The sequence below is a fragment of the Cucumis melo genome, chromosome 2 (genome assembly GCF_025177605.1).
Source record: "Cucumis melo cultivar AY chromosome 2, USDA_Cmelo_AY_1.0, whole genome shotgun sequence".
In the NCBI taxonomy this organism is placed as follows: Eukaryota; Viridiplantae; Streptophyta; class Magnoliopsida; order Cucurbitales; family Cucurbitaceae; genus Cucumis; species Cucumis melo.
The window spans coordinates 8162791-8234879 of NC_066858.1; the positions used below are offsets into that span (position 1 = coordinate 8162791).

The window sequence follows — 72089 nt, forward strand, 5'->3', positions numbered from 1 at the left end:
GTTGTAATCTTTTCAAAGCCAAAAACAGTATTTGTGTGTGTATCCACTACATATAGATAGAAGTTACATTGATCAAGATACACAATACAAAGACATGATGATATATTTACTGCTAGACCTCCTGCAAAAATCGATGATTAAATTAAAGAAAATCAAGAGGATGTTATCAATCTATATACATCTCCAAAACTTCCTAAATGTACCTTCAAAAGTCATTTTTACATAATAACTTTACATACACATCTGAAATCAAAAGTAACTTTTATACAATAACTTTTTGTAGACAACCAAATTTTTTTATGAAAAATCATTGTAGACATTTCCAATGTGCAAGTGCACACAAAGGTGTATATATCTATTAGATGCCACACAACAAGGATAATTCAAGAAAATTTTGTTCCTGATAAGTATATTAGACAAAACACCATAATTTTATGCTCTCAGCATCAAGAAAGCACCATATTTTCAAGAAAATGAAACAAACTGTTCAAGATACAAAGCAAAGGACTAGGAACTCACATGAGGCTTCACGTATGTACCAACCATATATATAAAAGTATACAATGTGCTGAAAAACTTTTTACAATGTTCTATCTTCCCTGCACAAGTCACCAAACACAAGGATGGCAATTTTAACCAAAAGTGATGAATGAGTTAAACCATAAGAGAGCTGATTCTAACTTTTAATCTAGTATAAGAAATTGATGTTAGTGAGCAAGCCTTAATTTCATCCATTACCTTTTCTCAATATAAATACACCCAAATACAAACATTCACTCATACACACACACACACATACATACATAAATATATCATTCATTACCTTGTTAAATTATCAAGCGATAAAGGACAAAGACATCCTAAAAGAGCATTATTTTCAATATAAAAGATGCGAGAGTATAAATAGCTACCACCAAATTTAGAAGCTACAAAGAAGCCCCATATTTGAGTTCAAGAAGCTCAAACGGGTACTCGGTTACAAAAAAGAATGAGATCCAACTCAAGAATGGTGCACACAGAGAGGCACCATCATCAAAAGACATTTTGACAATTTCATATTGGAAAGATAGAGAGACTTTGCAAGCTTTATAAGTTACATGGAACACAACTCTCATTATCATTTGGTTTAGAGATAGAACCTCACGTTTATCCAACAGGTTATACGTGAAACGGTCTACTATAGATTCAGTTCATAGACCTACACCTAAAAATGTTATAAACATTAAGACCCAAACATCCATCAATCGACTCTTATAGTTGAGTACAAAACAAGAAACCATTTAATGTACTGATCATCATAGAGGATGATACCGATATTTTGTGCTTCATCATCAGATTTAAAGTTGTTTGGTCTTCAGCTTTCTCAGAAACTTAGATTATTATAACATTTGGAAACATCTTTTGTACAAAATAGTTCTACTTTTGTTTTCTCACACAAGACCATAGATCTAGCGCAGGACAACAGTTTGGCCCTCCTTAACGATATAATATATTCAACAAAGTGTTAATATAACAGAGCACATCAGACTCTTACCTTCATTGATCATATGATAAAGCGAAACAATATCTCCACCAGCACAAAAAGCCCTGCCACTACCCTTTGATAATCCAAAATTTAAAAAATCAAATAAAGAAGTGTGAGCTGCAAGTGAAAATGTACGATTACAGCCAAATGAAAAATCATCCTAGAAAAAAACTCAACAGATGCAGAACAAGAACAAGAAAAAGAAAATACCTTCAAGACAACAAAACCAACATCAGGGTTTTCTTCCCATGAATTGTACAATTCATGCAGTCTGACACCCTAAGCACCAAGTACATTTAAGAGTAAGAAATCATCATGCAATGTAACCATCTGAGTAATTTCTCCAAAATAAACTAACGAACTATTATAAATAACTATGAAAAATCATGATGAACAATAGCTGAAACACACAAGAAGCTGAAAGAAGATCATGCACCATATTAGTATTAAGAGCATTGAGAACTGATGGTCTGTTAAGAATGGCGGTTCTGGACCAAGCCCTGCCTTCAACAAGCACCTGCAAAAGAGACACATTAACAAATTATCTAAACTAAGGTCAAGGAAATAATGTAATTAGAAAACTGACTTCTTGTTCGTGATCATGGTCATGGAAATGGTCAAGAAGAGAGCATTGGTTTCTCGTTTGAGTGAGGAGACGAATATTTTGAAGGCTTCGCCTAGTGAATAACGCAACCTTCAAACTCTGAACCATCTTCTTCTTTTGATGCTTTACCTAGCGGAGTGAAAAATTATAAGTTTAGAAATGATTGTGCAAGAATAGGTTGGTTTGTGGACTCTTCTGCGACTTGGAATCGGTAATTTGTAGAAGAAAAAGGTGGGAGAAAAAGTTTGTGCAGAAGAATCTTGAGGTTGACATAGTCTCATTGATCGGGAGTTAGAGAAGAATCTTGGCTATTCATTACATGACGCCATTGCAGTTACCTTCTACAGCTTCGTTGAGAAGAAGAGGCTAAAACTATTGGGCTATTTTGCACAATTTGAGGGGGGAAAGCGTAATAATTACAAAAACAGAAAAGAGGGGAAACAACTAATATTTTATTAGTTTTTAATGATTTTAAAACTCAAAATGATTTATAATCTTGTTCGGCCACAATGGTCGAATTTGTTAGGATTTCAATCGTCCACATTTTCTAATTTTCAATTAACATATTCGTAGATAAAAGCCTACATTAGTAAGTTCTTTAACTTTCTTTTTCAATTAATACTAGAAGTAGTGGGCTTAGGTCATGTTGAAAACTCAAGAATAGTTTTGTAATTTACTTTACCCTAATTTTTATTATTTCAATGAGGGTCGTATTGTCTAAAAATATTTTCTCCTTCGTACTTTTATCACATCGAAAAATAATAAGAAACTATCTCTCCCGTGGTTTTTTTCCTTGCATTAGGATTTCTGTGTAAATCTTGTGTTCATTCGTTATTGTTACTTTCAATATGGTATCAAAGTAAGGTGGCGATAAAAGCCTAAAAAACACACTTGATGGAACCCAAATTGAGGATAAACCCATGCAGGATCAAACCGTTGACAAGCCTACTGCCATTGTCAACGTTGTTGTTCAAGTTATCGTGGATGCCATCATCGCTGCCACTGTAGACAGATGACTCGGGCAACTCTAGATCAATTCAACAAGCATGGTTTCTCAGTCACACGCGCCACTTGTCAAGCCACATCCAGTCGCGCAAGAAATGCACGTGCCACCTGATCAGCTACAATCGTTATACACACCATCGCTCACCCTACAATCGAGCATCCACGCAAATCCTCTTGCACCAAAATGTTCCCTTGTACGTGCCACCTTCAAATTTTGCCTGATCAATGCCTGCATCGCTGCTCAATCTTGATTGAAACAGTACTTCACAGCCAAGTTTGATATAGTCCACTAATTCAGCAATGAACCTTAATTATTGCCCTAGGGTTGAGAATCCTCAAGCCCACTTGACTTTTAAGGTGGGTGAGTTGTCGGGGTAATCAAGACCTCGTGTGTAGGGTTCGCCTTCTAGTGTCGCTCAACAGTAGCTGAATGTACTTCAACAGCAAATCGCGACGATTGAGGCAACACTAGGGGCCTCTTCCAACAACTTGGTTATGGCCTTCACACGACCATACCAATGTGTTCTGAAAATCTAGTAACCTTGTTCTCGACTTTGTCCTCTTCTTAGGTGTTTAATACAATGGCACAATCTACAAGATATTTTCTAGGGGAGAAGCTAAACGGTCAAAACTATTATTCGTGGTCCAAATCTATCAAAGTGATTCTTGAAGGGCATCACAAGTTTGGCTTTCTCATAGGTGAGATACCTTGTCCTCTACTAGGAGATCTTATCTGATCCACATTGATCAATATTAAGTAACTACAGATTAGCAAGCCCTTATGTATACCTCAGTCCTTCAGTCTTATTAGTGTTGATGGGAAGAACCCCTGAATCCTAAACTTTGGCGCCCCATATCATTTGACAGGTTTCTCTAATATTTTATGTACTACATTTTATGTGCTGGTAATGAGAAGATAAGAATTACAAATGGCTCTTCAGCTCTTATTGTCGGGAAGGGCAGATTTCTCCTTTTAAAGGTTTGACCTTACACAATGTGTTGCATGTACCCCGAATTTTCTATAAGTTACTATCTATAAGCATGATTACTCACAAATTAAATTGTAAAGTAACATTCTTACTTGATTCTATTTTTTTAGACTAAAACTCAGGGAGAATGATTGGCACTACCTAGTACAGTAGGGGACTCTACTTGCTTGATGATGATGCCTCCTCTAGCAGCATTACTAGGACTAGTCTTTTATCTTTATACTTTACTACTTTTGAAAAAGATTGTATGGTTGTGGCATTTCCGTTTAGGCCACCCAAATTTTCAATATATGAAACACTTATTTCCTTATATTTTTTCTAAAGTTAATGTTTCTAACTTATCTTGTGATGTATGTATTCGAGGCTAAACTATATCGAGTCTCCTTTCCCTCACAACCATATAAGCCAACCCAACCTTTCACTTTTATCCATAGTGATGTTTGAGGATCGTCTAAGGTTACTACCTCTCTTGGAAAATGGTGTGGTTTGTGACCTTCATCAATGACCATATCTGTCTTACTTGGATTTTTCTTATCTCCAACAGATTCGAGGTTACCTCTACATTTTGGGATTTCTATCACACCATAGAAACGTAATTTAGTGTAAATATTGCAATCCTACGGAGTGATAATCGTCGTGAGTTTCAAAACCACACCCTTAACAAGTTTTTGTCCTCTAAAGAAATTGTCCACCAAAGTTCTTATACTTACACCCTTAACAAAATGGGGTTGTCAAGAGAAAGAACAGTCACCTTTTAGGAGTTGCTCGTTCACTTACGTTGTCTACTTTCCTTCCTTTCTATCTGCAGGGTGATGTTATTCTCACTACAGCTCATCTTATCAACCGAATGTCTTTTTGTGTCCTACACCTCAAATCCTCTTAGGATATCTCAAGGAATCCTATCCCTCCATCTGTCAAATCTTTGATATCCCCCTTGGGGTGTTCGCAACCTATGTTCATAGTCATGGCTCTAACCAAACTAAATTGATCACTCCTCATACTCAAGCTTGTGTGTTTGTTGGGTACCCTCTACACCAATGGGGCTATAAATACTTCCACCCATCTTCACGTAAGTACTTTATCTTTATGGATGTCACCTTTCTTGAGGATCATCCTTTCTTTTTTGTTAGCCTACTTCAGGGGGGAATGTAAGTGAAGAGTCTAACTATATGTCCCTTAGAGTCTACATGTTCTACTCTGGTTACTTTACCTAAACAAAATTCTCACAGTACAATCCTACCTACAAACCAAGTTCCCTAGAAAACCTACTACAAGAGGAATAATCTAAAAAAGGAAGTTAGGTCTCCTATTGTTCACCCAACTTCGATCTAGGATTCTGAACCTTTACGAGATCAAGGTATAACTTATTCCATTAACTCACATATTAATAATAGAATGATGAGAATGATAGGTTCGAGACGAATTCTACTAACACACATATCGACAGTAAGGTGGGTGAGAATGATGGATCTGAGACAGTTCTCTCTGAAGATATGTTGAAAAGGACAGTGTTGATGAGAATGAGGTCATTGTAGAATCTACTAAAGACGAAACCAAGCAGAACCATCCAAAAAACATAAGTATGATCCATCTTTTGATCTTCCTGTTGCGCTAAGGAAAGGTACTAGGTCCTGTACAAAACACTTCAATTCTAACTATGTTTCGTACGAGAACCTTTCGCCCTAGTTTAGAGCCTCCACTACCAGCCTTGATCCTTTAAGTGTCCTAAGTGGAAAACTATTATCATGGAAGAAATGAAAGCCTCGAAAAAGAAAGACCTAGAATCTTTGCACACTCCTTAAGGGACACAAGATTGTGGGATGCAAATAGGTGTTTACACTCAAGTATATATAGCATATGGTACCGTTGACAAACACAAGGTTAAGTTAGTTGCAAAAGGGTTCAACAGACTTATGGGGTTGATTATTTTGAGATCATTTCTCCTGTTGCAAAGTTAAACACTGTTAGAGTCTTGCTATAGTTGTTATAAATAAAGATTGACCTTTATATCAACTTGATGTTAAGAATGTGTTTTTAATGGAGATTTAGAAAAGGAAGTGTACATGGGTCCTCCTCTAGGATTTGAAGTTCAATTTGATAATCAAGTTTGTAAGCTTCGAAAGTCTTTGTACAGGTTGAAACAGTCACCAACAACTTGGTTTAATAGATTTACCACTTTTGTTAAGTCTTAGGAGTTCAATTAGAGGCACTTCGATTACACTTTGTTCATAAAAGTCTCCAAAGTTGGGAAAATTGTAGTATTGATTATCTATGTTAATGACATTGTGCTATCTGAGGATGACGTCATTAAGATCATCCAACTAAAGAAGAAGATGGGGGATGAGTTTAAAATTAAAGACTTGGGGAGTCTGAAGTACTTCCTTAGGATAGAGGTTGCTAAATCCAGAGTGGGCCTCTCCGTGTCTTAGAGAAAGTATATCCTTGACTTATTAACTAAAACAGGTATCATAGGATGTCTTCCTACTGGTACACCAATTGAGTTCAATGTCAAACTCGATAATTTAGGTGACAATATTCCTATTAATAAAGAGAAATATCAGCGTTTGATGAGAAAGCCGATTTACTTATCTCACGCTAGGCTTGATATCTCCTATGTTGTGAGCATTGTCAGTCAGTTCATGCAGGCTCTTTATGAAGACCATATGGAGGTAGTTAATAAAATTATGAGGTATTTAAAAGCAACTCCTGATAAAGGGTTGAGGTTAAGAAAGGTTAATAGAAGGTATATTGAGACCTATACAAATTCTAACTAGGTAGGATCTATTGTTGATAGAAAATCCATCTCGGGATATTACCTCTTTATGTGGGGCAATCTTGTTACTTGGAGAAGTAAGAAGAAAGAGTTATGGCTAGAAGCAATGTTGAAGTCGAATATAGAGCTATGAGTTTGGGAATCCGTAAGAAAATCTAGCTCTATAAGGTATTGTCTGATCTTCATCAGAACTATGAAGTGTCTACAAAACTATTATGCGTTAACAAGGTAGCTATTGACATTGCCAATTACCTGGTCCAACATGACAGGGCTAAACATGTGGAGATTGATAGACACTTTATCAATGAGAGACTAGACAATGGTAGCATCCGCATCCCTCACTTACCAAGCCAACATATTACTGATATACTTAGAAAGGACTACTTAGATAAAGCTTTGATTTGACAATTTGGTTCTTTTCGACATTTATGTTCCAACTTGAGGGAGAGTATTAGAAATAGTGGGCTTGGGTCATGTTGAAAGCCCAAGGGTTATTGTGTGTCATTTACTTTCCCTAATTTTTATTCTTCTAATAAGGCTTGTGTTACCTATAAATATTTCATCCCTTGTACTTTTATTATCACTAGAAAATAATAAGAAACTCTCTCTCCTGGTTTTTCTCCCTCCACTAGAGTTTCCACGTAATTCTTGTGTTCATTCTTTATTGTTACTTTCAATAATTACTGTCCAAACATGAAATTTCAAATACATTCATTTCAAATCTTTTTTGTTCCAAACAAAATAAATAATTTAAAATCATTATTTCTCATATTTCAAATCATGAGATCTAAAATCATTTTTTCAACTTTCTGAAATCCAAACGAAGAGTAAATATCACTTTCTATCATTTTCAATGTTTGGAAGTTAGGCCATGTTTATCAAATTGGTATAAATCATAATGATATTTTATTGATAAATCAATCCTAATGAATCTCGATTGCAAACATAATTAGATTATTTTTATCACTTTCCCTTAGAATTATGAATATGTCATATTTACCATTATCGTACTGTTTAATCTTAACAGTAATGATAATGGTAAAAGAAATAGTAAATGTGAGAGATTCATGTAATAAAAGCATTTGTAATAGTAGCATTAATGGTAACAACAAAGGTAGTTGATTTAGCCTAATTGTCGAGCACAGTTAGATTAAACGCTCTCTGATCCTCAATCAAATTGCACATTTTAATCATAAATTTAGAGCCATAAAAATTCATTAACATTAAAAAACAACGACAAACGTAATCAAGCGAATTTCACTTTTTACATTATCAATGATTATTAGGATTCTTCTCAGATAAATGTAATCGTTAGTTTTAATTTTTAATGTGATCATTACTTTTACTTAACTTTTATAAATTATTAATTTTTTTTAAAAGAATAAAAGATTGACATATACCTTGAATCGATCTATTTTTAATTCGACTAAAAAGCAAATAATAATCTTTACCGTGCATTTCATTTTAAATGATGAAACTTTTTATGATCTATCAATTTACTTGTTTTTTGTTATGGAATTTGATAAGATTAACAACCACCTTTAATTAAAAAATTTATATCTATTTATTTTTAAGGGTCTTTTAAAAAATATAAAAAAATGGAAAAATATTTCAAGATTCTTAAACGTGAAAAAGCTTAGAATAATTCCAAAAATGGAAAAAGCTTAGACGTCAACCGTGTAAAATACCAAAAATACCCCGTCAACCACGCCGTCAATAACGCACGCGTAATATATTTGCGATCGTTAAAATTTGGTTATTGTTTGATACACGATCGTTTAGATATGGCTACAATTTATATGCGATCGTTCAGATATGACTGTAATTTATCTTTTCAATTTCATCGTTTAATTTTGTTTCATGATCGTTTAATTTGGTTACGTTTAAATTTGGTTACACGATCGTTTAGATTTGATCGTTAAATGATTTTTTTTTTCAAAATTTGGTACACAATCTTTTTAATTCTTTTGATACACGATCGTTTAGATTTTTTTACATGATCGTTTATATTTGGTTACTCCAATCCAAATGATTTTTTTTCAAGATTTTTAAACGATCGTTTACATTTGGCTACTCCAATCTAAATTATTTTTCTTTTCAAGATTCTTTATACACAATCTTTTAGATTTTGCTATTTGTACACGTCGTAAAAAAAGAAAATAAGAAAGAGGAAAAGTAGAAAGACAATGAAAAAACGAAAAAAAAAAGATGAAAAGTAGAAAGACAATGAAAAACGAAAAAAAAAAAGAAGAGGAAAAGAAAAAAAACGACGAAAAAATTAAACGACGTAAATAAAGAATTGAAAAATAAGAAAGATGATGGAAAGAAATTGCAGAAAAAAAAATAGGAAAGAAGAAATAAGAAATCGCAGAAGGAAGACGATAAAAGAAATAGCAGGAGGAAGCAAAAGAAAATGGAAGAAGAAACCTGAATATTTAAAAAATGTCTAACTTTATGGGCTTGTTATATAGGTCGTATATAGTTTGATGTTTTGTTACATCTACGTAAGTTTCTCTTATTATTATATCATAATTATTATATTGGAATAAATATGTGAAAACTTAGAGGATAAATGATTAAGTTAAACAATTATAAATACGAATCTATATAAACAACAAATATAATATATATATATAAAAAAATCATTCAAAATTTCAATTTTCACGTACATCTTTATTATTTGTAACCACACATTTGTTAATTGTAACTTTTTTTTTTTTCAAATTTTATACTCCTTTATGAATTTTGTTGGATAGTGAGATGGAAAATTTATTTTATATTTTACTAAAAGTTAAGACATGTAGGAAAATTTGAAACTACCTTTTGAACAAAATAGTATAAAAATGATTCTCTACCTAAGATACTTCAAGATATTAAACAATAATATATGATTATGATTTTATGAAAAAAAACATTCAATAAATATAATTATATACGACAAATTAATTTTTTAAAAAAAAAATTGTAAAACCTATAGAATTTCTTCAAATTTCTTGTTTTTTATGTAATCCTTTTATAAAACACCTGAACGAAGACAAAAGCATTTTTAACGGATTTAATTCTAATGTGTTTAGGTTTAAATTTAAAGTTTAGGAAATACTGATTTACTTGGTTTTACATTTCATGAATATTTAGGCAAACTTTTATTTATACAAATTGATTTTGTTAGCTTTAAATTAAATTTTCAACTTTCAAACATTTTTTTAATGCTTTATTAAAGCTTAAAATCAACTCATGCACTCTAATGAAATGAAAGAAGAATATTGTCAATTGTCAACTAATTATATGAAAGAAGAATATTGTCAATCGTTAAACTTTAAGCTTTATTAAAGCTTAAAGTTAACACATGCACTCTAATAATATGAAGAGGTGAAAGTTCCAGAATTTTTACTTTTAGGATATATAGTCGACGAATGTCAATTCAAGAATAATTTAATGGGTCAAATATTGACATCATACGTATAAATTTTATATAAGATATAAATAATTGTTTAATAAACTAAATTATATCGATTCTCTTACTTTAAAAGCAAATAAGTCAATGAACTGATAACGACAAGTAATAAAATGAAGGGAAAAAGGAACAATTTTAGTTTGTTTTACCAAAGGTTGCAACATCTAGACTTCTACGACTTTGACTATTTGATTCTCAATATTATCATCTAGTTGATAAGGGATAAAAGTTCTCTTTCTGATATAAGTAATTTAACAAAACCACTAAACTTAAATTTAATTGAAATTTAGAAAAATTAGTATATTAAAAAAATTACAGAAATTAAATTATTTGTAACCTAAAAACTAAGTATGTTTTCTTAAAAAAAAAAAGAAATACAGAGAAATTGAGACTTATTCTTGTTGTTGACTTTGTATTGAGACTTACTCTTATTGTTGACTTTGTATTTACGAAACGCTAAAAATGGGATTACCTCCACTTGAAAACTTTTTCTTTTACTCTGAGTAATAGAAATTTTAGTTTGTGGGAACCGAAAAAAAGATTTCTAGAAAAAGAGAGATTTTTTTTCGTGAGATTTTACGCACAGCACCTTTGGTTTCGTAGACAAGACGTTGTATGTATTTATTTACCCTCCTCCTTTTCTTCTAGAAGTTGGAGAGATCTTGGGATACTTGAGAAAAAGTCCCACATTCCCTCAAATAACTTCATTACATAAGGGAGTTATTAATTTAATTTAAATTAATACTAAAATAGTGATTTAATTAATATTTAATTAAATCATATTTAAATAAACATCTCTCACATAACTTATAGTTTTAATTTAATTTAATTAAATCAAATTTAATTTAATTATTAATTAATTATTAAATTAAATGTCTTATATTTAGTTTAATATGACAGTTAATTTAATCCAAATATGAATCATATTCATATATAAATTTATCTTATAACCTATAGTTTAATTTTAATTTATATCATATACGCATTAAATTTTAACCTATAATTTTACTATGGATCTAATTCATATTAAATTAATATTTTAACTCATTCAAGTATTTTACTCTCTCAGAAATTAATTTTGAATCATATCCAAAAATTATATTTATATTATAAAACTTATTAATTTAGAATATAAACTTTGAATTATAACGTATCACCATATATTTTATTAATTTATAAAGTAAATTTGAATGTTTCAAGTTACAATCAATATATATTAATCTCGTTACCCTTTAAGAGCTAGAAAGGGGACCTAATGAAACATACAAATTAGAAGCTACAACAATATGAGATTAATTGGCTAAACTCATTAATCACATTAATCAATATTCATTAACTATATGTATACTCCACTAAAAACTTAGAGTTTAACTCTTCTCACTATAGAGATATTCTTCTCACTATAGAGATATATTTTTGTGTCCATGGATATAGACTAATAACAGTAAGTTAGTCATTTACAAGTGTCCGTAATGTCAACTGGGTCAAATTACCGTTTAACTCCTAGGTTACTTTTAGTCCTTTCATACCAGTGCTTCTCTAATGAACAACCTGTTTATTGTCCAATCAATAAACAGAAACTCCTTTCGTGCCATATAAGGGTAGAGCTCTTTATTCAAGTTCGAGAGACACCATTTAAGGGAACACTTATCTATTTACCCTAAAGTCAAGAAGGAGTGACTTCCATCTTGTGTGCTTATTTTCTCAGCTACTCACTTGATCTTGTTCCTAAAATGATAAGCATATTGAGTCGAAAAACTGATCATTCTCACACATACAAATCAAAGGACAATCCCTCATGAAAAAGAGTTCATAATATACTCAAGATTAAGACGAAGTTACCTAGGTCATCCTATTAAAATAGAATCCTAATTAGTTAACAAAGTTACATCTAGTGGTTAGTATTTTGTGGTCTGGTCTTATACAAACTCATTGCATCAGGTACTCTCACTCGCATGTTATCTACACGAATGTATTGGATCATTACATTTGTACCAAATAAAAAGTGAGTCGTATCCATAGTGTTACCAGAATAAGGTATCCTACCTTATCCCTATACTATAGACCCTTTAAGTTGTATCTCGAGCATTGATCCTTGAACGTCTCTACATATAGTTCAAGACTCATCAAATAACTTAGAATGTTGGTTTATTGGATTTAGGTTATTAAGACAAAAATAATAATTAATAACACTTTATTGAAATTACAAAAACAACACTTTATTAATGACGGTCAATGGATTACATTTACTATCTACGAGTTTTAGGACATATATCTCAACCATTAGTATCTTGAAAATTAAAAAAAAAAACAACTAAAATTTAAGAAAACAATTATCGTACTTGCTGGGTTGGAGATCTAGAGTTGGATTCATGGATTTAGTATTGTGTTTCACTCATAGTCTATGTCTCTAGGTCAGAGCTATGCAATAAAAGGTACAAGCTCTTGTCCTTGCGTAGTTACTAAATCCATGTTAAGTACAAGTTTTCCTATCGCTTGTCCAAGTGTAAGCAAAACGGTAGTTTTCCTAAGTAAGCTAGGGTCGAATATAGGGCATTGATATCAAATCTTAGTTATAAAGCTTACTTCTTCATCTAGGCAGTATATAATATCTATACAGTATAAAGTAAATGCGTGTCTAAGTAGTAATCCTAATATCTACACTAGAGCTTTTGTAAAAGGTGATAAGAAAGGTAAGAAGATGGGAAATGAACTAAATTGTATTAAGGAAAAGTGAAGGAAGGTATCCGTGTTGTTAGGTGATTAAGCCATGCAGTAACTTTGATGCGATAAAGATCAATTAACTAGCTTCTAATTAAGGCTGCAAGCACTTCTCAGTGCCTTCAATGTCACACTTGTTTGCCTCTCGGGATACAAATGATAAAGTTTGGTTTAACGATAGCTATCTGGAAGTTCTTACTTATAAGACTTATATTACCTCTCTTTTAAGGGTGACAACCTCTTGACGCCAAGTCACCACACTTGTTCTCCTTTCAGGATACAAATGATGGAGGCTTAATTGCCAAAGTGGAGTTTGTCTTTGAACTCTTCCTTGCACACGTTAGCTATATCATTGCTACTTGCTCTCTCTAGTAGTTGGCGATAAATGCTGGCCAAGCGGTGATCATAGCTCAACTAACGTGATAAACCTTATAAGCTAGGCTTCTTATCAAGAACTTATCACAAGCCTAAACTACTCATAACAATTTGACAAATGAACAGTAAAGGAATGATGGATTGAAAAGAGATAAATATGCAATGTATTAAAGAATGTAAGCCTTAGGCCACTGTACAATATGAACATTATACATTACAATGAAATGAAAAATGGAAAGTACAAAGATTAAAAATATTACAAGTTAGAGAGAAGAAGATGGTGGATCTTTCTCTAGTTTCCTCTCTAAGCTCTCAATTACAAGATTGACTAGAGAAAAAGATGAATCTTTTACAAATGGCGAAAAGGTTAGTTGTTTCTGCCGGCTTCAGTGGAGCTCTTTAGGGTTTGGCCCATTCAAGCCAAACACTTTACTTGGTATAGAAGGAGGCTTTATATAGGCTACTTTTTGGGGAAGCTTCTATTCTCAAAGATATTGTATAATATATACAACATATATTACAAAGAATACAAAAATAGGAAGAAAAGAGAACATAAAATATTTACAAGTTAGAGGAAGTGGGGAAATGGACTTCGTCTCCTTCAAACTCTAAGCTCTCATTTACAGCTTGGTCGGAGAAGAAGAAGATGACTTTTATAGACGGCGAAAAGGCTACTCCTTTCTGTCACTCTCTAGGTTTTGGTCCATTCAGACCTCGGCTGGACACAATCATATGGCTTTTTCACATAGCCAACCACCTTGGCCTATCGATGCCTCTCTTTTTCTTCATGGTGATGAAGTCCTTTATGTAGGCAAATGTAGGCAAATTTTGGCGAGAAACTTTTATTCTTCTGATCATGTCATGGTCGAAAGCTACCGTCATCAAGTCACATCATCCCCAACTACCATTCTTGTCTTCTAGTGTATCTTCCTCGCATAATGATGAAGCTTCTTACCTAGCATTTGTTTTCGCCAAATGGGCTCTTGTGACATTGCTCTTGCACGATATCCTCTGTGATTCACTAATCTCTTTGTTTGCTTTTATTTTTGCATATAAGACACTAAAGCGGTAAAACAGACATAAATGCTTATGTAAAGTGTATTTCTAAATACTTATGCTTTTCCAACAAAATTAAGGCATTTTGATACACTTCTTCTACATTATGGCCTCGTTATTCTATAAAAGAGGTTACAATATCTTGAATTTCCACAAGTTGTCACCACACACATTGGCCTCTTGGTAATGTATGCAAAAGATGAGTTTGGCGATAAATTTGTATTGCTACAATCTTCTTACCACTCGCTTAGCTAAATGCTGGTTCTCACTTGTGAGGCGATTACAATCTACATCATTGTTTTTCTCTCGAATGTACAATGCTTAGATATCCATATTTAACTCAGCAAAACTCAAAGTACATACATTCTGATTCTCTAAATATTAAAAACATATTTCATTGCTCGTTAGCTAATCAAATAGATTGAACATGGAAAGTATAAGATATATGGTAGAATGAAAGAAGAAATGCATTGCTTTAATAAAAATAACTTTAAGCCTATTGGCTATAGTGTACATCTTACAAAACAATACAAGAAAAATGTAAATTGGAATACAAGAGAAGGTGTTTCACCGCGCAGTCTGATTTCTCATACTCTTTGGCTCTGATTTTTGCCTATTGATAAGGGGGAAGATTGAGGGAATAAACTCTCTCTCTCTTGTTCTAAGCTCTCACCTAAAACTAAAGGAAAGGTAGAAGATGAACGATGTAAGAACTTGTTATCTGGCCAAATGTGCACACTCTGTTCTGAAGTAAGAGACCATATTTGTAGGTGAAGCTTGATGTTGACAGGACATTCCACGCGTCATTAATGCCTTTAAAAAGCTACATCGACATCGCATAGATGTCCTTTTGTCCTTTTTTTTAACATTTGCGCCAACCAAATTTGTCTGCTAGTGCATCATGTCACTTAACTTGCACTATTTATCGTTGCATATGTTGAGAGTGTCTCCTTGCGTAATCATTATATTACCAAGCGTCACTTCTTTTGCCTAAAATCCTGCAATTAGAGCACAAAAACACAATAAAACAAGGATAAGGTTCTTTTGTATCATGCTATTCGCAAATTAATCAAATCGCCTACTTTTTCCTCTATTTTCTTCTATTCTTATACAATAAGACCTCATTATTTTAACTAAAAGGCTCTAATAACCTGTATTTCTACAAGCTATCACATGTCAATCATGTAGGTTATGCAAATACAATCCTTTATTTGTATCACATTGTCAAGTGATTTCTTGAACCCAACCAAATTGACGCATCACACGATCGGATAAGTGTGATTCTACTACAACAATTTAAAGGAACTCTGCTAGCCCGAATTTTGTTTCCATTGAGACATTTCAATTGCAAAATTTGGATAAGGTTATTGTACGGTTCCCATTTTATCTACAAAGTTGATTGATTAATTATACACATTAAAATATTTATTTACATTAATTGAAACCAGATTGAACCTCATCATACCTGTTTAGGCTTTACGGTGTCTAACATATACTTGTATTGAACTAACACACATGTAGGGTTGTTCATTACAACCTTAGTATCATTCCATCTATTAAAAATTATGAAATCATTATAGTACGTTCACCAAATAGGAAATTGTGAATATATAATAGGAAATAGGAAATTATGAATACAAATAGGTTATTGTATGGTTCCCACATATATCTATCTATGTATATATATATGATGAAATATTATACCTTATGGCCAGAGGTTTATCTCCTATTTCATTCATAATAGTGTCATTGTTACAGTGTCAGAAAAGGTAATCGACCTTATACCCATATTTATAATAGTATTAGTGGGTCTAACAAGTCTTTAATATTGATTGTTGCACCTATGCATAGATGTATAGATAAGTTGCTCTCCAACAAAACGTTCATGATATGTAAAGATTGGCTAACAATGAGAGATACATCAAGTGCACCATGGTGTTAGTCTTATCGGGTAACACCATGCCTCTAATAAAAGTTAGTATATAGGCCTTAGTGTAACATATAATTTGTTCTTGTCTACATTGTTCGAAAAAGTCTCAAAATCATTGTACTGACTCATCGACCATGTTAAGCTAAGGTGACCACCTTCCATAAAACGATCATTAAGTTATATCCCTAATAGTTGTTCACATAGTGTGTACCAATTTGTTGTACTTATATAAGAATAAAAGGTGAAAATAAAACTAACAAAAAGGAAGACTTAGCTTTTTCTTGCTTCAATTTTGCCCCGAGTCCTTCAATCTCGCTTCAATTTTTTTTTTAGATTCTACCAAGATCAGCTTAGGATAGCCCGAGTTTAACTTCAATATGCTTGAGATTGCCTTTAGATTTCCATTCCTTTTGTTTCGAAATCATGCAACTAAGGATTCGATATCACAAAAAGAAATTGTAAAGGAAAGGAAGAAGAAGAACACCATATTTATAGTGGTTCAACAATGGAGGTTTACGTCCACTTTATAGGAACAATCATTTGCGACTTTCTTTATTATCAGAGTTTCAAAGGTACATTTCTCTCATACTTCTCAGATTATAAAGGAGTTACAAGATCAGTTTAAAATAACTGTAAATCAATTTAACTGATTTAACAAAATGTTAACTTACTTTTTGTTTTGTAGAGGACCACGCAAATAAAGCTTCAGTCTTCATACTTGTGGATTAAGGTAATTTTAGCTCAATTAATAATAAAATCTCCGCCTTAATACCTTTGTTTTATTTTGCAAATCTACTTTTTAGTTGGATGGTCTACTAATCTCAGTAAACCTAGACAACACTCAAGCTTAGACCCTGGCACTACTTTTGTCAAGAAATCAAATACGTTCTCTTCTGTCTTTATCTTCTCTAGTTTAACTATGTCTTTCTCCACCTCATTTATGATAAAGTGTAAACAAATGTCTACATGCTTTGTTCTGTCATGAAATTGGAGATTTTTTGTTAGTGTTATGTATAGCACTTTTGTTATCACAATGTAACCAAAGTCTTTTAGTAATCCTTGTAAAAATTTAACTTCTTTTACAACTTCTAGTAATACAATGAACTTTACTTCTATGGTAGATAAAGCTACAATGGATTGTAGATTTGACTTTCAGCTTATAGTATTTCTCCTAAATTGAAATGCTTACCCTGTTAAAGACCTTCACTTATCCATATCACCAGCAAAGTCTTAGTTTGAACAGCCTATTAGATTTAGACTAGTTGAGTCGGGGTGTTTGTATAGAAGCTCTTTTTTCTGAGTGCCAATAAGGTATCTCACTTAGTAGCTTTTCAATGAACCTTCCCTGGATTCCCATATACCTGCTTACTAGGCTAAATCAGGTCTTCCACAAGCCATTAGATAATTAAACTACTTGTGACACTAGAGTAGTGAATTCTCTCAATTACTTTCTTCTGTCCATCAGTATTAGGAGAGTCTTGAGTTGAGAGTTTGAAGTGCTGAGTTGAGGGAGTGCTTGCTGCCTTGGCATTTGTCATGTTGAACTTCTTTAGGACTTTAGAAGTAGAATCTCACTGGCATAAAAATAACTCACCTTTGCTTCGATTTATATAGATCTACATTCCTAGGATTTTCCTTGTAGCTCCTAGGTCTTTCATCTTAAACTTGTTACTTATTTGGGCTTTGATCTCATTTAGTTTAGATAAGTTAATTCCTGCTAATAGCATATCATCTACATATAGTACAAGATATATTTCCCCTCTCTCTACACATTCTTTTATGTAAACACATGAGTCATAACTACTTCTTTTGAACTTTAGCTTAGAGATGAACTCATCAAAATGCTTACTAACATCTATGAGGCTGCTTAAGTCTATATAAAGACTTTTTTAGTAAGCAGACCAAATTTTCTAACCATTTCTTCGATAACCTTCAGGTTTAGCCATGTATATTGGTTCTTCTAGCTTTCCATGTATGGAAGTTGTGGTCACATCTAGTTATTCAAGCTCTAAGTTTCTACAAGCTACAATAGCTAGGAGCGCTCTAATAGAAGTATGTTTTACCACAGAAGAGAAAATATTGTTGTAGTCTAAACCTTATCTTTGAGTGTACCCTCTCGCAACCAGCCTTGCCTTTTTTAGCTTCTTCTTAAAGATCCATTTGCAAGAAACCACTTGTTGTTTATGAGGAAGAGTAGTCAAGCTCCATGTCTCATTCTTGTATAAATAATTTATCTCACTATTCATTGCCTTCACTCACTATTTACCCTCTTTGTTATTGACTGCTTCTTTATAGCTTTTAGGTTCATCATCATTTAAATCATCACAAAGGTTAGCAAAGCAACATAATCTTCTTCACTATACCTTTGGGATGGTCTTCTTTCTCTTCTGCTTCTATCTATTGTTAAGGCATAATCAGTAAGGTTTTTGGGCTGAGTCTCTCGGTATGTCTCCGTGAGATCAATTACTTGTGTCTCAGTGAGTCTCTCTGTTTATGTTTTTTTAAGCTACGGGCAATATCTCTACCTAAGAACTTAGTTGAATTTCACCACGAGATGGTTCTTTTACTTCTTCAGCTACCTTGAACATCTCATCTTCTTTAAACACTATGTGTCTACTTACTATGCTTTTGTTGGAGTTGAAGTCCCACAACTTGTACCCTTTTGGCCCCTTCTGGATAGCCAATAAACATGCATTTAAGGCCCTTGGTTCAAGCTTTCTTTGCCTCACATGTACATAAGCTGGTGCAACCAAAGGTCTTCAAGTTTGAAAGATCATGTGGCATACCAGGCCACATTTCTTCTGGTGTTTTCATTTCAATAGAGGTGCATGAGCTTATGTTTATGGTATAGGTTGTTGAGCTAAAGCTTCTGCCCAAAAGACTTCATCTAGCTTAACATCTGACAGCAAACACCTTACTCTCTTCAATAGGGTCATATTTATTCTTTTTGAAACTCCATTTTGTTGTGGTGTGTAGGTTACAATTTTATGTCTAGTTATGTCATGCTCATTACATAAATTAACAAACGCATTGCTTAAGAATTCAAGACCATTGTCAGTTCTAAGGACTTTAACTTTCTTTTCTGTAAGAGTTTCCACTTTTGTAACCCATTCTTTAAATTTTTCAAAGACTTGATCTTTAGATTTTGACAAGAAAGTCCATACCTTTCTAGAATAATCGTCAAATAAGGATAGAAAATACCTGGAATTACTCCAAGAAGGAGTTCCAGCTAGTCTCTATAGGTCAACATGTATGTAGTTAAGTCTATTCTATGAGGTATGAGTTTCTTTTGTGAATTTGAGCCTTCTTGCTTTGCCATACACACAATGTTCACAAAAGTTCAATCTCTTAGTGCCTTTAGATTGAATCAACCATTGTTTAAATAACTCAAGTAACCCCTTCTCGCTGATATGAGATAGTCTTCTATGTCTCTTTTCAAAGTCTTCTATTTTATCAAATTGAGATAGGAAAGCAACATAAGGAAAATACACACTCCTCAAATAATACAAGCCATTCATACTTGCACTAGTTAGGATTGTCTTTCCAGCTTTTTTAATTTGTAGATTTTCCTTGTTACCAACAAAGTAACAGTCTTGATCAGCTAGCATACCCATTGAGTTTAATTTTCTTCTAAGTTTAGGTACATGTCTCACCTCCCTTAGAAGTATCTCTCGATTGTCTTCAAGTTTTAGGCATACAGAACCAATCCCCACAACTTCACAGTTATGGTCATCCCTCATGTAGATTGAGCCTCCTTCCCATGGCTTATAGCTTAGAAATCATTCTTTCTTAGAAGTCATATGATAGGTACACTCTGAGTCCCTGACTCAATCTTCCTTTCCCTCAGTCTCTTTTTCCATGGGTTTTAAGTGAGTTGTTAATATTTCAAAATACACAAAATCATTTTCACTTACAACAACATTACCTCTCCCCTATTCTTTTGCCTTTTTGAGTCATTCATGTTTCTATCATTTCTCAGATAGTCTTGTTGTCTTCTTGAGTCTCTTCCATATGGCTTTCCTTTTTTCAGGGCAATTTATTTTTAAGTGTCCTTTATGGCAAATGAAAGACTTCAATAGTGGTCTGTCATGTTGATTCCTCTAGTTTCTATCAAATCTGTTTTGCTTTGAGAAGTTCTTGCTTTTAAAATAGAGAGACTCTCTTCCTCCAAAGTTTTTTTATTCAATCTTCAACTTTTTACTTTTCAAGGCATTGATGACTGTATCAGTGGATATGTTGTCTCTCTCTTATACCTTATGGCTGATTTTACTTCTTTGTAGGAGTTATGGATTGAATTTATCAAAATAGCAGCTTCACTTTCAGCCACGAGTTTCTTACTGGATTGACTAAAGGCATTCGTGAGTTTCTTGAATTCATCTAAATTTTCATCTAAGGAGTTGGATGAATTCATTTTAAAATAAAATAATTTCTCTCGAAGGTATATCTTGTTGGGCAAATCTTTTTTGTCATATAGAGAATGCAATTTCTTCAACTTCATGGGTTGTTGATTCATCAATTACTTGTCGAAGCACATTATTTAAAATGTTCAATAATAGTGTTGTATAGGCTACATCTTCCATGTTTTACTTTTTATCATCCGTAATTGTTGCAGGAAGTTCTTACCATACCTTCAAGAGCTTTTGCTACCTTATGTTATGTCAGTATTGCTTTGATTTTCTTTGCCCATAAGGTAAAGTCTCCTGTCCCTACGAACTTCTCAATTTCATATGTTGTCGAAGCCATTACTAACTATCTGAGAGAAAATTGATTCTTTAAAAAATTCTTGAAGGTTTCTTGATCAACCTAGCGCGCTTTAATTCCATTTGTAAGAATAAAAGGTGAAAGTAAAACTGAAAGAGAGGAAGACTTAGCCTTTTCTCGCTTTAACTTTGCCCTGAGTGCTTTTATCTTGCTTCAAATCTGTTCTAAGATTTTCCCAAGATTAACTTTAGTATGCCTGAGATCGCCTTTAGATTTCCATTCCTTTTGTTTTGAAATCATGCAACCAAGGATTCGATATCACAAGAAGAAATTATAAAAGAAAGGAAGAAAAAGAATACCAGGTTTATAGTGGTTTGGCAATGGAGGCCTATGTCCACTTTATAGAAACAGTCATTGGCAACTTTCTTTATTATCAAAGTTTTAAAGGTACATTTCTCTCATACTTCTCATTGTTATTTATACAAATTTTTTTATTATAGAAGAGTTACAAGATTAGTTTGAAATAACTATAAATCAGTTAAACTGATTTAACAAAATGCTAACTTACTTTCGGTTGCAGGTTAAAGGTATGAGTCTCTAGTGGCCAACGTTCTACCAATGTCATAATTAAATACTAATCTAATTGAATAAATCCAACACATGCGACTCCATAAAATCTCACGACACGTAAATATAGGATAATGTATTAGTTTGATTGCCCCATTTTATGTATTATTGCTTCTTGACGCTTGCAGTGCATCACATCTATATATGCATCTTGCCAAACTAATTTTCATCTATGATTGACTTGAAGGTGTAGTGCAGAAGGATCATACGACCTTGTAGTTGCATAGTTGTTCATCTAAATGATAGTTAAAATAAGTGCAATAGATATTTAAAGATAATTATAAAAGCATACCCGAGTTTGAAAACAATTGTACAATCACAATCAAATTTACTAATATTATAGAAGCACAATCGAATTCGGTAATAAAATAATAAAGCACAAACCCATTGAAAATAGTAACATTATCCAATATACTTGCCTTAAATACACCGAGATAGAAGACTGAATTTTTAAGGTTTGAATACATAACTTTAGCCTCATTCATCATCAATGCTTATGATGTTGAGTTAGGTGCTTGAAATGGACAACATGATTAGTTATGCCCTTCCTACCTACATACTGAACAACATAATTTCACAATCAGCTCTTACGAGTCCATTTCATTACGAATATATGAACTGTGTGGGCGTCCAATGGTACACAATAACTTCGCATTTGGTTGGATAGCTCAAAAGTTTGGGTCAAGCCAACAACTTTTTATCTGGGATTGATTCGAACTGAGATTCATAGCATGGAAAGTATGTTGATAGTTTGTAATATGATTGTACAAGCCTCAAATAATCTAATCGGAGCTTCTTACAGGCAACAGTTGCATGTGAACATGGAATTCCATATGCTTTCCATTTATTGTATATGCATATTCGTTTAGTCAAATGGACACAAAGAGTTGTGTCACCCTTTAACGTTATTTGATCTATTTTAGTGGTTACATCACAAAACCCCATCAAGTGATATAGACTATCACTACATATGCATTTGCACGTGCTTCCAATATTATTAGTTTATCGATAACATACCTAATCAATGTGGCATTCTGTATATTAGATAATGTGTATTGAATACTTAAATAAAAAGCAAGATAATTATCAAACATTCTTGATTTTTACCGTTCGTCGATCTTAAACTATGATTTTAATTTTTCGTATCGAGTCACGTTGGTTTATAATGTAAACTAAAAGTTAACATTTTTAACATAAACACTTTGGAAATTTATCAAATCATAAGAAAACAAAATCATATGTTTTATAAAAAATATAACTTTCAAAATTATAATGTCACACCCCGCCCCACTAGCCACTTCATGCGACCAGAAGGAGGCGTGTCGCCTAGACATCCAACGCATACCTCTCTCCAAGACAACAAGTCAAACACCTAGTAAGCGAAACTTCTCAACCTAGTCTACAACACAGAGCTCTAACTTTAAACTCTGGATATCTTTACAACTCAGAGTAGTGGACAACACTTAGACAACCAACTTAGCTTAATCGTCTAGCCTTCAACACTTAACTCTTTAGCTACTAAGCGATAAACACAATAGGGATACATACCCAACACAACGGTAAATAGAAAATACAACTATGCTTTTATTACTTGATCCAATACTTTACAATTACATTTCTTTTCTCGCAAAGCATAAAAATAAAACCTAAGTTATAAGTTAACTGCCTTCATTCATCCACTGGGATGCTACTCTTCACATCAAGGTGTTCAGTAGTATAAGAATCCCTTCCTTATCCTTCTCCTTGATCACCTAACAATCCAGCTCAAAGACAAGACTCATCCCACACACTAAACTAGGATGCAATCAACCAGTCGGATGGGTGAGTCGGGCCTAAGAACCTGGGAACAAGAGCTAGAGAAAGAAGGGTTGAAAGAAGAGCACTTTCCCTACAGAACTTCAACACTAAACTGGGATGCAACCCTCTCTAAACATAATAACTTTTAACCCATCTGAAGACGGATAGCTAGATCAGCTTTCCCGCGTCACTACCCAAGAAACTTTACTTACTTGGCCTCAATGCCTGAACACCTAAGGAAGGGAAAACTTAACCACGTAAGTCAAATACTTAGTGAGTGAAGATTTTAGAAAACCTTTTTGAGAATATAAGTCAAGCACAAATTCATTTTCATTTCTCAAACGAGTCTTCCAACACCTTATTTCATAAATCACAGAAATTTCACATTAGCTTCTCTTTCCTTTCCACCAAGAACATGAATCCTCCTCCTCGCCAAATCTTGATTCACTCTCGCCAATATCTTGTGGTTGAGCTACTGTGATGTTCACTCCATCTACAACATTTGGAAAATTTCCTGATTCTTTTCTTGTTACAATGATCGTCTATACGACGTCATTCACATTGTGTGTGCACCACATAAGCACTGCTCACTTGATAGGAATAAGGCTAATGGTTTGCACACATTTATCACAATCAGCACATAGAAAGGAGTGGCTTTCTCTTTTTAAACAACAACAATAATAATAACACAGAGGGATACATAATTAAAATAAAAATAAAAATAAAAACTTAAACATAGTACATGTTTTTGAAGTATTTTTAAAAAACCTTAACAAATAACAAATCATTCAAAATAAATCTAAACAAAGACTCAAATATCAACCAAATTAATTCTCCAATTACAAAACTAAACAAAACCAAACAAATCATTCAAAACAAATTGAGAATTATACTAATGAAGTGAGATGAATTTGATTCAAGACAATGATTTTGAGGATTTTATTCTGACAATGATGATTATGTCATGTGCATCCTTTTCAATTTATTCTACATCAATTTGCACAAGATACAATCTTCTAGATAACCATGTACAACCTCTACACTAAGAGGACATAGTTATGTGATCGAGTTGTTAAATGAAAACGATAGAAGATGTTTTGATTGTTTTAAGATGAAAAGAGTTACATTCATAAGGTTTTATGAAGATTTAAAATCCAAGACAAATTTGAAAGCATCTAGGTATATCACGATTCCAGAAGAAATTGCTATATTTTTATTAACCATATCACATAATGAAAGCAATCGTATAGCAGCAGAAAAATTTTAACATTCAAGTCATACTATTTCTCTAGCTTTTAACCTTGTTTTGAGGAATGTTTACATTGGAGTAGAAATCATTAGCCCACTCAACATGGACACTATACCAATATAGATCGTATCAAAATTGAAATATTACTCTTTCCTTAAGGTGATGCCTTTGAGTTGATGTTTTGATTTATTTTTTAAAAATATAATATTTTGAAATATATTTGTGTTTATGCTTGTCTTTTAGAATTATATACATTGGCACTATTGATGGCACTCATGTTGCTGCATATTCCCCAAAATGAACAAACATCGTTTCGTGGAAGAAAAACTAATACAATATAAAATATAATGTATGTCTGTTCATTTGATATGTTGTTTACATGTGTCATGAATGGTTGGGAAGGATCGACCAATGATTCTCACATACTTCTAGAATGTATCAAGCATCCTAAGAATATATTTCCTATGCCTAAGAGAGGTAAATAGTTATGTGTTTTTAGAATTCTAATTCAATATTTGACTTTATGATAATTTTTTATTTGTTTTATTCTATACAGATCAATACTATCTTGTTGATTTAGGGTATTCAAATATGTCTGGATCTTTAGCACCATTTTGCAGTCAAAGATATAATTTACGAAATTTTAGAGAAAGGAGACATCGCCCTCGAGGTAGAGAAGAAGTGTTTAACTATCGACATTCTTCATTGTGAAATGTCATTGAACGTTGTTCTAGTGTGCTGAAGGCTCGATTTTCTTTTCTTAAGCAAATGCCTCCATATGTCGATAGTATTGATGTACAAGATGATCTATTTAATGACTTTAGCAATGGATAGCATGTTGCACAAGATGATTTATTTAATGACTTTAGCAATGGATCAATGGTCGTTGAAGATACACAAAATTTGTCAAACAATTTACATAGTGATATAATTGAATTAGATGTGATTCGACATCATCTAAGACAAATGACCCGAGTAAAAGGTGATATTGCCAATCAAATTTGGGCCACATTTGAAGGATAGATACAATTTTATTTTATTGTTTTTAGTTGTGCACCGAGACTTGTTTATACTAAATGATATAAACTTTTGATAATTTTCTTTTTTATGTTTAATATAGAACATATATTTTTTATATATTACATTATTAAGAAAATAAGAAGTAAGAAACAAAAGAGAAGTATCAAATACGTTTCTGTTTTTTTTTCAAGAAACAATAACAAAAAAATAAAAATAGCTATTAAACACATTCATGTTTCTTGTTCCACATTCATGTTTCTTGTTCTAGAAAAAGAAGAAATAGGGAACAAGAAACAACAATCGAAAAACAAGAAACAGAGAATGAAAACATTATCAAATCGACCTTAGTGTCTAATAACTTTGGCTCAATCTTTCAAAAAGACTAAACCCTCCCTCACTCAAATTTGTCCCTACTTGCCACATGTCTTGGTAGAAGGCAAAAAAGTTCACCCTACTTTTATAAATATTATTAAAATGATTTGCTTTTTATTTTGTCGAAAAACATTCAAAATAAGGAACATTTTCAAATATATTAAAATAAACTAAGATATTTACAACATATAGCAAAATTTTTATTCTATCAATTATAGATACGTATATCAGCTTTTATCAATGATCCTAGCTATACTTTGTAACTATTTTTGTTAAATTTGTATTTTTAACCGTTGCTCTCGAAATAACCCTATTTTAACACATTTTCCGGAAAAGAAAATGATTTCCTAATCCTACCCGGGGAAAGTCAGGAAACGACGTCGCTACGTTACGCGCTTTTTAATATTTTGTTGTACTATTTATGTGAAGAGGAAATCGGATGCCCTGAACTTACAAATCTGAAGCAACGCCGTCTGTTTCTCCATCGAATATTTCAATTTCATCTTCTGAGCCCTAATTTCTTCTTTCTCTGCCGCCGATTCACTCCCTCTTCAAGGTCTCTCTCTCCTTCTTCCAGACATTCACATTCACACAATTTCTTCACTTCTTTTATCGATCTATTCCCGCTTCCCCATTTTGAGCTAATTTCCCCAATTTTTAACCTTTACTTTCGTATGTCATATGGTTTCATCAAGTTCACGTTTCATGTTATACTTCGCTTTATGTGATCCATTTCAGTTTGAAAGAAACGATCTTGAATCAATTCTGCTGCCTTGAGAAGTTCTCATTACATGTTGTAATACTTTTCAATCGTTAACTCTTCTTTTCTTGCACAGCTCCAGCGAGATTCTTAGACAGCGGGCCTTTGTCTTTAGTTGCTGTTCAAATGAGGGGCAGGAGTTATACTCCATCGCCGCCAAGGGGTTATGGAAGAAGGGGTCGTAGCCCTAGCCCTAGGGGGCGCTATGTGGGACGTGGAAGAGACCTTCCTACTAGCCTTCTAGTTCGTAATCTTAGCCATGACTGCAGGTTTGTTCTTAATCAGTTTGTTCTATAGTTATGCGTATGTTTCTTTTAGCTCTTAAAGTTCTTTTCGTTTGGTGTGACCAATTTTCTTGCCCTAGAAAGTCTGTAGGAGAAAGAGGGGTTACTAGGTAGATCTTTGTATAACAAAGGTGCATGGATAGGAGAATAACGAATCACATAGTCCAAGGCAGTTAGAAAGGGCTCTCTCTCAAACCATTGGGATTTCACAATGATAATGGAGTGTCCTATTCCAAGAGCTATGAAAGAAACAAAATGCAATGGGACGAAGAACTATTGATAGTCCCTTTCATCATATAGTCTTCTATTTCTTTATAGCCTACAAAGTATGTTAAGACCGCTCCTTTCACTTGGGGCAGGGCACTCACCCCTCTCTAGTTCTTTGTTGGGCTCTGCGTCGGGATTATTGCACCTGCTTTTACTGGCTACTGCACACTGCTATTCTTCCTAGTTTACTGATGTTAATATATTGAGTGCGGTTTAATAATCAATTTAGAGTTAGAATATGATGAATCCTGGTCTTCTACTAATTTGAATTTATTTTTTGTCACAGGCCTGAGGATCTTCGTAGACCATTTGGACAGTTTGGTGCTATTAAGGACATATACCTACCGAAGGATTATTATACTGGGTGAGCATGTCTGAGCTGTATGTAGGACTTGCGGATTCTTTGGTACTGATGTTCATTTTAATTAGCAAAAAAACAATTTTATAATTTGTGGTCATATGACTTTTTATTAATTCTGTAAAATGTATACCACATTTTATTTTTAGTATCTGTTAAATGTTTAATATAATAAATTTTTTTTGCTGCTTTCTCAAATTGGTTTAGAATTAATGGTATTAGAGAAAGAACATTTTCATTAATCTTCTTGCTTTTTTTTAACAAAATGTTTTTGGCACGATCCTTGGTAGAAGTCATTGCTGAAGTTTCTGAAGTAGATCCATAGTGTTTCATCTTTCAAATTATGCATCTGATTATAGGGGCATTTCTTTCTGTTTCTTCTATTCTTTTTTTTTTTTTCCTTATCACGTATTAGGTCTGTTTTTTGAATGTTGAAGATTTAACAGTGAAAGTAATGTTTTGAAGAAGACATCAAGTAATTAGAGTTCTATTGAAGATGATGTTAATGGTAGTGAAGATTGGAAGGAAGTTGGGTTTGAATACATAGAAGATGTTCTCAAGTCTTGAAGAATTTCAAGTCATCTTAAATCTGACACATGCAAGGTCAGCAGCCAAGTGCTTGCTTTATTATAACAGACCTTCCATATTGCAAGGGATATGGTGGACAGTTTTCTTAGAGAAGGTTTATGGCAGGCCAAATACCTGACCTGATTCTGTGGCTTTACTAAAACTTCTATTTTACAACATTTTCCCTCTTTTGTGCAACAATTTTGCAGAGAACCACGAGGTTTTGGTTTTGTTCAATATGTGGATCCTGCTGATGCTGCAGATGCTAAACACCATATGGATGGCTGTGTTCTTCTTGGTCGGGAGTTGACTGTGGTATTTGCTGAGGAAAACAGGAAGAAACCATCTGATATGAGGGCAAGAGAGAGAGGAAGGTATGAAGCTTCCTTGTATCATATATGAGATACTTTATAGACATGAATGTTTGTAATTACTTTTGGATATTTTGTAATATTTAGAAAGTGCTTTTATTAGGCTGAAATGTACTATCCAATAGTTGGTGTACTGTTAACCAGTGTTTTCAAAGCACAATGCACACTCTAAGGTGACAAACTTTTTAATCGTCTCAAGGCGAGAGACGGATAAAAAGACGTTGCCTGATTGAAGTGAGGCGCAGTTAATAAAATAATAAATAGTAATAATATAAATAGAAAAATACATAAGAATATAAAGAAATTAACTCAAATAATCTTGAGGAATAAAATATTTGAAAAAAGATATAGAAATTAAAATGATTTTGTTTCTACTTTGACTCTTTTTCTTCAATTCTCCATTTCTTTGACTTTTCCTTAATTCTACCTTCACAAACTTTGATTGTTTATTTTAGGCCTATTGGATAAGAATGTTTTTTTTTTCCGTAACAAAAAAGTTTGAGCAATAGAACAAGGAGTGCGCAAAAGCCAAGTGCCTTACTGAAGTTGCTCACCTTGGGTACTTGCAAGGCATTAAGGCCTTGCCTTGCCATACCACTCCTCTCGCCTCAGTATTGTATGTGTTAAACAAAATTAATATTTCAGTCATACAAACAGTGGGCGATTTCATGATCGAAGAAGATCTCCTCTGCGGTATTCTCGTTCACCTCGATATTCACGTTCCCCGGCTCAACGGCGTGGGAGGTATTCTCGTTCACCAGCTCCACGCCATGCAAGGTCTAGGTCTCGTAGTTATGATTATGCATCTCCACCACCAAAACAAAGGGCTTATTCAAGGTATTTTTTAAAATCTATTGCAATTTTGATATCTAGTTCTTATTATGTATAATGCTTTCCTGAACCCATTTTTGAGCCTCAATTTTTTCTGTATCTCAATGCAGATCAGTGTCCCCTCGTGACAGACCAGACAGTCGAGAGAGGTCTTTCCCACAACAGGAGAGCCGTGGAAGATCGTACTCCCGATCTCCACGTCTAGACGGTTCAAGGAGTAGGAGTGATAGTCCAACACGAGGTCGAAGTCCAAGCCCTGTAAGAGGACGAAGCCTAAGTAGGAGCAGGAGTAGGAGCAAAAGTGTTAGCCGGAGCCGAAGCCGTAGTCCCCAACATAGTCCAAGACATGAAGAAGAGTATAGAAGTGAGCCGAATGGTGATCGGAGCCCAGGTCAATAGGCAAGCAGTTCAAACTTGGGAAACTACAATTTACTATTGCCACTGTTTAATTTGATGTTTCCGCTATAGACATCATTTCTTAGTATTGTTGGCTAGCGTTTATTGTTCTTGGGAATTTGTGCTTTATCAAAAATTGATTGTTGAGTACTTTTATTTTTATGCTGTCTTTCGTGTGTTGCGATTGACACTTTACTATTTTCTTTTTGAGCTCGTTTTTTATATAGTTTGCTTTTGTATGCCACATATGTTACAATATAGCGCATGAGATTTAAACTTTTGACCTCCACACAAATCAATTGTAGTTTCTCAAGTTTCAAGTGATGTCTAAGTGGGTGGTACCATTTCTAATGTCTAACTGTTATAGCTAACTATATGTCATTATTGTTTTAGGGAAAATGCGTAGCTGTCTTATTTGGAAAAATGCACAGTTTTCTTTTTAGAAATTACAGCTTGTTGGAAGCTTGGAGTAAGTTTTTGTACGGGAAGTTGCTCAAATTACTCAAAACTTAAAAACCTCTAATCAAATGACTTTTGTTTTTCTTTCTTTTTTTACAAATGATCATTTCTCTGATGGAATGATCTAAGATCATATTATGTTTTAACATTTTGCTCACTTTATTTAGGGGTGTATGAAATCAAACCAAACCGAAATCACTTTTATAATTTCTAGTCGAACTGAATGGAAGCATGTTGGTTTTGTTTGATTCTCATTTTCCCCAATCCAATCCATTTAAATTAGAATTAGTACTTATTCCTTCATTCAATTAATTTTGTTAGATTTCTCGCATGTTAGTTTCTTCTTTTTCTTCCCTCTTTCTTCCTCTGAATCTCTCTCTTAACATCACAATTCGTCAGTTTTATGATCTTGCTTGTTTGTTGTCTGTCATCTGCTGTCGTTTGTTAGAAGATCCAGTTAGAGATGTCCAAAAAGACCCATTGGACATGGCTACACGGAGATTTGCCTAGAGAGAAACATAAAATTCCCAAATTCAAAGGAAGTTTTAATCTATAATATAAAATAAAAACTCTACTTTCTTTCTTTATTTTAATCTATATTTTAAAAGACCCTCTATATATGTATGTATGTATGTATGTATGTATGTATGTATGTACATACACGTGCACATATAATCATTTTCTAAACGATGATACATGATCATTTAGATAATGATACATAGTCATGCAAGTAGTATTAACACGATTATGTAATTTTTTATTAACGATAGGAAAAGAGGTTCAAATATAAATTAACGATCATATTGACCATGCTAAATGATCATGTTGCTATGGTAAATGATCGTTTAGACCATATCCACCTGATTGTGTAGTTATTTTTTAAATGATAGGAAAAGAGTTTCAAATCTGAACGATCGTATTAACCAGGCTAAATGATCTTGTTACTATGGTAATCTATCATTTAGATCATATCCACACGATCATACAATTCTTTTTAAACGATAGAAAAAGATTTTTAAATTTAAATGATTGTGTTATGATCATATCCATATAATCGAGTAGTTCTTTTTAAACGACGAAAAAATGGCTTCAAATCTAAAACGATTGTGTTGACCATGTTAAACGTTTGTGTTGACAATAATAAATGATCGTTTAGATTATGTCACAATGATATATTTAAACGATATTAATATTCTTGAATATGAGGAAGATTAAGTAGCTTAAAAAAATATTGCCAGAAAAATGGTTAAGATGAAATAAGAGATTCAAACAAGAGAATCAATTATTTTAAAATAAGAAATCAATCTTAAATAGGAGTCGAGGAAATCTAGAAAGAAGATGAAAAAATGGCAAAGAAAAAAAAAAGAGAAGTGACAAATTAGCTGCAAATTTAAGGGTAAATTTAAAAATTATGAAAATATTTACTGGATTCATGAACTTTTAGCATTTTGTATGGTAAATATTTTTTGGATTTGTTATATTTATGAAAAATATATATATATATATATATATATATATATATATATATATATATATATATATATATATATATAAATATATTTGTCGACCAGTTTTTTTCTCGGAAGAAAAGAAAAAAGAAAAAGAAAAATTGGATAAAGAAGGGCCGGAATAGTTGGTTACAGCTAAGCAAGTGGGCCACGTGAAGCATTTTCATATGTGTGAAGTGGGGTCCAGCTTGTCGTCCACGAATATTTCTTGGATTCTATTTTTGGAATCCCTTCCTCTCCTTCTCGAACCCTAAATTATTTTTAAAAACAACTATACTATACTATACTATACTATACTATACTATACTATACTATACTATGATAACTACACTTCCAATCCAATTTGTTACATATAAAATTATTGCTTATAAAGTCAACCTACACCCACCTCATTTATAATATTAATCACTCCTAAACTAAATCTAATTTAAATTTTATCCTTTTCTCCACTTTTTCCATCTTCCCTTTTATTATATCTACTTCAATCAATTAACACTTTTTCATTTTCAAAACACTATTTTTTTTTTCATTTCTTATTATCATACTTATTCCCCCGTGATAAATGTTTCTACATTCTATATATCAATTCATATCATTAAATTATACTCAACTATACCTTCTTTTAGTCTGCCAATTCCAACATGATCTACTAGACTTGACATTAACATGTTAAACACTTTTGGTACGAAAATTGTGGGATTGAAAACTAAATCTTTGATCTTAAGAGGAATGAGAGTGTATTTCAATGATCATTGAATTAAACTCCATTCGACAATAGTACATCAATTACTGTTCTAACTTCCAAGAATTAATAATTTAATTTTCTTTAAAGATAAAAGGTTTCGATTTTTAAAATGAACTCATTCTTCTTTCATCCTTTATTCCATCCCAAAAGGTAAAATATATTAAGTCTAAAGGCATAGGCCTCGTTTTGTTCGTACATAATTCATTTTATGCTTAAAAGAAATACAAGAAAAACAATTGAAGAAAATCTTTGTATACTTCTTTTAAAAAGCAATATAAAAATATTAATCCTAGTAAAATTTCAATTAACAATAAATTATCATTTTCTTTATTTTAAAAAATCATGAACAGTAATATACTCTTCTATTTTGTATTTTCAGATTCACGACAAAAACACCATTTTAAAATTTTGAATTCAAATTCTAAAATGAAACTAAAAGTGTCGTAGAAAAGAACAATTTATTTTTGTTTTCTAAAACAAATTCTAGATAATGAAGCAAACAAACTTCATTCCAATCACTTTTCTCCGCCAAACAAACTATACTTATTTTTTATAGTGTTGCAATTAAAAAGTAAACTACTTTTTTATTCATAGATTTTAAGTCCAATTATTATTTAGTTCTTAAGTTTTAGTATGTTTTACTTTTAGTTAAGGACTTTACCATTTATTTTAGTCCATTTTAAAATACTAAATTGAAATATGTTTTAATTTGATCTTAAATTTGAAGATTTGTATTTTTAACCTAATTTTTTTTGAACATTTTCAAATAAAACATAATAAAGTGAAAATTTACAAAGTATAGTAAAGTTTCAGATTCTATCGATGCTTCTATCAATGTATTTAGTAGATATCAATAGACTTCTATTAATGTCTATCGTTGATAGATTATGATATTTTACTATATTTTGAAAATATTTTCAACAGTTTTGTTATTTTAATTTTAATAATTTTTTTTTCACTTTTAGTTTTTAGTAATTATGCCAATTAACTAATATAAAATAATTATCATCAATCAAAAGACTTCCTATTTTTCATCGTTATTAAAACTAATTTAAAAATGCGTTCATTTTAATTCATAATTATTTTAAATTACTTAATAGACATTTTCATCCAAAATTTGATGAGAATATTTATTGGGGGAAAATCTTAAAATTTAGATATCAAATATAAAAAAAACCCAGATTTTGTTAGAAACGTTCCACCCAAATTCTGAATGGAAAATTCATTGAGGTGACACAAAATAAGTAAGATAGTTGGGACAATTTTCCATGCTTAAAATTTTCCAAAATTTTGTGACCAAAGTTCAAAACCTTGTCCAGAAATCCACCTCTGCTTCCAACCGAAAAAAAAGTTCAAACAATAAAGCACCATGTAGAAAAAAAAAAAAAAAATGCATAGAACATAAAAGAATGGACAAAGGGAAATTTCTTTCAAATTGAAAGATCAAAACTCGAACCAGAAAAGTCCCATTGGGCATTTAATAGCTATTCTTCACTGAAATCAGCCTCAATTTGATAGCATTATCATTATTATTCCCTCACGGCGCTACGATCCCATTTTCCCAATCGAATCTCCTCACAAAATGACTTTTGGGTTAAAATTAAAGAAAAACGAACAATTTTCCAGTCCCCACTCCACCATTCTTGACTCTTCTCTTGCTCAAATTTATTATCTTTATTCCCTGTTCAAACCCCATCAAACCAAAATGAACGGCGATGATCAGCACCCCTTCTGCACGACAATCCATGCTCTCTTTGCTGTCTCAAAAAGAGAGAAGAAAAAGGCAAACAAATAAAGTTTCAAATTCAGGGGTACGACATTTCTTTGTATTTCCTATCTGTTTCTACACCTTCTTTTCTATGTCACAACCTTTAGTTCTGTTTAGTATACGTTAGGAAATTGTGGGTTTGTTTTGTTTTGGTATTAATTTTTAATTTCTTACTATTGCGGGAGTTTGGTTTTTTTCTTCTTCTGTCTTTTTCTTGAGTTTTCTGAGGCTTTTTTTACTGCCCCTTTCTGTCTCTTCTTCCCTCTCTCAACTTCCATTAATCTTTGTGCGTTTAGGGTTTTGGTTCTGTTTTGAAGCTGACTGAAGATTCTTGGAATTGCAGTGGGTTACTGTCAGATTGTTCAGATCAGGTACTTGCCCACTTCTTGTTTTTTACTTTCCCAGCTGGATTCCTTGTTGTTTCATAGTTTATGGCTGAATTTTTGGTGTTCAAGATTTCTCTAGTTTGGGTTTCCAGTAGTTTCATAGTAATGTAGAAGTAGAATAAGAAATGTGGTTACTGTTTTTGATATTCTGTTGAAGCTAAGCTACAGTTTTTGAAGTTCTCCAATCTAGCTAAGCTACAGTTTGTTTGAAGTTCTTCAATCTTTCTCTTAGATGGGGACTGAAAGATAGTCTCATTTGTAAGCTAAGCTACAGTGTGTGTGTTTTTTGGTCAATGTTTGATCTGCATGTTTATGATGACTCTATTGCATCTGACTTCTGTTTGAGGATCTGCTGAGAGAGCTTTATTTGTGATTTTTTGGGTTTGGGTTTTCTTTTTCTTCCCTTGAACTCTCAACATTTCAATACCAGAGATGGGAGCATTTCCATTTCATTTCTCTTGAAGTTCAACACAAAAATAGGTTGATGTTTGCTAATTAAGAAGTAGTTTGTGATCTTGCAATCTTATCCCTAAATTCGTCTTTAATTGAATTATGTTTTCTATCACTCTACTATCATTGCATTTTTCTCTTCACGCATTCAATTACTTTTACGTGTTTCTGTTCAATTGTTCTGTTGTGGGTTCTTACATATCTTTTCCTTTTCCCATGAATCGATTGCAGATTGTCTGTGATTGCTTCTTTGAGTTTTGGGAGTTTGATTCTTGCAACGTAGAGGAAATAGCTCGAATCTAAAATCTTACCAATCTGAGAAGTTGAAGTTTTGGTTGATTGGAAAATGCGAGAAAGGTGTTGCGGAATTGTGGTCTTGCTTCTATTTGGGATGTGTATCAATGCATTAGGTATCGTAGTTATCTAACTTTTTTTTTCTTTAACATCCTTCGTAGTTTTTGTTCTAAATTTGGATTGCTTGGAATATTCTGAAATTGGTCACGAGCTATGTTTCCATGATCTCAATTGGTGGTTGTCAGTATAAGCCGCAGAAGCATTGGTTTATAAATGTTAATCACACGATCTCTTCAATCCTTTTATGAAACCAACCTCCATTAGTTACTTTACTTTGATCGTTTTCCTGATGAAGAATGAATTGTTTAAATATAGCCAACTATCCATTCGTTACTGAGCTGTGTCCTTGACATTAATAGGTGCGTTTGTGGGGGTTAACCTTGGGACCAGTGTCTCCAATCTTCCATCACCTTCCGATATAGTTGCAATTCTTAAATCCCATCAAATAACTCATCTCCGCCTTTACAACGCTGATCCTCAACTGCTAAAGGCCCTAGCAAACAGTAGCATTGAAGTAATTGTTGGTGTGACCAATGAGGAAGTTCTCAGGATCGGTGAATCTCCGGCAGCTGCTGCAGCTTGGGTTAATAAAAATGTTGCGGCTCACTTGCCAGGAACAAATATTACTGCTATTGCTGTTGGCAGTGAGGTTCTAACTACAATTCCTCACGTTGGTCCAGTCTTAGTTCCAGCCATGTATTCACTACACAAAGCCTTGGTTGCTGCTAATCTGAACTATCTGATCAAAGTTTCCACTCCCCAATCAATGGACATAATACCTCGGCCTTTCCCCCCGTCCACCGCTTCCTTTGATGCTTCATGGAACTCTACTATCTATCAGCTTCTCCAGTTTTTAAAGAACACAAAGTCCTACTACATGTTGAATGCCTATCCTTATTATGGATACACTAGTGGGAATGGAAGTTTTCCACTAGATTATGCACTTTTCCGATCACTTCCTGCAATTAAGCAGATTGTTGACCCAAACACTCTTTTCCATTATAATAGTATGTTTGATGCTATGGTTGATGCGACCTACTACTCAATCGAGGCTTTCAATTTTTCTGAGATTCCCGTTGTAGTTACCGAGACTGGCTGGCCATCGTTTGGTGGAGCAAATGAACCTGATGCTACAATTCAAAATGCTGGCACCTATGTTAGCAATCTGATCAGGAGAGTTTCAAATGATTCAGGTCCACCTAGTCAGCCAACTATTCCAATCAACACATACCTTTATGAATTGTTTAATGAAGACAAGAGGCCAGGCCCGATTTCGGAAAAAAACTGGGGTATACTTTTCCCCAATGGATCTGCTGTTTATCCTTTGAGTTTAATGTCTGGCCGTGCAACAGCAAATTCTTCTGAAGTTTATTGTGTGGCTAAAGATGGGGCGGATGAAGATAAGTTGCAAGACGGCTTGAATTGGGCTTGTGGACAAGGAGGGGCAAACTGTGTGGCAATTCAGCAAGGGAGGCCATGCTTTCTCCCGAATAACATTACTGACCATGCTTCTTATGCATATAATGATTACTATCAGAAAATGCGTGGTGCTGGTGGAACATGCGACTTTGATGGCACTGCTACACTCACGACGGTAGATCCTAGTAAGTGGTTTTAACAATTTTTTTCTTTGTTAACAAATATTTAGTTAGCAGATGCCGCTGTCCTACTTCATAAAATTTTGATGAGTTTTGAAATCAAACATCTTTTAGAACTTTACCTATTAATTGTTTAATATTCTGCAAACGGATGCTCATGCACATACCTATTACTAACCCACTTTTGCTTTAACATTAAAGAACTAACTTTTGTTCATTTTTCCTCAATGAAAGTAGTTGTTTCTATGAAACCAAAAAAAAAAAAAAAAAAAGAAAGAACAAGATCTTAGAATCATTATCATTTGTGTGGTAAAGATATAAGACAGTTTTCCTTGACAAAACAAAAACTTACTGAACTAAAGTATTTGTTGTTCTTACTTGGTCTTTACTAATTACTTCACAAATATTTGCAACATAATTCTAATATAAATCTGGGAACCTTACTTTTAAAGGCATTTGATCATTGGGCTTGCTTCCAAGGTGCTTATTATAAAGATCCATAATTCCATTAAGTACATACCAAATGGATTTTAGTTTCTCCGCTACATTACCATAGCTCTCTGAGTCAGCTGATCATTTTATCCACGCTAAACTCTCTTCTATTTCTCCTTATTACTTTTCTAGTTTTCTATTTATACTATTCTTTTGGTATTAAGAAAATGATATCTTTGCTCCATCTGATTTATTCAACCTCTATTCACGAATATGTCACTTGAATATATCGTACATAAGTTCCGTACCCTTCCGTTTTCCTATTTGAAAAGAAGTGTTTGACACGTGTACGCACCTGCCATCCTCAACTAGTTGAGTTCGATTCTCCCTTGCGTTATATAAGTAGCAATTCTTTTCTAATCTTCTTAATATGGTTTGTAATGCTGTTTGAATGATTCCATTTGTTACGGACTATTTGGGTTTGTATGGGATTCAACTTTAACAAAAACTTTTATCCTTTAATCTCTCATTTTCTTCCCTCTACGTTTTGCAGGTCATGGGTCTTGCATATTCACGGGAAGGTAAGTGGAATGATTCTGTTTGTGCATAACTAAATTACAAAAAAGAAAACACCTACAAACTTTGCCCTTTCACATATGTTCCAAAACGTTGGGAGTAAAAATTTGTCAAAATGTTGGATGAAAATTTGGACTTAGAATTGTGTGCAGCGACCTACAAAGGAGGAAATTAAGACCCCATGCTGTTCCAAGTCATTGCCACCCCTTATACATGTCTCAATTTTCATCCAAAATTTTAATGGATTTCTACTCCAATGAGATTTTTCATAAGATTTATGAAAGTCATAGGTAACATTGCCGAAAGAATGAAACTAAGGGCAAAGTTGAGGATTTTTCTTCTTTTTTAATGAACTTATTTATACATCAATAATTGAGTTGTAAACCAATTCAAAATATTGCACAACAGTTCAAATTCAAGTGGTGGAGGTGGATTTTCTCCTCCAGCATTGGGGCCTTCAGGTCAGCTTCCTGGTGCAAGTTCAAAGTTGCAGATGTCTTCATTTCAGCTCTTCATTTTGGTAATCTTTTCTTGGGCTTTGATGTTTATTTTTACATGAAAAGTAGATTGTTCTTCAACTTCAGTAGCCAATACCATTCTTCAGATTCGTAATTTATTGAGCACAAATGAAGAGAGCATGATCTCTTCAACACACCTGGTTTAAAATGTTCATCACATGTAGGTGTTTTGTTTATTATTGTTCATTGTAGTTTGTAACTTACTCTTCTGAGGTGGTAGTAACTGGGTTTAGCTTATGATTAATTTATATTATTTTTGGAATTAATACTTCCCATTTTTGGTTATGGAGGGAAAGTTTATTGAAAAACCAGTCCATGATCTTTATCATCTAGAATTTTGGGAGTGGTATGTCCTATTTGTTAAGACTTTAGTTTATTTAGATTAACTTTATGTTTATTCAAATTATTAAAAAGTTTTTAATGTTTGGCTTCTCATGGCTCAACATGGACTCTCTGAGGTCATGGGTCACATGCTCAAGCTCTATGGTATTGAGTTTATCCTTTTTTTTCTACAGTATGTGGAGTGGTAAAATGGAACTTGTGACATTAAGGTAAATAGTAAAAACTTTGTGCTAATCGAGTTATTCTCATGCGATATCCGCTCTACAGAATAAGCAAAAAACTTGAACTTAAAAGAATTTCCAATCTAAGCGGCTCAAAAGTTTGATTTTATTAGCTACTAATGAATAACCTATTCACCACTGATTAAGATTTCAATGATTCAAAACTAATTAAGTAATCTTCATTTAGTAACTTGAGATTGATCCCCTAACAATAGGTTGTACTGATCTTATCACCAACTATCATTGAGTTATACGATCCATCATCGTCCTAAGATGTCCATGGGACCTCCAAGGGACCTTCATGTGCAGTGTAAAAAAATGGCACTTAACCAAATTTTTGTCATTATACTTCGTGATCATGAACACATAAGAGAAAGGGTGCTTTAAAAGAAAGTTCAATAACATGAAAAAATCAACAAGAAATAAAGAAAAACAATGGCTGTCTGGAGACCTTTTAGCCATTTGAAGTAGTAAAAATAGACCAGTTGAATATTTAGTTGAAAATAAAGATCCTAACCACCAAGAGTTCTAGTGACGGTATACAAATATTTATTATCTCAAGATTGTCTCCTCAAAACCCTAGAGGTACCACAATTATTCTCTAAACTCTGTCAAAAAATGATTTTCAAACATTACGGTTATAATCGTTATACGTTTGAAAGGATACACTCCAAGCACGTTCTTATGGTTTTGATTTTCAATCATCTTAGTTTGAAGTACTTTCAAGTTTGATATCCTAACTCATTTGTCGAGTGGTATAGTGTTTTAAGAGATTACTTTTGTAATAGAAGCCTTGAGCCACCTTGAACAGCAAACCAACCACTTGGTGAGACGACAAAATAGACATTAGAAGCCTAGTTAAATGAAAGAACATAAAACTTTTGCCATCAAATTAGATTGTTGGATCTTCAAATGACCAAATAATAATATTAAAAAAAAATGTATGAAAATGATTGAAACACAACAAATTACATGAGGTTGCTTATAAAATAGAAGTTTCATAAACCGCCCAAAGGTTTTGAATGCTGTAAAAGAGAATTCAATGTTATTTACCGCTTCCTAAATTTCTTCCATGGTGGGGAGTGTTAAATAAGAAAATTTAGTCCATCACAAATGACATTATTACACGTTAAATCTATGGTCAATTACAAAATTTAAAACACAAATTCTAAAAATTAAACGTGTCTTTGTTATCACCGTTTGATGAAGCTAGCAGCAGGATTCTAACATAATAACACCAAAAGAAAGTTGGAGTGTGTAGCCAAAAATCCACAACAAAACTGAAAAATAACAAAACTAAAGAACTTTTGATGTTTAGCCAAAATGAAGTCAACTTCCATTGAGTTTTCATTATTAAGTATTAATTGTTAATTATTAATTATTAATAATTAATAGATTAACTTTTTAAATATTAAAATTTAAAAATAATTTTAAAAAATTAAATCATTTAGCAACTTTTTAAAAATTTATTTTAAATAATTTTTATCAAATAAAAAAGTATATCCGTTAAGAAAACGTCTTTTTTTGGTCAAAACAAACTCTAAGGGTGCGTTTGGATGAAAAATTGATTTATGAAAGGGTTAGTGTTATGATAAAACTAGTGTTATGATAAACCTTGTTTGGGGAAAGGGTTTAGAAATGTAGTTTTATGATAAGAGGTGTTTGGGGGAAGGGTTATGTGGGAAGGGTTATGACAGTGTTATGAATAAGATGTGTTTGGGGGAAGGGTTATGTGGGAAGAGTTTGTGGATTTTATGATAAGATGTGTTTGGGGGAAGGGTTAGCTGGATAGTTTTATGTGAAATTTATGATAAAATTTATTTGGGGAAAATGTTATATGGATTGAGTTAATAATTGTTTTTTATGTAATATAATATTTTTTAAATGAGATTAAAGTATGATAAAAAAAAATCTTATTGCATACCTTTTTATGAAAGCGTCGAACCCATCTTATTGCAAATAATTTATTGTATGTGTAATGTTATTAAATTAGTGAAGACAGTTGTCCAATTTGGAATTAATTTATGAACATATTGTGAAAAATTTATTAAAATTCATTTTTTACAAAGACAAATTAATTAGTTCCTATTTGTAATTGACAATAGCGACGTCCCCCTATTTTGAACATATATAATTACCTGGTATAACATATGGGTGAAATTGTTACTATTTTCTTTAATTTTAAATAAACATTATGAACGAAAAAAAATATTTGTCTACAATAGCAAAAACATAAACAGTCAATATCATACAAAAAAAAAGCAAATAAGAAGCAACCCAAGTCAGTAAAAACATAAACTATCTCGTCATGTCTCGTAGGAGGACTCTACAAAATCCCTCCCTCTCATCCTCAGGCATGAGTACGGAACCCCGAAGGTCGTCCATACGAGACAGAAGATGCCTTTGCAATAACGTCCTATCCAAACTCGTTAGTTCCAGCATCTCACGCAATATGCGGAAGAATTTCGTGCGCACATGGTTGTCATTGGCAAGGGCGCGTGCAGGCCACTTCGCAATCATCATGAGTTGCTCGTTTGTTTGGTTGAGCGCCAAATGTATGCCTTTAACATCCACCTCTCGCTGACTTCCCCTCTTCCTCTTGGATCCACTCGATCCGGTCCTACCCTCTGAAGCGCGAGAAGGTCGTGATGCGCGTACATCATCCTGCGACATGTCAATCCCCTGGCTGTACATGGACGGAAACTCCTCGTTTCGATCCGCCATGTCATATCCCTCATACCCGCTAGGCTTGTTAGACTTCACGTCGACGAATGTCTTAGCGAACCAACCCGTCGCCCTATCGCGACTGAACACATATGTAAGTTCGTCGTAATACAAAAACGGTTTGTCTTTTTGTTGCAGGATGCGACTGGGGAAAAAAAGGAGCACTTATGAGTACTGATAGAAAAATTGTGAAATAAATGGATATTGCAAACGTCGTGTGACGTTTATATTATTTTCCTTACCTTAACTCAATTATCAAATAATTATTTCTCCGCAATTATGCATTTCTTTTCATCGTTCCACTCAAAGCCACTGCACGCTGGCCCTCGCATTTCGACGATGGCCTGGAATGTCCGCTTCAGTGTCTTTATTCTACAGTTAACTACAGTCATTGCGTGGACACGACATCTAGGTAGTTTCTCCACCATCATGCGTACCAACTGGGCCAGGTAACTTGGCCGAAATGTACCATTATCGGATTTCCATCCCCCCATTGACACCAACTACATTAAACACTCCACAAGAGTGTCCTCCTCCTCCTTCGTCCAGACATGTCTCGGGGCACGAGTTGAGGTTGACATACTAAGAATGACAAATTACAAGAAATATATGAAGTACGTTAGTAATACCAGAATTTCAAATTTGACAATCACAATCAAATGGCACACGTACATTTCATTTGCAACAGAACATTTTACAAGTCAATAAAATGTGCATACAACCGATGACTTCTAATGTGAAATTTTCTTATCTAAGCGTTACGCAACTGCCAGTCTGTGAACATCGATTCAGCTAGTTTGTCGCGCCACTGAGACCACTCGTTTGTCATCTCAATGTAGTGAATTTCTTCTATAGTGGTGGTCGTCGCGTACGCGAAGTCCCCTTCGTCCACGTCATCAACGTCATCACAATATGTCATTTCTCTGTTTATCAAATTGTGAAGCAAGCAATATGCTAGTATGGTGCGATACTGGACTTGCAGGGTTTACTACAACTTCTCATGAAGAATGGCTCAACGACCCTTAAGAACACCGAAGGCGCGCTCAATGACATTCCTTGCCGAAGAGTGCTTCATGTTGAAGTACTCCTTTGCATTTCTTGGTGCATTTCCAGCACCACGCCACTCTTGCAAGTGGTACCGTTGGCCTCTGTACGGGCCGAGAAATCCCTCTGCGTTTGGATAACTCGCATCACATAGATAATAATATCATGTTATTAAAACCATTCGTTTATGCGCTTTGAATATGTAAGTAGAAATGAACGTTAATTTAATTATAAATAAACAATACCCTTTGACACTTGTAGTTCATTTTCTCGTGCAAGGGCATCACGTAGAATTTACGAGTCTACGACGGATCCTTCCCAACCGGCGAGGACATAAACGAAATCCCCTTTCATGTTGCAGACGCCCAGTACGTTTGTGGCAATTTCTCCCTTATGGGTTCTAAATGTAGGCCTATCTGCTGTGGGGATGTTCACCTTTATGTAGGTCCCGTCTAACGCACCAAGGAAATTCTGTAGGTTGAAATAAACACGCCGAAATAAGTGCCACGTACCTAAAGCTTGAATACATTAAACTTGTACCATGCCCACCTCGAAACACTTCCAACGTTGATCATTGTAGTTGTTTGTTAACGAAACATGTCTCTTTATCAACTCCTCGTATAGTCGAACGACAACCAACAGTACGAGGTTAAAATGTTGAGATACTGTCTCATCGGATAGTACAAATTCCCTTTGAATGACGCGACTCTTCACATCATGGGCAAGAACGTGTAAGAACATTGCTACCATTTTCTCAACATTAACAATCTCGGTCGACAAAAGACCAGAAACAGTCTGAAGTAAATGACATAGAATTGCGAATGTTCCTTTGTCCATGTGTGTGCTTTGGCGACACACAAGATCTGACTCGTGTATCATACGAAAGTACGCAAGCTGCCTTATTCTATGGTATGTATCGGACGGTGTATGCGTGATACGCCTACTGTCGTTCATTAGTAGCTTCAATGTTAGTAACATCTGACGTTGGGCCAGCATGAACGCAGTTAAGATGGCAAAAAGTGTTTGTTGATCCATTACAAAGTATGTAAACTTTCCTATAAAATATATACTAAGTGAATTAGTACAATATCCATATACATTGTTAGAAATCCCTAATTAAAGCTTATTATGAACTCACTAAAATCCTATACTTACTAATTTGTTAAATATCCCTATTTACTATGCGATACATGTCATGTTAAATATAACGTAAACATCAATACAATAGATGAATATAAAGACATACAAAACAGTTCGTAAGTGAGAAAGGATAACAGAACTTTATCGCAGAAGCACATGAATAGAACAGAAGAATGAATTACTTGGAAAAATAAGGCAGATTGAAAAGAGAATTAGAACAAAAAAGGCACTTACGAAGGAGAAGATATAAACAGAGAGAAGAATGCAGTGATAGAGAAGTGAAAGTGATAAATGAAATGAGGAAACGTAGTGTATGTATAGGGGAAGATGGGGAAAGTTAGATGACCTTTAATGAAGGGAAACAAAAAAAATATTATATGAAGTAATACACAGCAAGTATCCATCAATAAAATCAATGACAAAAAAATAGGGAATCTTCGGTACAACTGATTAAAAGCATAGCAAAAGTCCTACCAGTCAAACTCTGCGATTCAAGGTACTGGAAGCTACATAAAATCTACTACTAGTATGTACTAGTAGCTATATAAAAAACATATAATCTGAACGGATGGAAGAGACAATACAATTAAACATTTAATAAAAATTTATGTTCTGCAAACATAAAAATGAAAATGATCAAAAAGTACTTTATATCATTTAATACAAAGAAGTTCTACTGCACAAATAAAAAGAATAACATAAACAAAAAATTGTATTTATCCTTCAAATGTTATAAAACAATTTTTTTTTCAAAATATGACACACAATCGTTTAGATTTGGCTCAAAATATGGTATATGGTCGTTTAGATTTGGCTCGAAATTTGGTACACGATCGTTTAGATTTGGCTCAAAATTTGGTACACGATCGTTTAGATTTAGCTCAAAATTTGGTACATGATCGTTTAGATTTGCCCCAAAATTTGGTACACAATCCTTTATATTTGGCTCAAAATATGGTACACGATCGTTTATATTTGGCTGAAAATATGGTACACGATCGTTTAGATTTGGCTCAAAATTTGGTACACGATCGTTTATATTTGGCTAAACGATTTTTTTCAAAATTTGGTATACGATCGTTTAGATTTGACTCTGAATATGATACACAATCGTTTAGATTTATTTTTTTAATTATTTTGGTACACGATTGTTTAGATTTGTTTACATGATAATTTTTTTATACGATCCTTTACTTTTTTTACACTATCGTTTACATTTGGCTACTCCAATCTAAATAATACATGATGAACCAAATAACAGTTTGAAAAAAACAGAATAAAAGAAACAGACAAAGATGGAAGAAAAGAAAATTTCTGTAACTTTTCCGAACCATAATACAAACATACAAAGTCCAAGTTCAAGTCTAATATTAAAAAGTAGATGACATAATGTCTTTAAAAGGTATTTAAAATGTCTAAACATTCTCCATCAACTCTTCATGGAGATCATCTTTTTTGCTTGATGTTTGGTTCTCATCAACTTCACTAGATGTACAACCAAAAGATCTTTTCTCAAGGATGTCATTCTTTCTCTTTGCATTATCCGTATATACATCTAAGAATGATGAGAATAAACAGACAAATTCGTCTCTTTTTCGAACTCGTTGCAGAAGAAAGAGGGATTTAGAGCCATAAAAAAACAGACAGAAACACAACAAACACCTCTGATCATTCTCAGCAAAAAAAAAAAAAAAAAAGATCTGAAAGAAAAATCAATCAGTAAAATCGGCAAGAGAAAGAGGGATTGTGAGTCATACCTTTAATCCAAGAATGAAGAAGAAACAGAGCACGAAGAGAGCTGGAGAATAAATGGAGAATAAAGAGAGAAAAAGAATCGCAGGAGAAGAAAACCCGAGAACGAAGAGGAGAAACGAAAGGAGAGAATAGGAACGGAACGAGGAGAAACTCTTTTAATTTATTATTTCCAAAAATTTCTTATTAAACCAGAAAAGTTTCCTAATTATTTTGGGAACAAGAAACAAGAACGTTACCAAACACGTCTGTTTCTTAAAAAATTAGAAACAGAAACGAAGAACAGGAAGTACAACATAGGCAAATTAAATCCCAACAGAAAGTACAACATAGACAAATTAAATCAGAACATAATTGAAAAATCGAGCTATATACATATATGGAAAACAGAAAGTGTAACAAAATCAGTTTGTATAAATTGTTAAACTCATCATCTGCTAAAAAATTGGATTTAAAAGAGTCTAATACCTCTCTATCAAGCTCCATCGGCAACCATTGGCAGACAACAGTAAAAGTTTCTATCTTATCAAATCCGGAGTAACGAAATGGCAAGTGAAACACCCAGCCGCAACAATGGAACCTCAAGCAGCAAGGAGGGAGATTTGAGGGGATTGGATGAGAGAGAACACAGAACGAAAGGGAAAAAGGGTTTCGCACGAACACGAGTTGAGGGGAAAAGCCTGAACACGGGTTGAAGACGATAAGGCAGGGGAGGGTTTCAGCCGTTTGAGGGGAGAATGAAACCGTGTTAAGGAAATCCTTCCTTAATACTGGACCCAAACAGAAGTTAGGATTGGACTAACCTAAGCTCACAGTGCCAACCCTAACCCCAAACGCCCCCTAAATATTTAGAGATTGGTGCATCTGAATTACCTTGATTTGACAAATAGGTCAATTGGATTGTATTCTTCTTCTTGATTTTAGAATTACTTTTCCATTAGTCATTAAATTATTCTTCTAAATTTATTCTTGTTATTCTAAAATCCATTGGTGCCATTGTAGCTCAAAGTGACACAAAAGGCTAACTCTAAAATTAACCCATGAGACTAATGGTAAGAATATTTTGTTGTTTAAATAAAAAATTAAAGAGAACAAATATCTTTAAAAATATTTAGGTAAAACATGTCTTTTTTTTTTTTTTATTTATGGAATTTGGATTTTTAGGAAACGGATTCAGAGGAATTGCTACACGATTTCCAAAAATTTGACGTCAATAAGATGATTTAGAAGATTCAATTCCTTTGCTAAATACAATTTGTTATTGGTGTCGTGGTGCCTTCCCCTTCCCTTGGTTCAAGCCCTAACTACTAATGGTTTTCGAGGTAATTGGATATTCAACACTGTTTTCAGGATTTAACATGACAACCGTTTTTTTTAATCTGAGTTATGCACTTATGAATTTGTAATTAATTTTGAGTTATTAATAACGTATCCAACTCCTATCGTAATAAATTTTAACAATTTTTTTTCATTTTTTTTAATTTCAAAAAACCATATTATTATTTTTATTGACTAAATCTAGCTCTTGTTTTTTTCTTTTTAAATAATCTTAATAGAGTGAATCTCAACCCTTCATAATTTGAAAATTAAAATTAATTTTTATATTAAATTTTAATTTATGTTTGAAATTTAATTTTTAACTCATAACCAATCATTCTTCATCTCCTTTATTGAACAATCTATTGTCATGAACCCTAAAAGCTTAAAAATCTTGTTCAATGGTAGATGGAATGAAAAAAACCGTTATTATAACTTCCATTTGATTGAAGTGTATGTTCCTTTGAAGACATCTGCCAACTAGCTTGTTTATCTAATTCAATCTAAACTTTTTCCTTCTACCAAATATTTAATTTCTCGACTTACATTGTATCGTGATACTGATGGTTGCAATAATCCTAATGTTATTACTATTGTTGAAGATAAAGATGTATTGTGGTTGTTTTTTTTCCTTTTCTGATTCCTTCTCTGATGATGTTTTTGTTATTTTCGATCATGTCTCATCTTGTTCATCAATTTTTCCTATTCCCAGTTCCTCAGCAAGAAGTTTTAATTGCACATTGTAAATATCGAATCATAATGTTTCTGTGTGTTTACCTTTGTGTAATTTTAAGTAATAACGATTGTTTAAAAGTAGATTATTTTATCAATATTTTTTTTTCATATCTTTTTTGTTTTAGTAAGAACTAATTTGTTTCTCAATATTTATTATTAAATTCAAATTAATTTATTCTAAAAATATAACATTGTGTACGTGTATATATATATATATATATATATATATATATATATATATATATATATATATATATATATATATATATAATTAGTTCAGTACCATTAATACATATAATGGTTGAAATGAATTAATTGTGTTTAGAAAGACTTTTAAACAAAAACATGTTCATTTCACTAAATAACATTTATTAAATTATAATTTCTATCAATATTAGTTTGAGTCTATAGTTGGATTTTCATTTGATTGAAGAAATAAGGTACTGACAAACATAATTTCGGGAGTCCAATGAAAAAAAAAATGGTCTTAGAAGTATTTACTTTTATGTCGTTTTCTTCAACATAATAGATTAAGATATTGTATTTTATTAGATAAAATCTCCTCAAATTACGTCTACATTTTACTATTTAAATAATAAAAATAATTTTTAGGAAAAAACGGCCAAAATCTCTCCTTAAGAGACAAAGAAGATGAAACTTTTGTATTTGCTCTTTTGAGTGAAGACTTTTATTCTTCAATCCCAAGTGTTTGAGATTGTAGGTTATAAATTTGAAAATCAAAGATGAAAGATAGAAAATGGAAATCAGTGTTTGCGTGCTTCAAATGAGACTGTAATTTGTTTCTATTCTTCTTCGTGAAGATGTAGGATGAAGTTGAAGATGAGATTAGTACTTTAAATATAAATCCAGTATGAAGTTGGAAAAAGGATGGTGGAGATAATGGTTTGCCATTTCAAAGTGTAATTTTCGGGTTTGCCCAATTGAAGAGAATTGAGTATTACCTGAAACTGGAATGAAACCGAAAGATTGAATATGTTGGGAGTGAAACTGGACTTGCAAAAAGGAGGATGAAAGATGGAGAGTTGAAAAAGAAAAAAAAGAAATTGAGGATGCGTAAGAGGTCTATGGAGAGTTGAAAAAGAAAAAAAGAAATTGAGGATGCGTAAGAGGTCTATCTCAAAAATGAAGATGAAGGAGATTGGAAACGTGACATGCCTAGAAAATGAAGATGAAAGATCTGTTGAGTTTGACTAGATAGGCGTATATGAATAATTGTGTGTTTCCGAAATTCTTAAAGTGTAATTGTGATTTATTTTAGATTTAGAATGTAGTTGACATTCTAGGTATATACAGGAGTACTTTTTGTTTTTACAAATTTCTTTTCTTTTATACTTTTCTCATTTTTTCAAATAGCAAGCTGTAGATTGCTATTATTCTGGTTGACCTTTTATTTTTTCTTTCCAATTTAATATGAGTTTAATCTATTATTATATTATATTTATTGTGAAAAAAATTATTAAAACCCTTTTCAGATTTTCTAGCCATATTTTTTTTAAATCTAAATTTAAATAATACCACTAATTTATAAAACTTTATCCAAAAATGATAAGTAAACATTTCTTGTTTGTAAAAGTATTTTAAAAAAGTATAAAATTTTGAAATTTTGCGATTTTGTAAGGATAATTTACATAAATGTAACAAAACAAAAAAAAAAAAAAATTTACAGTAAGTGTAATAAAAAAAGTTCATGAAGCTGTTAAAATATTTCCACAATTTTCAGATTTGACCTTGAATATTGCAGACGATTTTTATCACTTCTCTTTCTTCTTTTTTGTGATTTGTTCCTTTTATCTTTTAGATTTTTCATTTCCTCTTCCAGATTTTCTTTTTCATATTTTTAAACGATTTATTCTTGTGTTTAAATCTCCTATTTCTTTGAAATTACTTTATCTTTCTCATATTTGAAAATATCTAAATCGTTTAAATATTATTTTGACATGATTTAAATGATTGTTTACCATTGTCAACACGATAGTTTACCATGATCAATATGATCGTTTAAATTTGAAGCTCTTTTGCATCGTTTAAAAAGAACTACACGATTGTGTTTTTTTGATCTAAACGATTGCTTACCATAGTCAACACGATCTTTTAGTATGTTTAACATGATCGTTAGATTTGAAGTTTTTAACGATCATTTACATTGGACTGCATGATCGCTTACTATAATCAATACGATCGTTTAGCATGATCAGCATGATCAATATAATCAATATTTGAAGTCTATTTCCCTATCGTTAAAAAAGAACTACACAATCATGTATCATGTCTGTAGTACACAATCGTCAGAAGAAAATTACTTGTTCGGTTGTGTTGACTGGGGCATTTTTGGTATTTTTCATTGTAGGCCTATGAGATTTTTTCGTTTTCAAAATTATTCTATACGATGTAAATATTTTACCGCATTGTTATATTTTCGAAAAAATCGCAACTTGTAATAACTAAATTATAAATTTATAAAGATCGTGAACTAAAATATTTTAGTCCAGGATCTTTACGAATTTTTAAAGTTATTAAAGTTAGAAATTTTTAAATAATATCACTAATTTATAAGCTACAAGAGTAATTTTGAACCAATCACAAGTTGTCACGTCATTTTTTAAATTAACAACGAGTTTTCAAATCTAAATACTTGGGACTAATTAAAAGTTATATGTGCTTTAAATTAAAATCGAAGACTTAGATTTGACAAATTCTAATAACACCACATGTTTTCATTTGGATCAATTGATTATTGAAGGAGAAGAACGAAATAAGAAAGAATGGATTGAGAGAGATATCGAACAGAGGGAATAATTTTTTAACAAAATCATCAAAAGAAAAATAATTAAGGTGTAATTTTGATTATAATAATAGAATTAATCACATACCATATTTACATAGAATATCTAATAAATGTAAATCTTAATCACATGCGATGGTCTACTTTTCTTATTTCATTTTTTAATATATTATTAAGAATAAATATGTGTAGTTTGGTCTTTTAGGCTTTACATTTGTGTAAAATCAAAGCCCATTAGAACATTTATGAAAAATTTGGAAACATTAGATCCGATTTGAATTAAGGGACCCCTATTTAGGATATAGTAGTTAAAACCCCTTGTTTATTTTAGCTCAAGTGCTAAATAAGATTTAAATCCATATGGTTAGGCTTAGAGGCCAAGTCCATAGGTCAACCAAACCCAAGTCCACAAAGCCGCATATGAGAATTCTATAAATAGTTGAGTTTTCTTCATTTGTGGGGTTCATAAACTTTTACACTAGGGAGCGAGAGAATTCTTACAACAAAAATATTTAGTAGCTCTTGAAGACGAAATCGTTTTTTGAAGCTCAGTTCTTTGGTGATACAAATATTCTTTCAAGATTCCAACTTCATGAACATATCAAGCGCTCTGCTTTTAAACATCAAATGTAAACATTCAACTGAGAGAGAATCAAGTACTAGAGATCAAGTTCACTTTATACAAATGATTATTATGAAAAATTGCGGTGGATGACAATTTAAAAATAAGATATTTAAAGTATGTGGCACACTTTTTCTTTCTTATTGATATGACAGTTTTTACTGTATGGAATATATTGAGTGTATTGAGTATATATGAATAGTATATCAAATATATTTAAGTACTATATCATGTGTATAGTGTCTAAGTGTGTTGTTTGTATAAAGTGTATTCATACTTTTTTTACATTTCATAGACTATGCTTGTATTTTGACATTTTTGCAAAAGTAATAAATTTGAGGCATGAAGTTAATATCTAAAACTTATTTTTGCCAAATTTTGCATCAATCCCTACAATAATAATAATAATAATAATAATAATTACTATTATTATTTGTGAATTGTGGTATGAACATGGTGGTTATCAAATTTTATGTTTTAGATTAAAGGCAGTGGAATATTTTTGTTGATATATATTATTTTATTATTTGATTTAAGTCTTGTTTTCCTAAATATTCTTGGCATTTGAAATTGAATATGACCAATATGTTTAGCTTTTGTATTTGGTCAGAGTGAGGATGAGAATGAAAAGAAAAGGAATATTAAAGAGAGAAAATGCCAAAGGAATATGAACACATTGAAAAAGTGTGTGGAATCAGAATAAAATTTCATTAATAAGAACTTTAAAGATACGTTAACCATTCCATATTTAAGTTTGATTACTCAAGACCACATATTACCTAAATGTTTCTCTATATTTTTGCAAGCATTTTTATAGTTAATTGAAACCTAAAAACTTTTACGGCCCTATAACAAAAATAAAATCTCACGAAGTTATTATTGTATTTTCATAAATTTCAAATTTGTCCTTATTGGTTTGAATTTCGCGTCGAATTTCTTCATATTATTACCATTCATATATTCTTCATATTCCCACTTCTATTTAATTTGTTCCCGATTTCTTCACCTCCTATTCCAGAATTTCTTCCTTCTTCATCATCTCCTATTTCCTTTTTCTTTTCTTCTTTTTTCACTACACGATCGTGTACCAATATCTAAATGATTAATCGTCTATCTTAGATAGACAGAGATATTCCACTATCACTATCTCAAATAGATAAGTGATAGACTCAAACGATTGTTTACCAAGATCTAAACGATCATGAACCAATATCTAAACGATCTTTTAGACTATATTATACAATTGTTTAAGTTAGAAGTTTTTTTCATGTATGTGTGGTTGATTAATCGCGGGTTATTTTTGTTATTTCATGTTGTGGGTTTGTGGTTTTTTTCCTTTTTCAAAATCTTTCTATATGGTGTAAATATTTTTGGATTTTGTTCTATTTTTGAAAAAAAAACCTCATATCTATTTTTATAAAAAAATATAAATTTACATTTCAAAACTTTCAAGTTTGTGTGAATTTAAACTCTAAACTTTTGTATGTGTATTAATTTTGTTGATGCCAAAATTTTGACAATGGAAAGCACATATGATCTTTACGTAATAGCAATCATAAATTTGTAATATGAGGAAGAGAGGACTTGCGAAAAAAACAAAAAAGAGTTTAGATGTAGAAGTCAAATATTAGAATTGTAGGAAAAAGAAGGATTTGAATCAAGTCTTATATTTATCTTCGATCATTCTCTTATCCGCCAAACTCTATCTGAGCTAACTCCTCTTCTTAGAGCACCCTACCCACGGATCTCATTGTGACTTACTTTTGAGGCTTTCAAAGCTCTCTTACATCTTTGTTTGACACCTGAGGATCATACTAGCATGGTAGGCTAAGTTAGAGGTATGATTCCTGATACCATTTGTTAGGACAACAAACTCCTGGATATTTCTACAACGGTATGATATTCTTCACTTTGAGTATACAACCTTATGACTTTGCTTTTGATATCATTTTAAAAGGTCTCATACCAATAGAAATAGTTGTCCTTACTTACATACCTAAGATCATCCCCTTATTTAACCGACGTGGAACTTTGATCGGATTCATAGAAAGGAATGATAAATTTAATTATATATCTAACCAAAGTCTTGATAAATCTAGATATAATTATTGGTTGAAATTTTTAATTAATTAAGATTCTAAAGTTCATATCTAAATTGATATATCTATATCTATATATATGAAGAAAAAAAAAAAACAGTGGACTTCTGCTTTTGCAGGGAAGACTGGAGCGTGAGTTTGGAATAATCTTTTGCTACGTCTTCTTATGTACAAAGTTCTTCCCAACACTTCTGAAAACAAATATTCTAATTTTTTTTTTTTAAAAAAAATCACAAACATTAATTTAAATATTAAAAACTTTGTTAAAAACATTATATAATTTAATAAAAGATGGAATGGAAATCACTTTTGATTCTGAAACCGTGGTTGACCAACTAATTCCAATAAATTCTTTTTAATGCTTCCAATGATCATTTTCCTGCCTCCATAACCATCACTCCACAACCGCCTTTACTTATCTTCCATTACCAATCTTTTACTATTTCTATCCGCCAACTTTCAAATGACCATTTTATGTCGGTTCTCTTATCATATTCTGATTACCATTTTTGAAAGATGAAGAAAAACAAATTAATAAAAAAATATATTTATTATTAGTGATTAGTTTAATTTTTTAAATATAAGATATAATCTAATATGATGTAAATATTTTATCATATAAAATGTATAAGGATCAAAATATATCGATATTACAAAATGCTTACATAGTATAATATATATTTCACTATGTACGGTGATCAAAATGGCAATATTTATGCAATTCATTTAATTTCTTTCTTTTTTTGAACTTTTTAATTTCTTAATTTCTCGGTCTAATTAATGTTGAAAATTTTGTGTGCCTAATATTGAAAATCTTGTCTCATTATTGTCAATTAGCAATTCTGTAATAAAAACATTTGATAGCACCTTCAAATTTCCACTCTAAGCTAGGGAAAAATTACCAAAATTTCAATCCAACTCACTCTAATAATTTTGGTTCTTGGTAGCATAACCATGTAGTCATAAACAATGCACCTTTAAATCAATACTAATTATAGATTATACTGACCAAGTTATTATTTATTAAAATTTAAAATCTAACTTGTTACCAAATTTAAAATATAAGAATTATCGACTAATATTAATAATTTCATAAAAGATCATGGTGAAAGGATTTTTTTTTTCTTTTTAAAGAAAATTGTAGTGTATAATAATTTGAGTTTAATGATTTGCAATTCTCACTTTTTTTCCATTTTATAGATATGACAGAAAACAAATCTAATAATCTAAGTGTTACACCTAATACACTTGATACATGTGATACATACTTAATATACATATTTCTATGCGCATAAATGGTGAAAATGACAAGACATTAAGGTTCTTAAGTTAATAGCAATTAAGTAAATATGCCTAATATAACATTTGGATAAATAAATCAATGCGTTTTTTTTTTCTTTTTCTTTTTTGTAAATAAGTTAATCTTTATCATCTTTTGGATAGAAAATATGAAACACATTTTATGTGTGTACCAAATAATATCAAATGTATCAAGTGCTTTATTAGAATGGTATTAAGTGTCCTATCAAAAGGATATGAATTAAGTGTATATCACTCGTGTATATCAGAGTGGTGTATATCACTGGTGTATCTAGCATATCAAAGTGGTGTATATCACCGATTTATCAAGTATATCAAAATGGATATCAATGGTCTATTAAATGTATATTAATGGTGCGTCGAATATATACTAATAGTGTGTCGAACGTATCAAGTGCATCAAATATGTACAAGTGATATATAGTTAAACTTGTTTTTTGTTAGCCCTTTCGTAAAAGTAATTAAGTATACAATGGAGCTCGACACATACTTGCAAGGAACACGTTTTTTACTTCGAACACAAAAAAATAACTAAACTTTCAAATTGTTGTGGGTCCCAGTTGTGTTTGTGTTGCCTCATTCAGTCAATATTGGATCCAAATTAAAATTGAATCTAAACCACGTGTGGGTCCCTGATGCTTTGACAATTATTTTCTTGCACATGTGTTATAGTGATTTTCTTTTTAAATGAGAGGTATGCTACAAAATTGATACGTTTAGAAAAAGATATAGTTGTTATAAAATAAAAAAAAATCAAAAACTAAATAAGAACAATGCAAGAACACAAAAGAAGAATAGAGAAGAGAGGGAGAAGAGAAGACAATTAAACTTAATTGTAGTGTGTCTTACAAAGACACCACACTCCTCTATTTATAGGACATATCATGGTATAAGTTACATTATGGAATTCAATGAGATGAATGTTATAATATGAAATTGAATGAGAGTTATATGAAAATTGTAACTTATGTAGGTTATGGATATCTACATTTATAATATATCATTATATTTACAATACTCCTCTTGGATATCCATATTATATAAAAATAAATGTCTTGTTAAAACCTTACTAGGAAAAAACCAGATGGAAAAAAAATCTTAATTTAGGAAAAAGAGTACATCATTTTTATACATTAATAATTGTCTCATTAAAAACTTTGCTAGGTAAACCCAATGAGAAAAATCATAGTCAAGGGAAAAAGAGTGCAGTATTCCTATTCTTTAAGGACAATATTTCTACTCCCCCTTATGGATACATCACTTGAGTTCTCTGAGTCGTCGCATTCCAATGTTGTGCACTAGCTTTTCAAATGTTGGTGTGGGTAATGCTTTTGTGAATAAGTCTGCCAAGTTGTCTTTTGAAGAAATTTGTTGAACATTGATGTCACTATTTTTTTCAAGGTCATGTGTATAGAAGAGTTTTGGTGAGATATGCTTTGTTCCATCTCCTTGTATATACCCTCCTTTGATTTGTGCTATACATGCAGTACTATCTTCAATTAATATTGTTGATAAATTTTTACTGAAAGACAAACCACATGTTTCTCGAATGTGATGAGTCATTGACCTTAACCATACACATTCTCTATTAGCTTCATGATGGCAAGAATTTCTGCATGATTGGATGAAGTGGCCGTAATGGTTTGCTTTAAAGAACGCTTAAGATATAATAGTTCCTCCACATGTAAACAGATAACCTGTTTGAGATCTTGCTTTGTGCGGGTCAGATAAATATTAAGCATCCGCATAACCAACTGATCAAAGTTTGATTTATTTGAATAAAACAAACCCACATCAATTGTCCCTTGAAGATAACGAAGTACATGCTTAACTCCATTTCAATGTCTTTTTGTTGAAGAATAACTATATCTTGCTAATAAATTTATTGAAAATGTCATATCTGGTCTTGTGTTATTAGCAAGATACATTAGTGCACCTATTGCACTAAGGTATGATACTTCAGGACCAAGTAATTCTTCATTATCTTCTTCAGGTCGAAAGATATCCTTTTTTACATCTAGTGATCAGACCACCATTGGAATGTTTAATGAGTGTGCTTTGTCCATATATAATCTTTTTAAAATCTTTTCTGTATATGTCAATTGATGAACAAAAATTCCATTGGCTAAATGCTCGATTTGCAAGCCATGGTAAAATTTTGTCCTACCAATGTCTTTCATTTCAAATTCTTTTTTCAGATATTCTATTGCCTTTGAAAGCTCTTCAGAAGTTCCAATTATATTTAAATCATCAACATATACATTTATAATCGCAAATTCTGATTGTGATTTCTTAATAAAAACACATGGACAAATTGGATTATTTTGATAACCTTCTTTCAATAAATATTTACTTAAGAGATTGTACCACATTCGTCCTGATTGTTCCAATCCATATAATGATCTTTGTAATTTGATTGAACATAATTCTCTAGAGTTTGAATTATATGATTCAGGTATCTTAAATCCTTTAGGACTTTCATATAGATTTCATTTTCCAAAGATCCATACAAGTATGCTGTAACTACATCCATAAGATGCATATCAAGATTTTCACATGCAGTCATACTAATTAAATATCTTAATGTAATAGCATCCACCACAGGAGAATATGTTTCCTCATAATCAATGTTGGGTCTTTGAGAAAATTCTTGTGCAACAAGTCGTGCTTTATATCTAGCGACCTCATTATTTTCATTTCGTTTTCGCACAAATACCCATTTAAATCCCACAAGTTGTACATCTTTAGGTGTATGAACTACAGGTCCAAAAACTTCACATTTCGTGAGTGAGTTTAATTCTGCTTGGATGACTTATTCCACTTGGACCAATCCTTTTTACTACGACATTCGTCAACAGATTTAGGTTCATAATCCTCATTTTCATGAATGATATTATATGCAACGTTATACGCAAAAATGTTATCCACTACATTAGTTCTATTCCATCTTTTTCCTGTCATGGTATAATTTATCGAGATCTCATTGTTATCTTCATATGCTTGAGTCTCTTCAACATGTTTACCATTAGTCGTGTCCATGACTTTTTCTTGAATGTTTCTATTGTCAAAAAATTAAGTCATTTTGACTATTGGTCACTTTTCTATTTCGAGAATTTTTATCCTTTAAACCCATGGTCTACCACGCTTTTGGCGTAGCGCTGATTCATTAATTGTATCAACTTGCTGAGTTTAGATTTCAATTTTAGATGGAGCATCTGCAACTGGAATATATGACTTGATCACTTTCTTAGGATCTGTAAATGCATATGACATTGGTTTGCTACACTTTGTAAATGAATTATCTTTTGAACTTCTAGTTCACATTGCTTTGTACGAGGATCTAAATGTGACAATAGCAATACATTCCATGCAACTTCATTTTTCAACTTCTTAATTCCTCCCCTAATGTTGGAAAATTTGTCTCATTAAAATGACAATCAGCGAATTGTGTAGTAAATACATCCCTCGTCAAGGATTGAAGATATCTAATAATTGATGGGGATTCAAATTCGACATATATTCCTAACCTTCTTTGAGGTTCCATTTTAGTACGTTGTGGTAGAAAAATTGGAACATATATTGCACAACAAAAAATTCACAAATGAGAAATATTTGGTTCTTGGCATAAGCTAATTGTGTTGGGAAATACTTATGATAAGATGTCGGTCTTATGCGTATAAGTGATGCGATGCTGCATGCAGAATAGCATGACCCCATATAGGTAACGAAAGTTTTGTTCTCATAAGCAATGGTCTGACAATCAAAAGTAAACGCTTGATAAATGATTCTGTCAAACCATTTTGTGTATGAACATGAGCTACATGATGTTCAATATTTATCCTAATTGACATGCAATAATTATTAAATGCTTGGGATGTAAATTCACTAGCATTATCAAGTCGAATGTTTTTTATAATATAATCAGGAAACTGTACTCTGAATTTGATTATTTGAGCAAGTAATCTTGCAAATGCAAGGTTTTGGATTTGATAATAAACACAGATGTGACCATTTACTTGATGCGTCAATTAAAACCATGAAGTATCTAAATGGTTCACTTGGTGGATTGATGGGTCCATATATGTCACCATGAATCCGTTCCAAAAATGTAGATGACTCAACTCCCACTTTGGCTAGTGATGGCCTAATAATTAATTTTCCTTGAGAGCTAGCAATACATGATAATTCATTGGATTGAAGAATCTTCTGGTTCTTTAGTGGATGTCCATGAGAATTTTCAATAATTTTTCTCATCATTATTGTCCTAGGATGACCCAATCGATCATGTCAAATAGTAAACATATTTAAATTCATGAACTTCGGGTTTATGGTTGCATATGTTTCAATTACTCGTATATCAGTATAATATAATCCAGAAGAAAAGGCAGACGGTGTTTCCAATACACGCTTCTCATGTGAAACAATAAATGCAATATAAAGATATTCTATATTATTTTTATAGTTAGTTTCAACCTGATAACCATTTTGACATATATCTTTGAAACTCAATAAGTTTCTTTTTGACTTACTAGAGAACAAAGCATTACTCATTGTGAATTTTGTTCCTCTAGGCAAAATAAGGTTTGCTCTACCAAAACCTTCAATCAAGTTTGTAGAACCTGATATTGTATTGACATTTGCTTCAAGCATTGTCAATGTAGAAAAATATTTTTTTACTTTTAAGTATTGTGTGTGTTGTTGCACTATCTGCCAAACATAAGTCTTCATTATTCATCTTTGAGTCAACCAAAATATGAGAAATATCCACAACTTTTCATTAAAAAAAAAACGATTACAATACGTCTCTTGGTAAAAAGAAAAAACTAACATTGAAATGTAAATAAACTAGTAAATGTTAAATAGAGAAAACATAATGCAAAATATTAGTTTTTGACATTATCATAATTAAAGAAGTATTTGCTACTCCTTTACTAACATCATTTTTCTCTTCAGGAGACTCAAAAAAGTCCGCCACATCTAAATGAGTCATGTTGGAAGGGTCAAATACATCATCTTAATAGGCAAAGTTTACTTCCACATTCTTCCCTTTTTCCTTTAATGAGGCTTGATAGAGGTCGACTAAGTGCTTGTATGTGTACGAGTCCAATGATCATTCATACCAAAACGGAAGCATTAATTTTCACCACTTTTAATTTTCTTATTTTGTGGAGTCTTCCTTCTATGATCATCATTTGTAGTTTTCTTGAAATCTAAATGATTATTACCATGTAAAGTATAATTACTTCTTCCTTTACCACGACCACAACTATGACCACGACCTTGACCTCGAGTTGGTCGAGATTCATGGTTTTTCATTAATAACTCTTTATTTTGTTCAATCACAAGAAGACATGATATGAGTTCAGAATACTTTTTAAAACCTCTTTCTCGATATTGCTGCTGTAGGAGCATATTGTTGAAAATGTTTTCTCTAACATATCTTCATGAGTAGCTTTTTCTCCGCATAACAATAATTTTGAACAAATTTTAAATAATGCAAAATTATAGTCACTTACTGATTTAAAATCTTGCAACCTTATGTGCATCCAATCATATCGAGCTTTATGAATCACACTTTTTTTTTATGATTATACCTTTCTTTTAAACTTTATCATAGTTCATAGGGATCTTTTATCATAAGATATTCAATTTTTAGTCCCTCATGAAGATGTTGTCGAAGGAAATTCATGGCTTTCACCTTTTCTTGACTTGAAGTCGTGTTTCATTTTTTAATCGTTTCTCCAAGATTCATGTATCCAAATGAATTTCAGCATCAAGCACCCATGATAAATAATTATAGCCATTGATATCAAGAGCTAGAAATTTTAATTTGGTAAGACTTGACATGGTAAAATTATAACAAAGAACAAAGAAACCAACTTATATTAGAAATTTAATAAACATGTCAAACATGCATTCTAAGACAACTTAGATAAATATCACACTATGCACATGATATAAAAATCAATGGAACCCATATATAATAATTCAAAACATGCCATGTTAATGTACAATAATTAAAATTACAGATAAAATTAACATATACATATTATAGAAAATTAACAATAATATACACAAAAAACGTTAATTTTACAACATACTTATTCATAATATGTTAAAACAACATACTTAGGTAAATTGATAAAAATATTTAAATCATAAGAACAATTACAAAACTTATACTAATAGAAAATAAACAACTAAATTGTAAACAAAAATCATAAAGAACCCATAAACTATACATAGATCTTAAAATAATTGAAATAATAACCAAACATAAACAATCACATAAATCATAAAGAAATTAAGATGAACTAAACCATAATCTTATCATGAACTAAAAATATTTTTTAATAAACAATAACCATGTAAACATAATACGTAAAATTACAACATGCAATAGGTAAAAAATATTACATTCTCAAACATTTAAACTATGCATGATGTATACATGGATTGTTTCATGCAATATTCACAAATACCAAAACACAGAAAAACAAACTAATATTATAGCCTACCTTTTGCAAATGATAAAATTGTAGAGTGTTGTACTGATAATGTGTTATAAAATAAAGAATAAAAAACTAAATAAGAACAATGCAAGAACACAAAAAAAGAATAGAGAAAAGAGGGAGAAGAGAAGACAATTAAACTCAATTGTGGTGTGTCTTACAAAGGCACCACAATCTTCTATTTATAGAACATATCATGGTATAGGTTACATTATGGAATTCAATAAGATGAATGTTACAATATGGAATTAAATGAGAGCTATATGAAAATTGTAACCTATGTAGGTTAAGGATATCTACATTTATAATATATCATTATATTTACAATAACACTAGATTATTTTAAGGATTCTTTTAAAAAATATAACAAAGCGGCAAAATATTTACACTGTATAGAACAATTTCGAAAACGCAAAAAGTCTATAGGCCTATAACGAAAAATACCAAAAATGCCCCTTCAACCACGCCATCAACAACGCGTGTAATATGTTTGATACACGATCGCTTAGATTTGATCGTTTAGATTTGGAAAGTAAAATTTAAACAATTTATTTTTTCAATTCCATCGTTTAATTTGGTTACACGATCGTTTAGATTTAGCTAGACAATTTTTTTAAAATCTTTTGGTACATGATTGTTTTATTTTTACATGGTCGTTTATTTGACTACTCTAAACAATTTTTTTCAACATTCTTTATACACGATCTTTTAGATTTTGTTACCCTAATCTAGACGACGTAAAAAAATACACGATCGATTTGGTTACCCTAATCTAAATGACGTAAAAAAAAGAGAAAAAGAAAAAAAAACGATGGGAAGAAATAAAAAAGAAGAGAAAAATAAGAAAGACGATAGAAAAAAAATCTTGAAAGAAAGTATAGCGAAAAAAAAAAGAAGAGGAAAGGAAGAAAAACGATAGAAAAAAATTACAGCGAGGAGGAGAAGAAAGATGAAAAAGTAAACTTGGAATATTTAAAAAATAACTAATTTTATGGACTTTGTTACACGGGTTGTAAATATTTTAGTAGTTTGTTATATTTATGAAAATTTCACTAATTTTAAAAATAAGAGAAGAAAAGAAAGGAATAGATACTACTATAATTGATTTTTTTAATAAAATTTGTGAGTTTTCAAATATTAAATTAGCATTTTACAAATTTAATTCTTCTAACTTTTTATTTTTTCTAAAAAAAGAGATAGGCATAGAAAACACAAAATTGTTTAGCAATTAAAATTTGAAAACTCGTTAAAAATAAACTTTAAAGTTCAAACATCTACTAGACACACAGAACTAAAAAGTTTAGGGATTTACTGCACATATTTTAATTTTCAGGAACCATTTAAGGACTAATAAACTTTAAAATTTAACCATAAAAAAATTAGCCTGTTAGAATTTGAAAAAGGAAGTGATGGATGAAGTGGCGCCATGATCCAAACCTTATGGAATGCCTTCTTAACAATACAATGTTACACACGACGAAGGCGATACAATTTTGTAGAGGAAGGGGGAAAGAGTTTGTTAATTAGTGAGATTTTAAAAGCCCTACACTCATTGCAGTGGATGAAGGATAAATTGAACTTTAGTTTGACGAGAAATAAAAAACAACAATGAGAGTACTTGATAACTTGAGGCAATACTCCATCGATGAAGAAATTAGGGTGAAATAAAAGCTTAATTTCAATGAAATTAGTCAATCAACCTAGTATGATCCTCCCTTAAGAATGAAAGATATATGTACAGCGACTTTCACCTTTTATAAAGCAACATATCGTCTTAAGCATGTGATGGGAACCTTTAAATAAGAATGAAAACAAAACCTTACTCTAGAGTAAATTACTTTTAACTAAAAAAAAAGGTTTTTGCCTTGAAAAATTAGCCTCTACTTAAAGCTATTGTTTTCGACCTCAACTTGAATTCAAGAATTAAATTTTATATTCTACTAAAAGTAATTTGGTAGGAAGTGTTTTAGTTTATAGTTTGAATCCTTTCATTTGTATTGTATAAAAAAGAATTACGAATTCACTTTTAGAAAAAGGAAAGAAAGAAATAGAGTCAAATATAAAGTAATAGATAAGATACCAAGTGAGAAATGAGAACTTTTGGTGGCAACAAAATAGTGGTCAATTTCTAGGGACAAACAAACTCAAACTTTCAAATCAAAGTGGGAAGATTCCATGTGTGTACATATCTATTACGTTCTATTTCCCCCCTCAATTTTTTCTTCTTCAACCGGCTCCATAGATTCTATCAAATAATTTGAAATCAAATATTTTGAAAATATATTTGTAGATATAATAGTGTTAAAATTTTGTGGTCCTAAATTATAAAACAATGCCCCAAAATTTGGTATCTTGTACAAAAAATATTTTAAAACTTTTAAAAATTCTTCAATTCGATAGTTTTAAATAAAAACCGTAACAGTTTTGTTTAAAAAATACTCATGAATTATTAAAAAGTCTTGAAATTACGTTTGAGTTATTGAAAAGTTTCAAAAATACCCTTGAACTTCAAAAAAAGTTAAAAAAACAAATTATCTCACCATTAGTATATGAACTAAAACTATTACATCTCGTTGCAAAAATAGTTCTCTAAACTAAAAATGTCTATATCGTAAATATCTATCATTGTATTGTTGTTGTTTTGAAAAAGAGACGATTTACAGAAATGCTAATTGTGCAAGATACTTTCGTTATGGGTGTTTCCCTTTTCTATTTCTCCCATCGACATATTCTTTTATTCAGCGTGCTATTGCTATGGGAATTAGGGTTGCTCATTTATGATTCCTTTATGATTCCACTGTGCATCTTTAAATAATACTTAGTTCTCCAATTAGCGTTGGTCGTTCAACTTATCTTAAGACCAACATTTGTATTATCTTGTTCTAGTTGTTTTGGCTTGGTTAGAAAAAGGAAATATTACATGTATTGTGCCATAGAGGGGGTAGAGCATTTTGTTCAAGTCTCGAAGGCACCATTAAAGGGAACACTGATCTACTTACCTAAAGTTGGGAATGAGTGAATTCCATGTTGTTTGATTATGTTTCCAGCTCCCACTCGATCTTGTTCTCAAAGTGGTAGGCTTATTGAGTTGACAATTTGACAACTCCCACCCGTACAAATCAAAAGACAATTCCTTGTGAGCAAAAGTCCATAATACACTCAAGATTAAGATCAGACTAGTTGCCTAGGTCATTCTGTTAGAATAGAAACCTAACTAGTCAATGGAGTTACATATGGTTATGAAAACTTATTATATAGGATACCCCGACTCGCATATGTCATCTACACGAACGCATTGGATCATTGCGTTTGTATCAAATACGAAGTGGATCATATTCATAGTGTTATCAGGATAAGGTACCCGACCTTATCCTTATATATACTAAAACCTCTTTAAGTTGTAACTTGAACATTGGTTCATGTATGTCTCCACATACAATTCAAGATTCATAAGACAACTTAGGATGTTAGTTTATTGGATTTAGGTTATTAGACAAAACTAAGAAAATAGTCAAAATCACTTATTGAAATTACAATAATAATACTTTATTAATAGCAGTCAATTAATTACATTTTCTATCTACACGTTTTAGGATATAAAATCCAATAAGCTTCCACTTGGATAAAAACTCTAGTCTTATGGTAGTATAATGGAATATTGTACTTAATAAAGTAATCGACAAAACACTGAAAATGGTAATTGTACAAGTATATTACATAAAATGTATAAATATAAATACAATAAACTAGAGCATTCTCATACCCATTACACATCTTCAACTTTCCCTAGATTACTTAATGTACATATCTCGCAGACCTAGACTCTCTAGGTAACCATTGAACACTTTATCTGTGAAAGTCTTCGTAAATGAATCAACAATGTTGTGCTCCAAAGCAATCTTGGTAATGATCATGTCACCTCGTTGAACCATCTCCCTTATCAGATGATACTTCCCCTCTATGTGTTTCCCTGGTTTGTGGTTGCAAGGTTTTTTAGAATTGGCTATTGATCCACTGTTGTCACAATATAAAGTGATGGGCAAGTTTATGTTTGGAACAACTTCTAAAACATGTAGGAACTTGCTAAGCCAAACTACTTCTTTTGCTGCTTTGTAAGTAGCAATGTACTCAACCTACATAGTGAAGTGTACAATGCATCTTTGCTAAACTCCTGTTAATGTCAACAGTGTCGGGGATCATTTTTGACATGTTTTCGACTATTTTTTTTTTTTTGACAATTTTAGGCGTCAGAAGAGTACCTTTTTCTTCTAGTAATTTGAGAATGATTCCTTATCTTAGAGGGAGCCTAATATATCATTACTCACAAAGGAGTACTCAAACATACAAAAGCCAAATATCTTATAGTGAAAAGTCTTCACAAGTTGGAGGAAAGATAATATCAAAAGAGAGAGAGTCTCATACACTAAGGGGAACTGAAGTGTATCATCACTAATATTCACATATTTAGGGGGAGTTTAATTAAATTCCATTGAGAAAAAGTTTCACATCATGAGGGAGCCCATATGATAAATAAGTTAGGTTCTATATGTGTCAAAGTTAAATGTCATCACTTTATTTCAAATAAATATTACATTGTAAACACTTGATTTTTTATATTAGTGAATTCATCTTTTCGGAGTGTAGTGTCTCATTGATTATGATTGTATATCACTAAATTGGGTTACTAAAGGATCTGAGTGTTTTTTCTTGCTTTGTTGTTTCTATGTTACTTTTTGTCTTTATGATTGTTTGAACATCTTGTTTAAACAAACGTTTGTTTTTTTGGCTCACAAGTCATCAAATTTCAATTTTAATAGTAAAATTATAACAAACAACACAATTTAGGAAATAACAAAAAGTATAGTACAAGAATAAAACATTCACAAAAGTAACAAATTTTAACTAGAAAAAATTGGTAATTTCTTTTAAAAGTGTGTTAGTGGCTATCATTGATATAAGCTATCTCTATAGTCAAATTAGTTGCTATTAATGATAACTACTAATAACACATTTTCTCAAATTGAGATGTTGTAAGTGGTAACAACTATCAATTGCGATCATGGATAGTTGCTATCCGTGATAGCTTTCAATTTGAAAACATAAGGAAGAAACACTCGTATTGTGGCAAATAGAAAGTTATCACTGATAATAGATGTCGGTGATAATAACAAATAATAGTTATCAATGATAGTAATTGATGACAGTTGTTAGTGATAGGTACTTAACGTAGAAAAATCGAAAAGAAGTGTGTGAAAGAGTGGTTGGGTGTGGGCTTTTTAGTCTTTTATCAATTTTTGCACTATATGTGTTGTTATTTTATCCTTGTACTATATTATATACATTGTTTTTTTTTTGTTAAATGTCATTAATGCAACTAGCCCATTTTAACTTGTTAGGATGAATTTGTTTTTAGATTTCACCAAATCTTAAACAAGTAAAGATGAAAGGGACAATGAAAATATTATATACTTTATTATTTATGAAGAAGCTATATAATGTATATGTATATGTAGAAAAGTAGACCCCTATGCATGATGTCGTGCAAGTTAACTGAGGTGATAAATGATTATTAAAGGTAAAGACCTTAGAGTTGTTTGGTACAACAAAATTCAATATGACAGCGTGTAAATAGTTTTATATGATGTTAAGATTAGTTCACTGCATTTTTATTTTTATTTTTTATTTTTTTAAAAAGTGAACTTAGTATAACGATATTAAATATAATTTGTTTGAGGTGGAAAAGTTTTGTTCTTATTTTGTTTCAATATAAAATCTATAAATACACAGAATTTTCCTTTTTATTTTAGATATAGTTAATTAATTAATATTCATTTAAAAAATATTCAATTAATTACTTGAATGGAATAAATCAATAATATTTTATTAAAATATATGCTCAATTAATTTAATTTACAATTCATGCTTTGTCAATGCAATTAATCATTTACTTAATTTGTTTATAAAATAGTTAATATGTTAGTTATATTTAATTCTGTTACGTACGGCTAATTAAATTAAGGTAAATCTCAAAATTTAATTTTCAGTTATCAAAAACTTGTTATTTGTTGATTATTTATAGGCCCTAAATCAACTAATCTATGTAAAAAAAAAATGAAATTTGTGTCTTTTGATATATAATATACTTTAATTTTGTCTTCAATTAAATTCATTCAAAGAAAGAAAAAAAAATCTTTTCAATAATATAACAAAACGAAAAAAATATTTACATGGTATATAACAATTTAAAAAATAGAAAAAGCTCACAAACTCACAATGAAAATACAAAAAATGTCTCGTTAACCACGTCGCAAACAACACGCGTAATATATTTGGTACTCGATCGTTTAGATTTAACTATTGTTTAGTACAAGATCGTTTAGATTTTAATTCAAATCTAAACGAATTTTTTTCAAGATTCTTTGTACACGATCGTTTAATTTGGTTATACGATCGTTTATATTTTATTGTTTAGATTTGGATAGCTAAATCTAAACGATATTTTTACAAGATTCTTTGTACATAATCATTTAATTTGGTTATATGATCGTTTAGACTTGGTACACGATTGTTTAGATTTGATCGTTCGGATTTGGGTAACCAAATCTAAACGATTTTTTTCAAGATTCTTTAGTACACAATCATTTATATTTGCCTACATGATCGTTTAGATTCGATTAAACGACGATTTTTTTCAAGATTCTTTTCGTACACAATTGTTTAGATTTGACTACACAACTGTTTATTTTTTCTGTACACGCTCATTTAGATTTGGCTATCCAAATCTAAACGATTTTTTAAAAATTCTTTGGTATCCGATCGTTTAGATTGAATTATTCTTTGCTACACGATCATTTAGATTTGGCTACCCAAATCTAAACCACATTTTTCAAGATTTTTTATATTTAGTACACGATCTTGAACAACCAAATAACATTTTGAAAAAAAAATAACAAAAATAGATCTTTTATATTTGATACACGATTTTGAACCAAATAAAAATTTGAAAAAAAAAAGAAGAAGATGAAGAAAAGAAAAATGACGAAAAGAAAAAAAATTACAGAGGAAGAGGAGAAGAAAAATGATAAAAGGCAAGAACAAACCTAGAATATTTAGAAAAAAATGGTCAACTCCATGGACTTTTCATTTTGTTACACGAGTCGTAAATATTTTACCAATTTGTTATATTTATGAAATTTTTTTTTTAAAAAATGTCAAATAGATAGATTTACTATGCACCAAATTAAAATTTTAGATATAGAAATTTTAGGTATTTACTAAACACAAAATCTAAAACATCAAGGACTTCTTTTATATATATATATATATTAAAGGGCCTAATTATAAAGTGAACTTTTTAAACTTCTTAACCTTCTCAAAATCTTACAAAATTATAGTTGAAAAGACTTTTCTGATAAACTTTTTCAAGGTAATATAAACTTCTCAAAGTGAATAGTCCATCTCTAAGTATTAAATATGTTTTTCACATGTGAATTCTTTATTATTTATTATTATTACCGATGTTGTGGGTAATCACTCGATAGATCATTTCAAGAGAAGTGACTTATTTTATTTAAGTACGAAGGTGAACCCCATAAAAACATAGTTATGATTCTTCCAAATGTGCTTAAGTTCCACTGGAGAAATAAAATTCCAAGACTTCCAATGATTAATTAATGACCCAAGAAAGTTAATTAAGGAGGGGAAATTATACGAGATGAAAAAAAAAAAACTCATAACATATTTTTTTTTTTTTGCATATTGCGAATATGACAAATATGATCAGACGTTTATTAGAGAGTTAACATAGGGTTATCTGAGGGCTATCAGAAGGTTATCTGCTTTTTAATTTACTACTTTTGCAATTTAGAAAATGTAATGTCATAGGTTCTATTTTCATAATTTTTTATGCTATTTTTGCAAAAGCCCTACCAAGAAATGGTTGTAACAAAACAATATTTCTTTATAACATTACAAGGTTTGTGAGATTATTGAGCTACACTGAAGATACTTAAAGTTCTCCATTTCTCTCAACTCTCTAAATTAGCAGTGACTCGTTGGAATATTCTGACCAAATATTACAAATTCACATACCAAATTTTTGCAACTATTATTTCTATTAGAAATCTCATGGTGGTAATGGAAACAGTAGTCATGCCTAATGGATAACTGGATTAATTTTACTCTAGTTGCATCTAATCCTATTAGAAATTATCATCCATTACTACCTTGATTAAATTGAATAAGGATTTTAAGAAACCATACCATCGTAACTCTCGTTCACTTCCTCCCACAATCTCGAACTGGACCACCATTAGAGTTGACCCGCTATTCTCCAGACTTAGAACTAGGATATGAGACCTGATGGATGAAGGATTTGTGAGAGAGGAAGAGATGGAAATTTGGGAGAGAAGTAATCAAAATTACTTAAGAGGCGTGGATTAAAAAAAACTTTTTTGCAAATTTTTAAAGTGGAAATTAATTACAAAAACCACTAAACATCTTCAACCTTTGGAAAAAAGAAGCTTTTAAGTAACCTAGTTACATGAAAAAAAAAGGATGTAATTAGTTTACCAAAACTTAACAACTCATATTCCACTAATTAACTATTAGTAAAATTTAGTGGGTGAGGTGTTTATATCCCACGTAGTTAGTGGAATAGTTAGTGGAATTCTCCAACAAAATATTGGATTTTCCCACTCACTTTAGTCAAAGGGAAAATGGTCATATGACCGTTCAAGTCAAAGTTAAACTTTGACTTTTCAAGTGAAAAGTTAACATTTTGACTTATTACAATTTCGTCTTTCTTGACTATTTTCGACCTCTCGAGCATGGATCTACATTTATTTTTTCGAAATTCAAATCATATTTGAATATATTGCCTGTTAACCCTTTGACTTTTTAAAACTTTTATCATTTCCTTCATTTCTCAACTTTCGAATATTAATCCACATTCATATTTTTTTTAATATTTGAATCATATTTAAATATAAAGCTCTATCTCTAAATTGATAACCGATTGCTATATCACATATAATTGTTAGTTTCTCTTGCCTTACCTAATTCAAACGATTCGAACTAATCCAACATACTGTTCTAAGTTAATTTCGTATGAGCTAGCAAGGGAACCTAATGGACCTATAAATGACGGACTTCAACGATCCGAGATTAACTAGCTAAACCTTTTTAGACCAAGCTAATCAACATTCGTTAACTAATGTGTCATGCCACTAAAGTTCGTAGTTTTATCTCTCTTCACTTAAATATATTTGTGTCTATCTAATATAACCATGATTAGTAAGTTAATCCTTCATAGAATGCTCGCAACCTAGGCTTGTCAAAATACCATTTTGCACCCGAGATTACATCTTGCTCCTTAAGTCCCACTGACTCAACATTGAACAATTGGTTTAAGGTCCAATCTATAAACCGAATCCCTCCCAGGCCAATGAGAGGGTGAGGCCTCTTGTTCAAGACCAGAATCCAGTTCTTAAGAAAACAACCTATCTACCTATAACATGTAGGAGTGAGTTCCGTTTTGCACTCTATGTCCCCACATATCCACACCCTGATCTTACCTTTGAAATCAGAGACTTATTGGGCCAGCACTGTTGAACTACCCTCACCTATGCTGATCTAAGGATAATCTCATGTGAACAAGAGTTCATAGTTAGCTTAGGATTAGTTTAAGTTACCTAAGTCATCATTAATCGAAGTAGTCTGTTTTATACACTAAATGATTTTATAACGTAAAAGTGGTCATTTCATGGTTCCAGTCTAATGTAAACTCTTTACATAAGATGTCTCCACTTTCATGTCTCCATATGAACGATTTAGGATGACATCGTTTGTATTAACTACAAAGCGGGTCGCATCCATATTGTCTCCAAAATAAGGTGTGCCAATCTTATCATATATACTTAAACTTGATTCACGATTGTGTTTCTATATAAAGTTCAAGTTTACTCAAGATAGTCTCGAGCCTTAGTTTATTGGATTATAGATTATAGTATTCAATTTTACTAATAATTCCACAATAACAACTTTGTTAAGAATATGATTTTAAACTACATACTATGAGTTTTATGACATAAATTCCAACCAGTGGAACATTACGATCAAAATTCCGATTGGAGGGAGTTTCTTATTTTCCACAATGTCGACGAAATTTCGAGAAATTTTCAATTTCTTAGATTAGTCATGTTAGGTCAATTCAATTTGTTTTTTCATTTTAGGCTACTTCACAAAAAAAATGCCCTGAACTTTATGTCTGTAAAAAATAATGCCGTCAACTTTCAAAAGTTTCAAATGCCCTCAAAACTTTTGAAGATGGTTAAAAAACATACCATTATCGTTAATTTTGGATGAAAATCGTTAAAGTTTTGTTTCAAAAATACTAGTAAGCTATTGAAAAAGTTTCATAAATATCATTAAGCTTAAAAAGAGTTCAAAAGTACTCTCATTGATCCCAATTTTACACCAATTTTCTCACCAACTAAAACAAAAACCTAAAACTTAAGTTAAAACGATATTATTTTATTTGACTATTAACACACAATGATAGATCATGAGACCAACCAATCTCTATAGTTATTGTTTTGTAATTAACATATAGGTAATTGTAAAAAAAATTGT

At 31.7% G+C, this 72089-nt stretch overlaps 3 protein-coding genes across 11 annotated transcripts in view; 2 read left to right on the plus strand and 1 right to left on the minus strand.

Moving 5' to 3' along the window:
* The window catches only part of LOC103491956 (3-hydroxyisobutyryl-CoA hydrolase-like protein 1, mitochondrial), a 10630-nt gene extending 8023 nt beyond the window's left edge, over positions 1–2607 (minus strand). The window contains exons 1-6 of the mRNA XM_008452085.3: positions 2468–2607; positions 2112–2258; positions 1962–2042; positions 1736–1804; positions 1535–1598; positions 520–599 (exon numbers count right to left, since the gene is read on the minus strand). Coding sequence (XP_008450307.2) covers positions 520–599; positions 1535–1598; positions 1736–1804; positions 1962–2042; positions 2112–2237 — 420 coding nt within the window. The 5' untranslated portion in view covers positions 2238–2258; positions 2468–2607. The remainder of the gene's footprint in view (positions 1–519; positions 600–1534; positions 1599–1735; positions 1805–1961; positions 2043–2111; positions 2259–2467) is intronic.
* Positions 2608–26564: 23957 nt separating this feature from the next.
* Positions 26565–30230, plus strand: LOC103491955 (serine/arginine-rich SC35-like splicing factor SCL30A). 6 transcript variants are annotated; one of them, XM_008452081.3, is made up of 6 exons: positions 26565–26754; positions 27035–27227; positions 27796–27873; positions 28644–28808; positions 29463–29642; positions 29747–30230. In XM_008452081.3, exons 2-6 carry the CDS (start codon positions 27085–27087, stop codon positions 30033–30035), a joined length of 855 nt encoding a protein of 284 aa, XP_008450303.2. In that variant the 5' UTR covers positions 26565–26754; positions 27035–27084; the 3' UTR covers positions 30036–30230. The 6 variants fall into 6 exon arrangements, with proteins under 6 accessions (XP_008450303.2, XP_008450302.2, XP_016900906.2 ...); XM_008452080.3 differs by having other exon boundaries at positions 26594–26754; positions 29451–29642; XM_017045417.2 differs by lacking the exon at positions 26565–26754 and adding an exon at positions 28305–28470 and having other exon boundaries at positions 27156–27227; positions 29451–29642.
* A 3943-nt stretch (positions 30231–34173) lies between these two features.
* On the plus strand, positions 34174–39092 carry LOC103491954 (glucan endo-1,3-beta-glucosidase 4-like). 4 transcript variants are annotated; one of them, XM_017045421.2, is made up of 6 exons: positions 34174–34555; positions 34809–34883; positions 35580–35758; positions 36062–37306; positions 38286–38313; positions 38717–39092. In XM_017045421.2, exons 3-6 carry the CDS (start codon positions 35695–35697, stop codon positions 38865–38867), a joined length of 1488 nt encoding a protein of 495 aa, XP_016900910.2. In that variant the 5' UTR covers positions 34174–34555; positions 34809–34883; positions 35580–35694; the 3' UTR covers positions 38868–39092. The 4 variants fall into 4 exon arrangements, with proteins under 4 accessions (XP_016900910.2, XP_050936614.1, XP_008450301.2 ...); XM_051080657.1 differs by having other exon boundaries at positions 34224–34555; positions 34856–34883; XM_008452079.3 differs by lacking the exon at positions 34174–34555 and having other exon boundaries at positions 34588–34883.
* The last annotated feature ends 32997 nt before the right edge of the window (positions 39093–72089 follow it).

Coding starts and splice junctions, on each gene's coding strand:
- LOC103491955 (XM_008452080.3), top strand. CDS start 27,085: ATGAGGGGCAGGAGTTATACTCCATCGCCGCCAAGGGGTTATGGAAGA. Junction 27,874..28,643: donor CCGAAGGATTATTATACTGG/GTGAGCATGTCT, acceptor ACAATTTTGCAG/AGAACCACGAGGTTTTGGTT. Junction 28,809..29,450: donor AGGGCAAGAGAGAGAGGAAG/GTATGAAGCTTC, acceptor TTAATATTTCAG/TCATACAAACAGTGGGCGAT.
- LOC103491954 (XM_017045421.2), top strand. CDS start 35,695: ATGCGAGAAAGGTGTTGCGGAATTGTGGTCTTGCTTCTATTTGGGATG. Junction 35,759..36,061: donor GATGTGTATCAATGCATTAG/GTATCGTAGTTA, acceptor TGACATTAATAG/GTGCGTTTGTGGGGGTTAAC. Junction 38,314..38,716: donor TCTTGCATATTCACGGGAAG/GTAAGTGGAATG, acceptor ATTGCACAACAG/TTCAAATTCAAGTGGTGGAG.